General features: G+C 38.4%; 9 protein-coding genes, 2 long non-coding RNA genes and 1 other non-coding gene across 32 annotated transcripts in view; 7 read left to right on the top strand and 5 right to left on the bottom strand.

Moving 5' to 3' along the window:
* Positions 1-58: 58 nt before the first annotated feature.
* On the top strand, positions 59-2,130 carry LOC139187695 (putative pentatricopeptide repeat-containing protein At1g12700, mitochondrial). 2 transcript variants are annotated; one of them, XM_070818280.1, is made up of 2 exons: positions 59-308; positions 434-2,130. In XM_070818280.1, the coding sequence occupies exon 2, from the start codon at positions 470-472 to the stop codon at positions 2,063-2,065; it is 1,596 nt and encodes a 531-aa protein (XP_070674381.1). In that variant the 5' UTR covers positions 59-308; positions 434-469; the 3' UTR covers positions 2,066-2,130. The 2 variants fall into 2 exon arrangements, with proteins under 2 accessions (XP_070674381.1, XP_070674382.1); XM_070818281.1 differs by having other exon boundaries at positions 60-308; positions 761-2,130.
* A 5,946-nt stretch (positions 2,131-8,076) lies between these two features.
* Positions 8,077-11,349, top strand: LOC108170187 (putative pentatricopeptide repeat-containing protein At1g12700, mitochondrial). Of its 2 annotated transcripts, XR_003772003.2 has the most exons (3): positions 8,077-8,414; positions 10,661-10,724; positions 10,862-11,349. XR_003772003.2 is itself a non-coding variant. In XM_029099747.2 (2 exons), exon 2 carries the CDS (start codon positions 8,588-8,590, stop codon positions 10,169-10,171), a length of 1,584 nt encoding a protein of 527 aa, XP_028955580.2. In that variant the 5' UTR covers positions 8,157-8,414; positions 8,540-8,587; the 3' UTR covers positions 10,172-10,299. The 2 variants fall into 2 exon arrangements, 1 of the variants encoding a protein (XP_028955580.2); XM_029099747.2 differs by lacking the exons at positions 10,661-10,724; positions 10,862-11,349 and adding an exon at positions 8,540-10,299 and having other exon boundaries at positions 8,157-8,414.
* A 4,239-nt stretch (positions 11,350-15,588) lies between these two features.
* Positions 15,589-16,302, top strand: LOC139194638 (uncharacterized). The gene has a single exon (XM_070819527.1). It carries the CDS (start codon positions 15,589-15,591, stop codon positions 16,300-16,302), a length of 714 nt encoding a protein of 237 aa, XP_070675628.1.
* Positions 16,303-24,999: 8,697 nt separating this feature from the next.
* Positions 25,000-27,210, top strand: LOC103421673 (putative pentatricopeptide repeat-containing protein At1g12700, mitochondrial). Its single transcript, XM_017327864.3, has one exon. The coding sequence runs from the start codon at positions 25,322-25,324 to the stop codon at positions 27,143-27,145; it is 1,824 nt and encodes a 607-aa protein (XP_017183353.3). The 5' UTR covers positions 25,000-25,321; the 3' UTR covers positions 27,146-27,210.
* A 1,282-nt stretch (positions 27,211-28,492) lies between these two features.
* LOC103421664 (receptor-like protein kinase HERK 1) lies at positions 28,493-31,826 on the bottom strand. Its single transcript, XM_008359711.4, has one exon. The coding sequence runs from the start codon at positions 31,395-31,397 to the stop codon at positions 28,899-28,901; it is 2,499 nt and encodes an 832-aa protein (XP_008357933.3). The 5' UTR covers positions 31,398-31,826; the 3' UTR covers positions 28,493-28,898.
* Positions 31,827-39,433: 7,607 nt separating this feature from the next.
* On the top strand, positions 39,434-47,564 carry LOC103422507 (putative pentatricopeptide repeat-containing protein At1g12700, mitochondrial). The gene is made up of 4 exons (XM_070818279.1): positions 39,434-41,476; positions 42,275-42,294; positions 43,684-43,761; positions 46,935-47,564. The coding sequence occupies exon 1, from the start codon at positions 39,541-39,543 to the stop codon at positions 41,398-41,400; it is 1,860 nt and encodes a 619-aa protein (XP_070674380.1). The 5' UTR covers positions 39,434-39,540; the 3' UTR covers positions 41,401-41,476; positions 42,275-42,294; positions 43,684-43,761; positions 46,935-47,564.
* On the bottom strand, positions 42,631-43,416 carry LOC139194058 (uncharacterized). Its single transcript, XR_011578773.1, has 2 exons — positions 43,195-43,416; positions 42,631-43,142 (listed from the first exon to the last, which is right to left on the bottom strand). It is a non-coding gene; the product is annotated as an uncharacterized lncRNA (long non-coding RNA).
* Positions 47,565-47,566: 2 nt separating the features above from the next.
* On the top strand, positions 47,567-48,912 carry LOC139194059 (uncharacterized). The gene is made up of 2 exons (XR_011578774.1): positions 47,567-48,239; positions 48,334-48,912. It is a non-coding gene; the product is annotated as an uncharacterized lncRNA (long non-coding RNA).
* Positions 48,913-49,215: 303 nt separating this feature from the next.
* On the top strand, positions 49,216-57,185 carry LOC103421615 (probable NOT transcription complex subunit VIP2). 18 transcript variants are annotated; one of them, XM_070818272.1, is made up of 15 exons: positions 49,217-49,357; positions 50,861-50,993; positions 51,598-51,703; positions 51,774-51,952; positions 52,115-52,163; positions 52,278-52,496; positions 53,184-53,390; positions 53,486-53,569; positions 55,022-55,110; positions 55,216-55,401; positions 55,797-56,222; positions 56,316-56,368; positions 56,451-56,492; positions 56,750-56,894; positions 56,985-57,185. In XM_070818272.1, the coding sequence occupies exons 2-15, from the start codon at positions 50,976-50,978 to the stop codon at positions 57,042-57,044; spliced, it is 1,863 nt and encodes a 620-aa protein (XP_070674373.1). In that variant the 5' UTR covers positions 49,217-49,357; positions 50,861-50,975; the 3' UTR covers positions 57,045-57,185. The 18 variants fall into 18 exon arrangements, with proteins under 18 accessions (XP_070674364.1, XP_070674373.1, XP_070674372.1 ...); XM_070818271.1 differs by having other exon boundaries at positions 55,019-55,110; XM_070818269.1 differs by having other exon boundaries at positions 53,468-53,569.
* LOC114824285 (small nucleolar RNA snoR35) lies at positions 51,626-51,703 on the bottom strand. Its single transcript, XR_003772427.1, has one exon. It is a non-coding gene; the product is annotated as a small nucleolar RNA snoR35 (small nucleolar RNA).
* Positions 57,186-58,062: 877 nt separating the features above from the next.
* On the bottom strand, positions 58,063-65,363 carry LOC103421654 (E3 UFM1-protein ligase 1 homolog). Its single transcript, XM_029099744.2, has 20 exons — positions 65,116-65,363; positions 64,490-64,801; positions 64,144-64,410; positions 63,954-64,001; positions 63,426-63,491; positions 63,199-63,302; positions 62,676-62,769; positions 62,542-62,598; positions 61,589-62,021; positions 61,329-61,483; positions 61,153-61,218; positions 61,000-61,068; positions 60,772-60,864; positions 60,572-60,637; positions 59,947-59,993; positions 59,787-59,850; positions 59,592-59,669; positions 59,431-59,493; positions 58,551-58,643; positions 58,063-58,455 (listed from the first exon to the last, which is right to left on the bottom strand). The coding sequence occupies exons 1-20, from the start codon at positions 65,287-65,289 to the stop codon at positions 58,354-58,356; spliced, it is 2,451 nt and encodes an 816-aa protein (XP_028955577.2). The 5' UTR covers positions 65,290-65,363; the 3' UTR covers positions 58,063-58,353.
* Positions 65,364-67,366: 2,003 nt separating this feature from the next.
* The window catches only part of LOC103418819 (ankyrin repeat-containing protein At5g02620-like), a 3,563-nt gene continuing 1,367 nt past the window's right edge, over positions 67,367-69,562 (bottom strand). For both annotated transcript variants that reach the window (XM_008356927.4, XM_029099743.2), the window contains exons 2-4: positions 69,372-69,562; positions 68,877-69,286; positions 67,367-68,379 (exon numbers count right to left, since the gene is read on the bottom strand). The exon at positions 69,372-69,562 is cut by the window's right edge. In XM_008356927.4, coding sequence (XP_008355149.3) covers positions 67,501-68,379; positions 68,877-69,286; positions 69,372-69,562 — 1,480 coding nt within the window. In that variant the 3' untranslated portion in view covers positions 67,367-67,500. The remainder of the gene's footprint in view (positions 68,380-68,876; positions 69,287-69,371) is intronic.

Genomic DNA, 69,562 nt, shown 5'->3' with positions numbered 1-69,562 from the left:
CCTGCCAATTCAATCGATTTGTACGGCCAATTTCGGTCAACCTACCAAACGGACCCTAAAGTCTGGTTGTTGATTTGACTAAATTGTCAAAAAGATCCAAAAATTGTTTTCGTTGAAAATGCATACCATCATTTATTTATGAAAATTTGCCCAAACCAACCGCTAACCTCATCGGGAAAAAGGGTCCGATACGCACAACCAACTCGTCATCTTCCTACTGATTAACCGGCAGATGTTGAAGATGATGCGGGCGACGACAATTTCTTCTTCATTGAATGTTGGTTATGGCATCGCCAGCAGACTGAGAGGTATGTCGCCTGTGCCTTGTTTTCTTCATAAATCTTCTCTTTTTCTATTCTTCAACGTTTACTTGGCTCCGTTTCACTCTCGACCTTCTTATCCAACCAAATCTACAAACACCCAATTGCGTCAGCTTATTAAAGTAACTAATCTTGAGGATGCACTCCTTATGCTCGACGAAATGCTTCAAATGCGTCCTCTGCCTTCCGTCGTCCGTTTCACTCAAGTCTTGACTCAAGTCGCCAAGTTGAAACATTATTCGGCAGTCATCTCGCTGAATGACCAAATGGGCCTGTTGGGAATTGGTCCTGATGCTTACACTCTAAACATTATCATTAATTGCTTTTCTCAGTTGAACCAAATGGGGTTTGGTTTGTCTGTCTTGGGAAAATTCTTCAAACTTGGTTTTGAACCGAATGTTGCGACCTTCACCACTCTAATCCACGGATTCCTTCTTCAGAATAGAGAGGCCGATGCTGTTGGGATTCTGAATAAAATGATGGAGAGTGGTACATGTAAGCCCAATGTGGTTACTTTCGGCACACTAATAAAGGGCCTTTGCATGAAAGGTAACAACACTGGATCTATACAATTGCTTAAGAAGATGGAAGAAGCAGGTTGCAAGCCTGACATAGTTGTCTACAACACAATCATCGACAGTCTTTGTAAGGACACTATGCTTGTTGATGCGATGAACCTCTTCTCTGAAATGATGAGTAAAGGTATTGACCCCGATGTCATTACATATACTTCTTTGATTCATGGAGTATGCAAATTATGGGGGTCGAAAGAAGCTATGAGATTGTTTAATGAAATGGTGAGCAAAGGTATATTTCCAACTCTGCACACCTTCAATATCTTGGTAGACACCCGTTGTAAAGAGGGCTTGGTTGGGGAAGCAAAAAGCATTGTCGAATTGATGACTCAAAGAGGTATTGAGCCTGACACAGTTACTTATAATTCGCTCATGGATGGTTATTGCTTGCGAGGGGAAATGGATGAGGCAAAAAAGGTTTTGGAACTAATGCTTAGCAAGGGATCCATTGTTGATGCTTATAGTTACAACATATTGATAAATGGCTATTGTAAGCATAAAAGGATAGATGAGGCGGTGTTACTTTTTGAGGAAATTTCTAGTAGCAGAGTCATTCCAAATGTCGTTATTTACACCACTCTCATGGACGGTTTTTGCAAAGTAGGGAGAACACAAGATGCACAAAAGTTGTTCTCTCAGATGCATGCTTGCGGCCATTTTCCAGATGTTCAAACCTATGCTGTTTTATTGGGTGGCCTGTGTAAAAACCAACAATTTCCTGAGGCAATACAATTGTTAAGAGATATGGAGAGTAAGAAGTTAGAGCCAAATATTGTGATTTACGCTATTCTAATTGGAGGATTGTGCATTGGTGGGAAAGTTGAATCTGCAAGGGATCTCTTTCGCAGTTTATCATCAAGAGGTCTTCAACCTAATACCAGGACATATAACATAATGATTGGTGGATTTTGCAACGGAGGGCTAACAAACGAAGCGATAAAATTACTTAAAGAAATGGAAGAGAAAGGTTGTTATCCAGATGGTTGTACCTATAACATAATCATCCGAGGCCTTTTCAATAACAATGAGCCATCGGAAGCGATAGGACTTATTCAACAAATGGTGGGGAAGGGTTTTTCTGCAGATGCGTCAACTACGGAATTGATAATTGATTTGTTGTCTAAAGATAAAGTAGATCCTGCTTTGTTGCCATTGATAGACAGATCGTAATGAAGTTAATTTCTATCTTGTAAAGTTTAAACAGATCCTTCTAATGATTATTGTTAATTTTGAAAGTGTTGCACCTTTCAATCCCAGAAATGCATTATAATACTATGCATACATTGTAGCTTAAGAAAATTACAGACCCCCTGCTTTTTTTCTTTTTTTTTTTATTACGCTCATGTTAGTGGAGGTGCATATCAAGAATTAAAGGGTGACCTCAAGCTAACAAGGCTCCCTGCTTTGCCCAAGGGTGACAATGTCTATCATACGCAAATTTTTGTTTTGCAAAGAAGCTGTTTACACGACTCAAGCTCGTAACCTTTTCGGTCACAAAAGAGCAACCCTTTCCGTTGCGCCAGGGCTTGCCCTTAGGTGCATGGCGAGAATAAGACTGGTTTTTACATTCAAACATTTTCTGAATAATTAATTTCTCATCTTGATGGAAGACTTTAAGGGTGTTGCTAGTTTTCTCGATACCAACTGTTTTGCAGGGGATGAAATTCAGTAAACAATGTTGCCAGGAGACGATGTCTTGTCTTGGACGCTGATGTGAAGGTACATGTTTTGTGTGAGTTTAATAATATTGTTAAAAAGTATGTTATGATCCCTTTGCACGAAGTGAAACATGAATAGCATTGGGCTCAGGAGACACTTAACATGTGTACCGTTGATGTCAATATGATATTTTGCAGGAGCACCCATTTCTAAGTTCTCGTGGAAATAGGGACTCAGAAAATTATAAAGATTTTAGTGTGATATAGGATGACGACGTCCATGATATGGAAGATCATATCGTTTGCGGATGAAAATGGAGAACTTGCGGATCGATTTGAGTTTTGGTTACTCGCAGCATTCGCCAGCCATGGATTATGATATTCGTCAAAATGGCGAAAACGAGCACTTCCTTCAAGGATAAGTATGTTGCTTATTTTCTCAATAACAAGTTAACAACTGCTTTGCAGGGGATGAAATAAAGCAAGCAATGTCGGCCGAGATGATGTCTGGTCTAGAAAGCTTATATGAATGGATGTTTCTTTCATTATTGCTTCCCAGGAATGGAGTTTTTGTAGTTTTAGTACGTACGACATCCTCCAGATCTACAAACACCCAATTGCATCAGCTTGTGAAAGTCACAAATATTGTGGATGCCTTCAGCGAATTCGACGCAATGCTTCAAAAGCATCAGCTGCCTTCTGTTGTCCTTTTCAATCAAAACATGGGTAAACTGAACAATTGAGTGATAAATTTTGTGGGGTTTTGCTGAATTGCGTATAGAATTTTCACTAATTACCATAGTAGCCTTTGTTTTTCCAGAATTAACTGATGCACGGCCGTATCCGATACTTTGTCGGATATGATACTTGTCAGGTACTCTCGGATACTGGTCGGATACATATCATGGTGAATGGATACGACTTTGACTTGATGGTACACGTATCCCTCATTTGAAATACGCCTATCATGCTTTCGTGTTGTTCCTGCCTACTGAATTGATGTGAATAACCGTGAAACCTCTTTAAATCCTATTCAGTTTGATTAGATATGTGACTGAAACAATCCATTTTGTCTATGTTTTTCTGAGGATAAGCCCGCCGATCTTAACATCATTTATGAGGAGCTGTACGACAAAGACTCTGCCTAGAGGAAGGTTTAGGCTTCCACATCCTTTTTTCTTTTCTTTTCTTCTTTTTCTTTTTCATTTTCTTTTTCACTTTCTTATATCCAAAACTAACTTTTGGGGTGGGATATTGTATCCCTTCTATTGTCCGGAAGACTTGACAACGAGATCAATAATTTGTGGAACCCGCACATGAAGAATCACCTCGTTATCCCGAAAATGCTGCTGGATTTCATCCGACTGATGTTTGTTTAGATGAAAAAATTCGGACGTGGGGTGTTGTTTCTGTTATGTTTTTCTCTTTTCTTGATGGTTGAAATCCAATGCAGAGTTTACATGGTGTAGATAAACCCCTCAAAATCTGAATTTTGTGGCATAAGTGTTGTGGAACATACTTGGGTTAGTATGTTGGTCTAGAATAGAAATAGTCGTACTCAAGTCGGAGTTCAGAGCTACCCTCATATGATTTCCAGATCCCCTTTTGACAATTCTCTTGAATGGCGCAAAGCCTAGGTTTGAATGTTATAAGTTATAATCCATAAGCTTTCTAGTTGTATAATCTTTTTGGAGGTTGGATGGTGTATTGGAGTTTTGAGTCAGGGCGTCGTGTGCCCATAGAATTTTTATCAATAATAACTAAAATTTAACACTTAATTTCATAAATGTCACTTTTTATAACTTTTTTCAAAAATAACAAAAAATCCACTTAAATGTAGACTTAAGGGAAATTTTATTTGAACCCATATAACATCTTTCTACATCTAACTTAAATTTTAAATGTGAAGTGTCTTTTTTATCTTATTGCATAATTATCATAAAGTACAAGATAAAATTAAGGCTTTTTAGCCAAAATGCTCCCTGAGATTTGCATAACACATCACTTTCGTCTCTGAGATTGAAAATCAATAGAAATGGTCCAGGAGATTGTCCACCATCCATTATTTTGGTCATTCCGTTAAGTGTTCAGGAGCTTTTGGCCGAAAGTTTGGACAATTTTCAAAGCTTCGTAACTCAATTGTTTCGTAACCAAATTCGACCATAATATATCAAAATGAAGATAGGAAAGTGTAGAACAAGATTATACCTATTTGGAAGCCCAATTGTTACCGGAGATGGCCAGAAAATAGCTTGAAATGTGACTGGTCCACGGGAAAACTAGAAAACTCGCTGGAAACTAAGTAAATTTAAACGTTCATAACTTCTTCAATACTCAACAAAATTGAGTGATTCAAAAATGAAAATCATACTTATCAATGAGACAAAGAGAATGGTACCTTTCTAAATGCTAAATTGCCTTGGTTTGGCCGGAAAACAGCTTGAAAGTGGCTGTCTTAGTCTCAAGTTAGCCACTTTCGAGCTGTTTTCCAGCCAAACCACAGAAAATTAGCCATCAAGAAAGGTACCATTCTCTTTGTCTCATTGAGAAATACGATTTTCATTTTTGAATCACTCAATTTCGTTGAGTATTGAAGAAGTTATGAACGTTTAAAGTTTACCAAGTTTCCGGTGAGTTTTCCATTTTTCCCCTGGACCAATCATCTTTCAGGTTATTTTCCGGCCATCTCCGGCAACCATTGGGATTCCAAATGGGTATAATCTTATTCTACACTTTCCTATCTTCATTTTGATATATTATGGGCCAAATTTGGTTAATAATCGATTGAGAAACGAAGCTTTGAAATTGCCCACACTTCCAGCTAAGAGCTCCAGGACACTTAATAGAGTTTTTAACAGAATGACCAAAATAATGGATGGTGGACAATCACAAGGACCATTTCTATTGATTTTCAATCTTAAGGACCAAAGTGATGTATTATGCAAATCTCATGAACCATTTTGGCTAAAAAACCTAAAATTAACAATAAAACTAAAATGTATCAATAAACCTACTCCAAATAATCAAACCACTACTATCACACAATCTTTCTCTTGCGTTCTATTCTTGCTAAAATCCTAAGATGCTCTCATAGAGAAAAAATTCTTTTTGACAAATGGATATTGATTTTGAAGTTTTCGATCCTCCAACTAAGATATGAATTGATTTATGAGTTTTTATTTTATCAACTCAAAGAAAAAATTTGATGTGCCATCGTTGGCGCATCTCAGGATATAATTTTCTTATAGCTATGTAAGTCTTAAGCAGATGGACTCCCATTCCTCAAACAATTCTTTCAATCCCTCAAATATGGTTTAGCCTACAAAGGACCTGAAGCATTACAAGATAACATATATTGTTTGTAGCGGGGAAAGATTACTTGAATATTTTCCACACCCTTTGACCTCACCTAGATTAGAAGTGCAGGCATGGATGCTAATAAAAAAATGGTATGACTCGCGTTGCTTTAGGGTTTCATCATTTCTTCCGACTTTTTGAGGGCTTGCTCTGTCTTGTCAAAAAGCTCCACGTTTACATAGATGGCAGCCAGCTTACTATATGTTGACCAACTGCATTTTTCTACGTCTTGTGTTTCCATTTTCTCTAGGACTCTTTTTACTCCTTCAAAATCATTTAAGGCCACGTAGCTCTGCATCCATATATTATAAGGAAAACTAATTAAAATAGATTGAAAACTTTGGGTTTTAATGATAAGAACAAAATAAAGGGTAAAGTGAATGGTACTAGGATTGACTTTTTAGTGTAAAAATGTGGTTTTTCGTTAAAGTGAACAGTACTGGGAGCTTTTCGTTAAAGTTCCCATTATTATAAGTAAACACACCAAATATGAAGGAGAATAAAAAGGTCTTAAACTAATGAGTACACGCCCCCTTCAAATGGTACTGCACTCTTAGTACCTAACAGAGAAGAGATGTTTGGTCTCTTACACAAATTGACGGCACCTAGCATAAATGAACGAGAAGTTTCTCAAATTCTCATATGTTCTTTTGATTTTGATTTATATTTCTATTAAATCATGAAGAATTTGAAAGGAAATACGACAAACTTGATGGAAGGAGAGAACATCAAAGAAGAAAATGTATGCTTTGACTTTGATTTTTATTTTTTGAAAATGGGTGTTGTTTGGGTTAATATTTGAATATTGGGCTGCCAGTGTGAGGAAGCCCAGAGATGCCAATTAAAAGAAGACGTTGTTGGAAATAATAGTTTTGTTACTCATAGATTGAATGGGTTTGCCAGATAACTGAGTTGTGTGGTCATTCTGTCACTCTATTCCTGCAACAAGTCTTTTACTCTCTTTAATTTTAACTTTCTTATATCCAAAACTAACTTTTCAGCGGGATATTGTATCCTCTCTATTGGCCGGAAGACTTTACAACGAGATCAAGAATTTATGGAACCCGCACATGAAGAATCGCCTCGTTATCCCTGAAAATGCTGCTGGATTTCATCCGACTGATGTTTGCTTAGATGAAAAAATTTGGACGTGGTGTGTTGTTTCTGTTATGTTTTTCTTTTTTCTTGATGGTTTAAAATCCAATGCAGAGTTTACAACATGGTGCAGATAAATCACTCCAAATCTGAATTTTGTGGCATAAGTGTAGTATAACATACTCGGGTTAGTATGCTGGTCCGGAATAGAAATAGTCGTACTCAGGTCGGAGTTCAGAGCCATCCTCAGATGATTTCCAGATCGCCCTTTTGACAATTCTCTTGAATGGCGCAAAACCCAAATTTGAATGTTATAACCCACAAGCTTTCTGGTTGTATGATTTTTCCAGAGGCCGGATGATGCATTGGACTTCTAAGTCACAGCGCCATGTGCCCATGCCCGTAGCCCACCAATTGTAACTGCACTTATTACGGCTCGAGCCTCTCAAGTTGTTGACCTTACAATACTGGATGGGCTTAACAGAGACTCCTCTGACTACTTTGAAGTTTTAATCTTGCATTCGTTGATCCTTTAACGACTATATATTAACTGCATATCAAGCGTAGATATTGACTAAGTGGCATGCATCTCAATCACAAATTGAAGCATTACTTTTTGTTAGGAAAATCTTAACGATATATTGATTGGAAAGGGATCCTCTCCGGATCCCTTCCACCATATCATCCTTCATCAATTAAACTGAGCTTTAGAAATTTGATTTAACGGCTAAAAACAAATGCCTACTTTAAAAGTTATAAAAACTTTAGTCGTTGAATCAAATTTCAAGGGTCCAAATTGTTTGATGGGAAAGATTTGGTGAAAAAGATCCGAAGATGATTCTTTCCATATTGATCCTATATTTCCCTAAAAACGTGACTTTTAAGGAAAGTTAAGAAATGGTCACACATTAGCAATAAAACTTGTTTGTTGGATGGTTGGGATATGTTATGACTAATTAAAATGGACTTAAGTCTACTACATGATTTGTTGTGTAAAATTGTAAGATGAACATGACTGGACATTATGGGTTAGAAATCCACAATAAAATGGATTATCTAACATATTCTTATACATGAGTTACAAATTTTATCTTACCAATCTGTGCCAATTCAATCAATTTTTAAGGCCAATTTCAGTCAACCTACCAAACGGACCCTAAAGTCTGGTTGTTGACTTGACTAAATTGTCAAAAAGAACCAAAACTTGTTTTCGTTGAAAATGCATACCATCATTTATATATGAAACTTTGCCCAAACCAACCCCAAACCTCATCGGGAAAAGGGGTCTGATACGCACAACCAATTCGTCATCTTCCTACTGATTAACCGGCAGATGTTGAAGATGATGCGGGCGACGACAATTTCTTCTTCATTGAATGTTGGTTATGGCATCGCCAGCAGACTGAGAGGTATGTCGCCTGTGCCTTGTTTTCTTCATAAATCTTCTCTTTTTCTATTCTTCAACGTTTACTTGGCTCCGTTTCACTGTCGACCTTCTTATCCAACCAAATCTACCAACACCCAATTGCGCCAGCATGTCAAAGTAACTAATCTTGACGATGCACTCCATGTGTTCGACGAAATGCTTCAAATGCGTCCTCTGCCTTCCGTCGGCCGATTCAATCAAGTCTTGACTCAAGTTGCCAAGTTGAAACATTATTCGGCAGTCATCTCGCTGAATGACCAAATGGAGCTGTCGGGAATTCGTCCTGATGTTTATACTCTAAGCATCATCATTAATTGCTTTTCCCATCTCAACCAAATGGAATTTGGTTTATCTGTCTTGGGAAAATTCCTCAAACTTGGTTTTGAACCGAATGTGGCGACCTTCACCACTCTAATCAACGGATACCTTCTTCAGAATAGAGAGGCTGATGCTGTCGGGATTCTGAATAAACTGATGGAGAGTGGTAATTGTAAGCCCAATGTGGTTACTTTTGGCACACTAGTAAAGGGCCTTTGCATGAAAGGTAACAACACTGAAGCTATTCAACTACTTAGGAAAATGGAAGGAGGAGGTTGCAAGCCTAACATTGTCATTTACAGCACGATCATCGACAGTCTTTGTAAGGATACTATGGTGGTTGATGCGATGAACCTTTTCTCTGAAATGATGAGTAAATGTATTGACCCCGACATAATTACCTATAATTCTTTGATTCATGGAGTATGCAAATTAGGGGAGTGGAAAGAAGCTGCGAGATTGTTTAATGAAATGGTGAGCAAAGGTATTTTTCCAAATCTGCGAACCTTCACTGTCTTGGTAGACACCCTTTGTAAGGAGGGCTTGGTCGGGAAAGCAAAAAGCATGGTCGAAATGATGACGCAAAGAGATATTGAGCCTGACGCTGTTACTTATAATTCTCTTATGGATGGTTATTGCTTGCGAGGAGAAATGCGTGAGGCGAAAAAGGTTTTGGAACTAATGCTCAGAAAGGGCTACACAGTTAATGCTTATAGTTACAACATACTGATAAACGGATATTGTAAGCACAGAAGGATAGATGAGGCGGTGTTGCTTTTTGAGGAAATATCTAGTTGCAGAGTCGCTCTGAATGTCATTACTTATACCATTCTCATGGACGGTTTTTGCAAAGTAGGGAGAGTACAACATGCACAAAAGTTGTTCTCTCAGATGCAAGCTAGTGGGCAGCTTCCAAATGTTCAAACCTATGCTGTTTTATTGGATGGCCTGTGTAAAAACAAACAATTTCCCGAGGCAATACAATTGTTAAGAGATATGGAAGGTAAGAAGTTAGAGCCAGATATTGTGATTTACGCTATTCTTATTGAAGGATTGTGCATTGGTGGGAAAGTTGACTCTGCAAGGGATCTCTTTCGAAATTTATCTTCAAGAGGTGTTCAACCTAATACCAGGACGTATAACATAATGATTGGTGGATTGTGCAACGGAGGGCTAACAAACGAAGCGGTAAAATTACTTAACGAAATGAAAGAGAAAGGTTGTTCTCCAAATGGTTGGACCTATAACATAATCATTCGAGGCTTTTTCAATAACAATGAGCCATCAGAAGCGATGGGACTTATTCAACAAATGGTGGGGAAGGGTTTTTCTGCAGATGCGTCAACTACGGAATTGATAATTGATTTGTTGTCTAAAGATAAAGTAGATCCTGCTTTGTTGCCATTGATAGAAAGATCGTAATGAAGTTAATTTCTATCTTGCAAAGTTAAAACGGATCCTTCTAATGATTATTGTTAATTTGAAAGTGTTGCACCTTTCAATCCCATAAATGCATTATAATACTATGCATACATTGTAGCTTAAGAAAATTACAGACCCCTGCTTCTTCTTTTTTTAATTTTATTTTTATTACACTCATGTTAGTGGAGGTGCATATCAAGAATTAAAGGGTGACCTCAAGCTAATAAGGCTCCCTGCTTTGCCCGGGGGTAAAAATGTCTATTGCACGCAGACTTTTGTTTTGCAAATAGGTTGTTTACACGACTCATGCTCGTAACCTTTTCGGTCACAAAAGAGCAACCCTTTCCGTTGTGCCAAGGCTTGCCCTTAGGTGCATAGCGAGAATAAGACTGGTTTTTACATTCAAACATGTTCTGAATAATTAATTTCTCATCTTGATGGAAGAATTTAAGGGTGTTGCTAGTTTTCTCGATACCAACTGTTTTGCAGGGGATGAAATTCAGCAAACAATGTTGCCAGTAGACGATGTATTGTCTTGGACGCTGATGTGAAGGTACATGTTTTGTGTGATTTTAATAATATTGTTAAAAAGTATGTTATGATCCCTTTGCACGAAGTGAAACATGAATAGCATTGGGCTCAGGAGACACTTAACATGTGTACCGTTGATGTCAATATGATATTTTGCAGGAGTACCCATTTCTAAGTTCTCGTGGAAATAGGAACTCAGAAAATTATAAAGATTTTAGTGTGATGTATGATGACGACGTCCATGATATGGAAGATCATATCGTTTGCGGATGAAAATGGAGAACTTGCGGATCGATTTGAGTTTTGGTTACTCGCAGCATTCGCCAGCCATGGATTATGATATTCGTCAAAATGGCGAAAACGAGCATTTCCTTCAAGTATAAGTAGCTTATTTTCTCAATAACAAGTTAACAACTGCTTTGCAGGGGATGAAATAAAGCAAGCAATGTCGGCCGAGATGATGTCTGGTCTAGAAAGCTTATATGAATGGATGTTTCTTTCATTATTGCTTCCCAGCACAATGGAGTTTTTGTATTTTTAGTACATACGACATCCTCCAATTCTACAAACACCCAATTGCATCAGCTTGTGAAAGTCACAAACCTTGTGGATGCCTTCAGCGAATTCGACGAAATGCTTCAAACGCATCAGCTGCCTTCCGTTGTCCTTTTCAATCAAAACATGGGTCAACTGAACAATTGAGTGAACATTGAAATTGGGTTTGCTTGTTTTGGTAGTGCAACTGAACAATTGAGTGATAAATTTTGTGGGGTTTTGCTGAATTGCATATTGAATTTTCGCTAATTACCATAGTAACTGTGGGAAGATAAAATCCGGTTTCGACTCATGGGCCAATCCAAGTCACCCAGGGATGGTGTTATGCAAGGTAAACCGTAAGGAGAGCCCACGAGAAACAGGCAGGCGCACGTGTCCAGGTAACCGCCTCCACTACGGAGGATCACTGAGGAAGTAGGAAAGGAAAATATGACGTGGTGCTTGTTCCTGAAGCATGCAGTCATATTACGGAGGATCATTGAGGAAGTGGGAAAGGAAAATATGAAGTGGTGCTTGTTCCCGAAGCATGCAGTCATATTACGGAGGACCACTAAGGAAGTGGGAAAGGAAGAGAGATCGTGGTACTTGTTCTCCAGGCATGCAATCCTATAAATATGGAGTGGAGCCAAAGAACAAGGTACGTGAAGAGAACCCGAGAGAATCCAAAGAATAGAAACCAATCGATTGACTTGAGCTGCGGAGGAAGATTATTCTGGGACATCTCGAAGAAGGATTCAACGAACGTGAGGATTGCGGTCAACAAATCTGTGGAGGTATTTCTTCTTGTAGGAAATCTTACTCCAACAGTTGGAGCCGTCTGTAGAAATACAAAACAAAATCAAACTACAAACATGACTGGATCCACACAAGAAGTTCCAAATCCTTCTGAAGACGCAGGGACTCGATCGGTACATGCTAGGTCTCAATCCTAAAATAGTGAACCCAGTCTTGCCATAGAACAATTTAGAAGGTTAACGAGGGAATGGCGTGAAACAAAAAAGACAGCAAATGAGCATTGAAGAAGGCTGAAGCGAGAAATGCCGTAGAAGATGTAACAGGCACCAAGAGACAATGTGCAGAAGAGGAAGATAAGGAAGGTAACTCTAGTAGCGCCCCATCCAGTAACCGTGTTGAAGTGATGAAAAATCGGGACGAAGGGAGCTACAAGGGAAAATGATCGAAAAAGGTAAAAGATGTTGATTTGCAAGAACAAATTGAGAAGATTGTGAAGGGATACAAGCCACAAACCCCAGCGGAGCTTGCCTTAGAAGTGACTAGAGGAATTCGCAAATCGCTGTTCATAGAGGACATCCTAAAAGCTAAAAAACCTGACAAGTTCATCCAACCAAAGTTTAGGCTATTTGAAGGCACGAATGATCCTGTCGAACACATTTACCATTTTCAACAGCATATGGCGCTTGAAGAAGACGACGAGGCCCTCCTATGCAAGTTGTTCCTTTCAAGTCTTTCGGGATCATCTTTAACGTGGTTTAGACAACTGAAATTGAGGTTTATCGGAAGTTTCACAGATCTTTGTTAAGCGTTCATATCTCAATATGTCTGTAATCGGAGGCCAAGAAAAGATGTTATGATCTTGTTCAGCACCAAACAAAATGTAGGCGAGAGCCTCAAGAGCTCCATGACTAGGTTCACGGAAGAGATGTCTACCCTAGAAGAATGTTACTCTCACACTGCCACTTTGACATTCCGAGAAGGGGTGTTGCCTAGAACGAAGATGCGTAAGTCGTTAATCAAGACACCACTACTGGATATGAGGGAGGTGATGGCCCGAGCTGATGGAATCATTAGACTAGAGGAAGATGAACTTATCCAATCAAAGCGGGCCATCGCGACTATTGTCGCATCTCCATCGAACACTACCGCGCTTACCTTGAAACCCACGGCTCAACCGAGGCAAGAAAGAAGATTCTCACGTGATTTGAATGATGGGTTTAATGAAAGATATATACTTGATCGCCCAAACACTAAGCTGCCGGTGAGCCTGGGCAAAAAATTTCACGAGAACAAGGGAAAATGAATCTTTTGTGCACTGGCCCCAATTTGAACGCCACTAGAGAAGCGAGATAGGAACAGGATGTGCACTCATCACAACGACTTTGGTCATGCCACTAATGATTGTCGAAGCCTAAGGAACCAAGTGGAAGCTATGCTGAAGAATGAGATGTTGTCATAATACCGCGTAGAATCAAGAGATAAACGCAAGAATGATGAAGGAATTCAAGCAGTAACAGGAAACATTGGAGCATATGAGAAGTTGTTGGATATCAATGTCATACATGGTGGACCCCAACCCCCTGAGGGACGTGAAACACGTTATCAGTCGCAAAGACGGGAGGCCGAGAAGTCCAGACGTGTACATAACATAACATCAGCCCCTGAAGCGTCTAAAGCATCTAAAGCATTAGATAATCTCGGAGTCATCTCATTTAGCCAAAAAGACCTCGAATGAATTCAATTCCTTCACAATGACGCATTAGTTGTGACGCTACGTGTTGCCAATTCAAGAGTGAAAAGGATAATGATATATGGGGGGAAGCAACACAGACGTTCTATTTTGGAGCACATTTAGAAGAATGAAATTAGACGAGAAAGAGATAAGGCCAAATCCAACTCCTCTTTATGTGTTTGAAAGAACTAAGGCCCAGCCCATTAGAGATGTGACCCTTCCTGTCACGGCAGCAGGTAAGACTCTTTTCGTCACTTTTGTCATCATCGATGCACTGAGTGCATATAATGCCATTATGAGAAGGGATTAGATCCATCGAATGGATGGGGAAGCGTCAACCAGATGTCAAGCAATAAGGTGTCTGTCGACGGATGGTCAAACGACCATCGACATCAAAGGGGATTAGCTGGAGGCCAGAAAATGCTACAGTATGGCAACAGACATCAAGACAACCAGGGAAGTGCAACAGAGCACGGACCTTCATGAGAATAAACCATTATAGCAATTAGCGGAGGACCCACCACAACAAGATCAGGAAAACAACGATCAAGAACCCCCAACTATAGAACCACTGAAGGAAAAGGTTTTAGATCCAACTGATCCTGAGAAACGAATATGGGTGGGCTGCCTCCTATCTGATGCGGAAGTCGAAGAGTTGCTGAAATTTCTAAGGAGCAACACTAATGTTTTTGCATGGTCTCATTAGGATATGCCAGGAATTGACCCGGAATTGGTATGCCATCAGTTAAATGGTGATCCAAGTTGTCCTCAACACCGACAAAAGCAGAGGAGATTTGCGCCAGAATGAAATTAGATTATCAGTGCAGAAGTCGATAGGCTCCTCGAAGTTGGATTCATTTGCGATGTCTGGTGCCCAACTTGGGTTTCGAATGTCATGGTGGTAGGCAAGAAAGAAAAAGGAAAATGGCGCGTATGTGTGGATTATACCAACCTGAACAGAGCATGCCGAAAAGATTGTTTTCCAATTCCAAAGATTGACCAAACGGTGGATGCTACGGCTGGGTACGCATTATTGTCTTTCTTAGATGCTTATTATGGTTATAACCAAATTCTTATGGCTGTTGAAGATCAAGAGAAAAGTGCTTTTATCATTGAGCGTGGATTGTATTGTTACACCATTATGCCTTTCGGACTCAAGAATGCCGGCTCGACTTATCAAAGGTTAGTGAACAAGATGTTTAAAAATCAAATCGGAAATACAATGGAAGTTTACATTAACGATATGGTCGTCAAAAGTCGAGAAAGGTGCCAACACATTGATCATCTACGTAACACTTTTGACGTATTGAGAAGATATCACATGCGGCTAAACCCGGTAAAATGCGCATTCGGTGTATCATCTGGGCAGTTCTTAGGGCACATAGTGAACAAACAAGGTATCGAACCGAACCCAGCAAAAATTGAAGCCTTGTGTAAGATGCCAGATCCGGTAACACCCAGAGATATTCAAGTGTTAACTGGGCGAATCGTTGCCCTTAGTCGTTTCATCTCACGATCATCCGATCGATGCAAACCTTTTTTTCAAGCCATACGAAACCAGAAAAGAGATGTGTGGGGGCAGGAGCAAAATGAAGCTTGCGAACAACTGAAGAAATATCTCATAAGCCTATTGTTGTTAACCATTCCCAAGCAAGAGGAGTTGTTATACATGTACCTAGCCGTAAGCGAAGGGGCAGTAAGCGCTACGTTATTCAGAGAAGAAGGCTTGGTCCAACAACCCATATTTTACGTGAGCAAAAGTTTAATCGATGCAGAGAAGAGGTATTCGCCCACTGAAACCGCAAAGAAGAAGCTCCGTTAGTACTTCGAGGCACACGTCATTATGGTGTTAATTAATCAACCAATGAGGGCTATCTTATCTAAACCGGACTTATCAGGAAGAATTACGAAGTGGGCCATCGAACTTAGTTCCTTTGACATAAAGTATCGGCCTCGAAGCGCAGCCAAAGGACAGGTAATTGCTGACTTTCTTGTAGAGTGTTATCCTCGTGAAAGTTTGCAGAGTGAATGTGAAGAAATTGCAAAAGTCGACCCTAGTGAGATTAAATGGGAGCTTTATGTGGATGGGTCATCCAATCAAGTAGGAGTTGGGGTAGGGATCATTTTAATTTCTCCTGAAGGTATAGACTTAGAATGTTCTGTTCGGTTGGATTTTCCTGCATCAAACAACGTGGTGGAATACGAAGCCCTGGTACTAGGCCTTAAACTTGCAAAACAATTGAAGATAAGCTGTCTTACCGTGCATAGTGATTCACAACTCATCGTCGGCCAAGCAACTGAAGAGTATACGACTAAAAATGCGAGGATGCAGGCATATCAGCAACTGGTTAAAGGGCTAGTGAATGGATTCAAGTATTTCGAGCTGAAGCAAATACCTAGAGAGATGAACGAAAAAGTAGATCAGTTAGCGTACGCGACGTCAGCCGCACAAGAGAACCTGCGGGTGGCCGAAGTAGAATATCTGCACTCCCCGAGTATCGAAGCAGTGCAATCAGACGTGATGCAAATCGACGAGCAAAGGTTGAGATTTGAAAACCCGTTGCCAGAGCAAGCTTAAGCTGAGGATAATGACTGTTGGACGATGCCAATCGTAAACTACTTGACAAAAAGGATCCAGCTGGAAGATCTTGTGGAAGCAAGAAAACTCCAAATGAAATCAGTAAGATATGCGATCCTTAGCGACACGCTCTATAGGAGGTCATTCTCAGGACCTTACCTCAGGTGCTTAAATCCAAGGCAGTCTGAATGGGTTCTGAGAGAATTACATGAAGGAATGTGTGGGAATCACTCAGGAGGAAGAAGCTTAGCGCATCGAGCATTAACTCAAGGTTACTTCTGGCCGTACATGGCCCGAGACGCGGAGCGTATGTAAGAAAGTGCGACAAGTGCCAGAAATATGCCCTGGTTGTTAGACAACCCGTCGAAGAACTCAATCCAATCGTAGGACCCTGGCCATTCGCAAAATGGGGCATGGATATCGTAGGCCTGTTGTCGAGGGCACCCGGAAGTAACAAGTTCGTCCTTCTCGCCACAAACTACTTCACTAAGTGGGTAGAAGCAAAAGCCTATGTTTTTGTCACGCAAGATGACGTTGTAAGATTCATATGGCCAAACATTATATGTCGGTTTGACATACCAAAGGTGATTGTGACAGATAATGGAATGCAGTTCGACAATCGAAGGTTTAGAAGCTATTACACCGAGAAAGGGATCACATTACAATTCTCTTCTAGGAGTTATCCCAGGGCAATGGCCAAGCAGAGAAGACGAATCAAACGATTTTTTATTGTTTAAAGAAAAAGTTGGAACAAAGTAAAGGAAAGTGGCATGAGGAACTCTCTAATGTACTATGGGCTTATCGCACCACAAAACGGAAGCCAACGGGTGAAAGCCCATTTTCTATCGCTTATGGTACTGAAGCGATTATCCCTACAGAGGTCGGTCTACCTACGGTCAGAACATTAATTGTGGAAAATAACGAGAACGATCAACAGCTAGCCCATAACCTCGACTTAGTCGAGGAACAAAGAGAGATCACCGCACTACGACTTGTGAACTACCAGAACCAAGTTGCTGTTTACTTCAACAAACGGGTTAAGTCGAAAAGATTCAGGGTAGGAAAGTGGGTATTGAGAAAGGTCATGGAAAACACAAAAGATTTGAATACAGAAAAGCTTGGACGCATATGGGAATGACCATATGAGGTGACTGAAGCCTTCGAAAAAAGAGCTTATAAACTTAGGCACGTTGAAACAGGTCAGTATGTGCCGCGCCCGTGGAACGCAATTCATTTGAGAAAGTACCACGTTTAACTTTCCGTCTTTATGTTTTCCATATTTAAATTTATGTTTCCAGTAATGTTGAAGGGTAAATCCCTTTCTGTTTTCCTTGCATATTGAAGGGTGTATCCCTAGATGTCTGTTGACATCTCCCTATTGTTTGATAAATAAAGTTGCATTTCATTCGAATCTTAAAATAAAGTCTAAAGCTGAAAAATATAAACTAAGGGATGAGGATCCAATCAAGATCGAAAACATAAGATCAAGTGGGAAAATAAAACCCAAGATCGAATGGGCAGAGACCCAACCAAGATCAGAAATCAAAGATCGAATGGGAAAAGAAAACCCAAGATTGGATGGGCAGAGACCCAATCAAGATCGGAAATCAAAGATCGAGTAGGAAAAGAAAAACCAAGATCGGATGGGCAGAAACCCAATCAAGATCGAGAATCTAAGATCAAGTGGGAAAAGAAACCTAAGATCGAATGGGCAAAGACCCAATCAAGATCGAAAATCTAAGATCGAGCAGGAAAGGAAAGCCAATAGGCAAAGACCCATCCAAGATTGAATAGGTAAAAATTGATTCAAGGTTGAATGGTTTCTGAGATCGATAATGAAAGGGTGAATTTAATCTGATTTGCCTCATCTAACACGTCGCGTGTTTGCAGAGGAAAATGAGGCATGACATGTACGAAGGTAAAAAATTTAGGCAATGGGACGTTGTTTTCCTGCCGTAAAAGAGAATATGTTTTATTTAAAAGAGGAAAACCTCTTGGATGTTAGACACATAGTATGATAAAAGACAAGAATGAGAAGTAAATCTACTAGCAAAAAGGGAAAAACAAGGACAACATCACTACTAGATATCCCAGTAGTGGTTCGACCTAAGGGCCCAACTTATTACAAGCAAAATGACACCTAGTCTAATAGGGTAGAGAGACTATCCCAGTTTACGGAAGGAAAGGTCGTTTTCGCCTTGGAGCGGAAATATTGGACGCCCTGCTTAAAACCAGCATGTATGCCATCTAAGTGAGCAGCAGACAGGGCATGATCGGCAGCCATTAATTCCCCCATGAGACGATCCACGTGGTGTTCAGCGCGTTGTAAATATCCCTTCAGAGTTTCACACTCGTTCAGTAGTAGGGAGTAGTCGAAGCACTTGGGACAGCGTAGGTGGTGACGGAAAGGTGCACGAGAATGACCTGCTTTATCTCCTGCGTAAGGGTCCGGAGAACGAGCAATAGAGTCAGGAGACCAAGTTGCATAACTCCCTCCCGGAGAAACCATTCTGTCAGTAACCGGATTAAGAGCCTGAGTGGTATGATTTAGCCTCAGAGAGATCATTCCGCCGACAATGAAGTCTATAGCTTGTTCTCCACCCGATCTTGTTAGAGACCGGTTCGAGGATTCACGAAAAGTGTTACGGACTTCAGAAGAATAAGAAGCCCTCCTTGGCGAATGAGAATATGAGTTTGAACATAGCTCGATTACATTCCTAGAATCCCTGGAACCCCTTCGGGAGCCTCTTTTTTTGGGAACATCAACGTAGAGCTGGAAGTGGAGCTTCACTTTTCGATTGTTAGCCATGAAGATCCAGGTACTACCTAATGGCTCTCAAACACCCATTTATATAGAGGCAATTCGAATTTGATAGAACGAAAATTCAAAATCTAAGGTGATCGTATCTTATTAAGATAAGTTAATCTCTTTGATTTGAAAACTCAAATTTAAAGATAAAGGATATTGATCACATGTAGTTAAAATTGAAAATCAAAAGGAACGGATAGGAAGAGTTAGGCAGTGGAAGGGTGAAGGCCCAATTTGTGAATGACAATCACGCAAAAATACAACTGAGATAGTAAGTAAAATACAGATGAGGTTTTAGCCCATGAGAACGGATCACCAACACAAATGGAGGTTTAGCCCAAAAGAACAGACCACGCGATTGCGAGAGCTATTGAGCGCTGAAATAAAGGCCGGATTGAAAGCCTCCAAAGCCTAAACTCGAGATGGGTCCGGAAGTAGTAACAAACTAGCTGCCTGGGATAGGATCAGAAAAAGCAGGTTGGTCTGGGGGTCTCTGATCTTTAGGATCCATCCCTTCGTACCACTCATATCCACTCGGTTCAATCCCCATATGGCGATCATACACGTCAGGATCATCTACAAATCGATGTTCCAGACATTGCTGGCTTTGCACCCAACCAAATCTGAAGCTGGAAACCATCTCCTTACATATTTGCTGCATATTCATCTCGCACTCAATAACCATCGCTCGCTTGACCTCGGCCAACTCTTCCTTCGTGTAGCGTGCTTCGGACGTCGCAGCATTCCGAGCTCCTTGCAAACTTGTGATTTCTTCCTCATATCTGTGAAGTTTAGCCCGGTGCTCTCTGACCTGTTGCTGAGTAATACTGAAGGATTCCAACCTAACAGCCAGTCTATCTGATTTTTCCTTTTGAAGAAGAGCCATCTGGAAATAACGTTACAGTTAAAGCTTACAGAAATGATGAAAACATGAGAGAATGAAGGAATACCTTCATAAGGCAATGAGATTCATAAGAGTCGACATCGTCATCGAGCATTGCCTCGAAACGACCGGCGTCACTAGGATGAACCAAGCCCCTCGCCACAGCAGTAGCAGCGCTTGCATTGCCCATAGATCGTCGCCAAGGGTGACGTGACTCCCATCTCTTTTTGTGAACACAGGCCTCCAATCTTAAGATGAATTGCTGAAACCATCGCCACTAGTCGAGCCGAAGGTAAGAGGAGCCGGTTGCCATAACATGGATCTTGGGGTTGTGCCAAAGATAGTCGGCGAACCATGCCTAGGCTTTTTGGGCCTATCTGCCAGATGACGTTTATCTGACCTACCTGCAACTCTGGGCACAGGAAGATCACGTGGAGGTGACGTAGCGCAACAGGACAGTGGAATGTCAGAAGGTGGTGAAGCAATCGCAGGAGAATAATTCGAGTCAGAATCCATGTCCGATTGCCTTGACTCCTCATATTTTCCTCCTTCGTCTTCTTCTTTTGAGCCTTCTGTTCGAGAGTCAGTCACAAGTAAGGAAGACTCTCCGCTGAACTGAAGGTCAAGATCGAGAGCAAAGATAGATTTAAGTAGGGGGTCTAAAGGCAACGACCGATCGACCAAACAGTACGGGAAGTAAATGATGGAGTTGCAGAGATAGGTGATTTGAGTGAGGGTGTCAGCAACTTCTCTAGAGCTCCATATCTTCCTCGTCGCAAACTTCTTTAGCCAGCATTTTTGGTATTTGGAAATGATCTGTTTGGGACCATCCGATAAAGCTACGAAAGAAATTCACGGTAAGTAAAGTCCGCATATTTATGAAAAACAAATAATAAAGGTAAATTTATATACCAGGTTTAGGACCGAAAGCAGAAGGAATAGATAACTATGATAGCTTGGAAGCCTTCCAGTTCCTCAAAATCAGAAGAGGGCGATTCTTCCAATCTCTAGCTCTCGAAGGGCCCAATGACAAGAATTTCTTACGAGATCTAGGTTTAAAATTAAAGAAGCTAGTTTCACCCTTAATAACAGTTAAGTCGAAGAGATAGAGAAAATCCCTAAAACCTAAAGATATACCTAGCTTCAGACCCAATGCCAGAAAAGTCGACATAATCAAGTAAGAGTTTGGGTTCAGTTGCATAGGGTGAGTATTAGTGAAGAATAAGATGAGATGAATCATGGGGTGGAGCAAGTGGGATACCGAGGCCCGAATACATGTCGGCTCCAGCAGGAAGTGGGCTAAGGTGTATGTCATCTGGAACGTGACCTAGGTCATGAGCCTTGACAATTTCGAAGGGTGGTGGAGTACCACCATATTTAGACCAAGGTGCACGTCTCGACATGATAAACGGGTGGGAGATTTATCAGCCAAAATTTGGTTAGATAAGACAGAAGAGGAATTTGTGCTCGTAAATGTAAGTGGAATGTTTGAAATATTCTCGCAAGAGGGGTTTGAAATGAAAATAACCTGTAAACTAAGAGGTCACTCTGAAGCAAGAAATCACAGGCTTGGAGAAGACTAAGCAAAGGAAATGAAGAAAAGCAGAGATGGAGAAACACAAGGTAATGACACACACACACACACACACACACACACACACACACACACACACACACACACACACATATATATATATATATATATACATGCGTGCATAGAGAAGTACACAAATATATGAACAGCACGTACAGAGATCCGCATGTCAATATGCAGAGATATGCACACGTATGTTACACGTAGGTCTGCCTATATATGCCTATGAATCCAAACATATATATGTATATATATAAAGGCAAATGTCGGAATTGGTGTGTATACATATAGAAAAGCATGCAAAAGTCTGGCCAGGACGTGATGTCCACATATACATATAGAAAAGCATGCAAAAGTCTGGCCAGGACGTGATGTCCACAAAAGTACACTTACATATATATATATATGGGTGTATATACATATAGAAAAGCATGCAAAAGCCTGACAAGGACGTGATGTCCACAAAAGTACACTTATATATATATATATATATATATGGGGGGGTGTATACATATAGGAAAGCATGCAAAAGTCTGGCAAGGACATGATGTCCTCAAAAGTACGCATATATATGTATGTATGTATGTATAAAGGCAAGTGTCGGTATTGGTGTTTATATATATGCACACGAGTGTGTGAACATGTTTTAGACTTCTGCGTTGCAACTACAGTTGTTGTTTTCATCAGTTCGACAAGACGAGACAGTGAGTTATATAATAGATACGCATATGTGTAACTTGTCAGACAGGCTACACAGTTAAATTTCATCAGTCCTCTTTCGTCATGTCAGTCCACTTTCGTCATGTCAGTCCACTTTCGTCATGTCAGTCCACTTTCGTAATGTCAGTCCTCTTTCGTCACTTTCGTAATGTCAATCCTCTTTCGTCATGTCAGTCCACTTTCATAATGTCAGTCCTCTTTCGTCATGTCCACTTTCGTAATGTCAGCCCACTTTCGTAATGTCAGTCCTCGTTCGTCATGTCAGTCCACCTTCGTAATGTCCTCGTAAATCCTTGTTCATAAATGTTAGTCTGCTTTCGTGGAAAGTGTCAGCCCATATTTTATGTGAAGATGTGAGGTGACTTTCATAAAGTAAGTGAAAGAGCCTGTTTGGTTTTCGCGAGTTAGGCACACGAAACAATGACTTTGGTAAATTTACTGAAGGTAAATTTACCCGTAGAAAAAGCAACTTCCACAAATTTGATCTTAGTAAGAAATGCTAAAAGTTCAGCTAGGTTCAAAAAGCATAGTTTCAGGGCCACATGTGATCGAAAAACTTAGTTTTCCCATATTTTATATACGTAAAAAATGGGAAAATGGGCATTATGGGAGGATAAAGTCCGATTTCGACTCATGGGCCAATCCAAGTCACCCAAGGATGGTGTTATGCAAGGTAAACCGTAAGGATAGCCTACGAGGAACAGGCAGGCGCACGTGTCCAGGCAACCGCCTCCACTACGGAGGATCACTGAGGAAGTGGAAAAGGAATATATGACGTGGTGCTTGTTCCCAAAGCATGCAGTCATATTACGGAAGATCATTGAGGAAGTGGGGAAGGAAAATATGACGTGGTGCTTGTTCCCGAAGCATGCAGTCATATTATGGAAGACCACTAAGGAAGTAGGAAAGGAAGAGATATCGTGGTACTTGTTCTCCAGGCATGCAATCCTATAAATATGGAGTGGAGCCAAAGAACAAGGTACGTGAAGAGAACTCGAGAGAATCCAGAGAATAGAAACCAATCGACTGACTTGAGCATCAGAGTATCTTTTGCAAGTACCCGCCCAGGCAAGCTGCGGAGGAAGATTATTTTGGGACATCTCGAAGAAGGATTCGGCGAACGTGAGAATTGCGGTCAACAAATCTGTGGAGGTATTTCTTCTTGTAGGAAATCTCACTCCAACAGTAACCTTTGTTTTTCCAGAATTAACTGATGCACGGATAGTTCACTTTGGTTGCTTATGCCGTATCCAATATTTTGTTGGATATGATACTTGTCAGATACTCTCGGATACTGGTCGAATACATATCATGGTGAACGGGTACGACTTTGACTTGATTGGTAGATGTATCCCTCATTTGAAATACACATATCATGCTTTCGTGCCATTCCTGCTTGCTGAAACTGATGTGAATGACCGTGAAAGCTCTTTAAATCCTATTCAGTCTGATTAGATATGTCACTGAAACAATCCATTTTGTCTCTGTTTTTCTGAGGAAGGTTTATGAGGAGCTGTACGACAAAGGCTCAGCCTAGAGAAAGGTTTAGGCTTCCACATCCCTTTTTCTTTTCTTTTCTTCTTTTTCTTTTTCATTTTCTTTGTTGTTAGAGTTCTGGAACCCGCACATGAAGAATCACCTCGTTATCCCGAAAATGCTACTGGATTTCATGCGAATGATGTTTGTTTAGATGAAAAAATTTGGACGTGGTGTGTTGTTTCTGTTATGTTTTTCTTTTTCTTGATGGTTTGAAATCCAATGCAGAGTTTACAACATGGTGTAGATAAACGACTCCAAATCTGAATTTTGTGGTATAAGTGTAGTAGAACATACTTGAGTTAGTATGCTGGTCCGGAATAGAAATAATTGTATTTAGGTTGGAGTTCAGAACCACCGTCAAATGATTTCCAAATCGCCCTTTTGACAATTCTGTTGAATGACATAAAGCCCATGTTTGAATGTCATAAGTTATAATCCACAAGCTTTTTGGTTGTATATATTTTCGAAGGCCGGATGGTGCTTTGGACTTCTGAATCAGAGCGACATGTGCCCGTGCCCGTAGCCGTGCTTATTATGGCTCGAGCCTCTCAAGTTGCTGACCTACAATACTGGATGGGTTTAACAAACTCTTCTGACTACTTTGAAGTTTTAGACTTGCATTCGTTGATCCTTTGATATATTAACGAATGATGATCCTCTCTGGATCCTCTTTGTGAGGATCCTGGAGATCTTCAAATCGTGTCCGTTCATCGTACATCATGAGGTTAGAAATCATTTTAAATACTTTTATTTTAAATTAAATATGAATAGTACCTGACGAAAATTGATCACACGGAACGGACATGATTTGAGAATTGTGAGGATCATCATAGAAAGGATAATAAAGAGGATTCTCATGATATATTAACTGCATATCGAGCATAGATATTGACTATGTGGCATGAATCTCAATCACAAATTGAAACATTACTTTTGTTAGGAAAATCTTAACGATATATTAATCCTATATTTCCCTTAAAACGTGACTTTTACGAAAAGTTAAGAAAATGTCACACATCATCTTCTTCAAAAAATAAGAAAAAAAATAATAAGAAAAGGTCACATATTAGCAATAAAACTTGTTTATTAGTTGGTTGAGATAGGTTATCATTAATTAAAATATATTTAAGTCTACTACATTGTTTGTTGTGTTAAATTGTGAAATGAACATAACTGAACATAATCAATTAGGATTTCACAATAAAGTTAGTTATCTAATTTATCCTTATACATTTGTTACAGGTTCTCCTTCCCAGTCAATCCAATCGATCTTTCAAGGCCCCATTTCACTCAACTTACCAAACGGACCCTTAATTTTGGTCGTTGATTTTACTAAATTGTCAAAAACAACCAAAAATTGTTTTCGTTGAAGATGTGCATTTATGAAAATTTGCCCAAACCTCATCGGGAAAAAGGGTCCGATACGCACAACCAATGAGTCATCTTCCTACTGATTAACCGGCAGACGTTGAAGATGATGCGGGCGACGACAATTTCTTCTTCATTGAATGTTGGTTATGGCATCGCCAGCAGACTGAGAGGTATGTTGCCTGTGCCTTGTTTTCTTCATAAATCTACTCTTTTTCTGTTCTTCAACGTTTACTTGGCTCCGTTTCACTCTCGACTTTCTTATCCAACCAAATCTAAAAACACCCAATTGCGTCGGCTTGTCAAAGTCACTAATCTTGACGATGCACTCCATCTGTTCGACGAAATGCTTCAAATGCGTCCTCTGCCTTCCGTCGTCCGTTTCACTCAAGTCTTGACTCAAGTCGCCACGTTGAAACATTATTCGGCAGTCATCTCGCTGAATGACCAAATGGAGCTGTCGGGAATTCGTCCTGATGTTTATACTCTAAACATCGTCATTAATTGCTTTTCCCATCTCAACCAAATGGAATTTGGTTTATCTGTCTTGGGAAAATTCTTCAAACTTGGTTTTGAACCTGATGTCATGACCTTCAACACTCTAATCAACGGATTCCTTCTTCAGAATAGAGAGGCTGATGCCGTCGGGATTCTGAATAAAATGATGGAGAGTGGTAATTGTAAGCCCAATATGGTTACTTTCGGCACACTAGTAAAGGGTCTGTGCATGAAAGGTAACAATATTGCAGCTATTCAACTACTTAGGAAAATGGAAGAGGGAGGTTGCAAGCCTAACATTGTTTCCTATAACACGATCATCGACAGTCTATGCAAGGATACTATGGTTGTTGATGCTTTGAACCTTTTCTCTGAAATGATGAGTAAATGTATTGACCCCGACATCATTACCTATACTTCTTTGATTCATGGAGTATGCAAATTAGGGGAGTGGAAAGAAGCTGCGAGACTGTTGAATGAAATGGTGAGCAAAGGTATTTTTCCAAATCTGCAAACCTTCAATGTATTGGTAGACACCCTTTGTAAGGAGGGCTTGGTCGGGAAAGCAAAAAGCATTGTCAAATTGATGACTCAAAGAGGTATTGAGCCTGACACAGTTACTTATAATTCTCTTATGGATGGTTATTGCTTGCGAGGAGAAATGCGTGAGGCGAAAAAGGTTTTGAAACTAATGCTCAGCAAGGGCTACACAGTTAATGCTTATAGTTACAGCATATTGATAAATGGCTATTGTAAGCATAGAAGGATCGATGAGGCACTGATGCTTTTTGAGGAAATGTCTAGTAGCAGAGTCATTCCAAATGTCGTTACTTACACCACTCTCATGGACGGTTTTTGCAATGTAGGGAGAACACAAGATGCACAAAAGTTGTTCTCTCAGATGCAAGCTTGCGGCCATTTTCCAGATGTTCAAACCTATGCTGTTTTATTGGGTGGCCTGTGTAAAAACCAACAATTTCCCGAGGCAATACAATTGTTAAGAGATATGGAAGGTAAGAATTTAGAGCCAGATATTGTGATTTACGCTATTCTTATTGAAGAATTGTGCATTGGTGGGAAAGTTGACTCTGCGAGGGATCTCTTTCGAAATTTATCTTCAAGAGGTGTTCAACCTAATACCAGGACGTATAACATAATGATTGGTGGATTGTGCAACGGAGGGCTAACAAACGAAGCGGTAAAATTACTTAAAGAAATGGAAGAGAAAGGTTGTTCTCCAAATGGTTGGACCTATAACATAATCATTCGAGGCTTTTTCAATAACAATGAGCCATCAGAAGCGATGGGACTTATTCAACAAATGGTGGGGAAGGGTTTTTCTGCAGATGCGTCAACTACGGAATTGATAATTGATTTGTTGTCTACTGATAAAGTAGATCCTGCTTTGTTGCCATTGATAGACAGATCGTAATGAAGTTAATTTCTATCTTGTAAAGTTGAAACAGATCCTTCTAATGATTATTGTTAATTTTGAAAGTGTTGCACCTTTCAATCCCATAAATGCATTTTAATACTATGCATACATTGCAGCTTAAGAAAATTACACGCCCCCTGTTTTTTTTTTTTTTTTTTTTTTTTTTTGTTTACGCTCATGTTAGTGAAGGTGCATAGAAAGAATAAAAGGGCGACTCAAGCCAACAACGCTCCCGCTTTGCGAGGTTCACGGGGGGTAAGTACGTCTATCTTATGCAGCCTTACATTTGAGTTGCAAAGAGACTCTTTCCTCGACTTGAACCCGTGACATTTCGAAGGATTGAGTGTAGAAGTGAATGGTCTTAATCATTTAAGCTACAAGACTTGCCTTACTAACAAGAAAAATGATAAAAGCACACCATTTTTCTCATCTTGCACACCCTTGTTTAATCTTGTTCATTATTTCCTATTAACAATGTTATTTTTATCCAACCGATACGATATTCACTTTAGATATGGAAAAATAAAAGAGAAAATAGAAAGTCTATTATTTTCTTAATGTTTGGATGTATATAGAAAAAATAAGAAACTAAAGGGAAGAAATTATAGTTTTGATTATTTTTGTTTCTATGTCAAACTCTATAAACCACATCCAATTAGTAGGGAGTTTGAGAGAATGTTAGGATCACTTGATATCATGGGCTTCTCTTGGGCCCAATTACGGCTTCCATGGGCTGTTGGGCCTCTAAAAGCATCCAAGATAGTCTAATCTATATAAATTTTTGGGCCGAAATAGTTCATGAGTTTCATATAACTCCTCACTTTAATTCTTAAAATTTAAAATCAATAAAATTAGTTTTTAAGTTTGTCCACTACATTTTGGTCATTCCGTAAAAAATCATTGTTACATAAGAACAAAATAACAAAAATACCCTAAATTTTTGTCAAATGATTAACCCATGATTTATTACAGTGAGGCTATTTTTGTCATTTTGATTCCTATTTAACAGAGATTTTCACATGAGAACTAAAATGATTGACGGTGAACAAATTCAAAAACTATTTCTAATGATTTCACTTCTCAGAGACTAAAGTGCGAAATTATGTCAATCTCAAAGACAATTTTAGCTAAAATGCCTTCCATACAAGTGTTGTACGCATTGTTGCAAGGTTATGAATGAAATGATGAATCTGCTTTAATTTTTTCTAATTTCCTGCATTTTCCCTTTCCCGTAATTTCCCTTTCCGTTATGTTGATTCTCTTATCCCATCAGAGAACCATCTGAAACTGTTGCTCTTGCACTATTTTCTTCTGTTTAAGAACCAAACAAGGGCAAACAATCCATCATGCACAAATTCACTAAACAAAAAACTAAAACACCCGCAGAAGGAAGAGTAGGAAAATGAAAACTTTACCGGCATACATATGGTAAAAGTCTGAAGCGGGATACGCATAAGCCTTCCTCTCACAATCACCGATCATATGAACCACGCGCGATGGATGGCTGTGCGGAGGAAGGTCTACAGAGCCATCTCCCACCAGAACTTTTGCTTCATACGGTGTGCAATATGAATAAGAAATAAACAAGTTACATAAAACCCTTATGAATCTTAAACACACTCAAACCGCGGACCCTTTCTGTACAAAAGGAGAACTCAGAATGCTTCATCAAGTTTAATCAGCAAACCACCACAAAAGAAGTGCTATCAAAGGAGATGCTAAACTCATAGCATATACTATCTCGGAACAGTTACCTACCCTCGGACTTCACCAGCTGTGAGAACACTTTACTCATAGAAACACCTGAAAGATCATCCACACTCGAGACTTCAAATTGCACAGCAGAGTCATTTGTATCGACGTTACTGTAATTGTTGATTTGTGGGGATAGCTCCCCAATCATATTGGTACTATTTTCTTCAGCGTCACCTGGAATTTCTGTCTCTTGGAGTTGAAGGGCATACTCTAGATTCCACAACACATCTCCCATGGAGGGCCTGTCAACACCATAGTCAGCCAAGCATTTCTCGGCGGTTTCTCCAAATTTCCTCAGAGAATCTGGTCTGATTTTGCCTGCAAGAGTTGAATCTATGATTTGCTCCAACTGCCCCTTCTTCTGCCATTTCATTGCCCATTCAGCCAAGTTCACCATTTCCCTCGGAAGAGACGGATCTATAACAGGTCTTGCACAAAGAACCTCAAACAAAACCACCCCAAATGAATACACATCTGATTTCTCTGTCAGTTGTTGCCTTCTAAAATATTCAGGATCAAGGTATCCAAAACTCCCTTTAACTGCTGTACTGACATGGGTTTGATCGATTTCAGGCCCCGTCTTAGAAAGCCCAAAATCAGCAACCTTGGCCATGAGGTTCTCATCAAGCAAGATGTTTGCGGATTTCACATCACGATGGATAACTGCTTTTGCATAACCAGTGTGAAGGTAGTGAAGTCCTCTAGCAGATCCAATGCATATTTCAAGCCTTTGTTTCCAACTTAAGCTGGGGTGACCTGAGCCATAGAGATGACCCTTCAGGGTTCCGTTCTCCATATATTCATATATCAGAATCATCTCATTCTTGTCATCACAATACCCAATCAATGAGACAAGATGGCGGTGACGGAACTGAGATAGCATCTCAATTTCAGTCCTGAACTCTGCAAGTCCCTGTTGAGACCGTGGATTTCCCCTCTTGACAGCCACTTTAGTTCCATCGTTCAAGGTTCCTTTGTATACCTTCCCAAAACCACCGATTCCAATAACCCAGCTCTCATCAAAGTTATTCGTAGCCTCCTGTACTACCCCAAAAGGAAAACGATAACTATAGTTAGAAGCAGCACTAGCAGTTGTCCCATATGAGTATTTACTTCCCATGGTGTGAGAATTGGTTCCATTCATGGAAAAGGGACTCCAAGTCTTTGAATGGCCTTGGTCTGCCAGTCTCTTCCTTCTTCTGCACAGAACAAAGAGAACCCCAGCCAACGCCACTGCAATAAATGACCCAACGCTGGCACCCACAATTACTCCAACGTTACTTTTCGAACTTGAATTCGAAGGAGAAACTGAGTTTGTTCCACTGAGGCTGCCTGCTGAGTTGTTCATTTTCATAATCTCGAGCCCATTTAGAATGGCATTGGGATAAGCATTGTTTACAGCAGAAGGGCCAATACTAATACGCAGCTTATTTCTGACAATGGACGCTGTAACAATGTCCAGATAATATGGCACAGCCAACTTATTGATTGTCAAAGTACTCAGATCAAGATCTGGAGCAACATTGGAAGAGTCAACATAAACATTGAAGTACAGCTGATTGAGAGATTTACTTACTACATCGCAAAAGTGAAATCGAACAAGGTATTGGAATCCTGGATCCACCGTGAACTCCCAGGTAACATTGAAATTGCTGTTTGGATTATCTGCCGAGTTCATCTCAGTAAGGGTTCCATAGACAGTTTGTGGAGCAATGTCCTCAGTTGCCAAACCAACATCATACTTAACAGCAGCAATGTTCGAAAAATCTTTTGCAAGGTTCTCATTTACTAGAAAACTTTGGTCAGGAACCCAAGTTCGCCACAGGGTATCATTCTCAAAAGACACTATTGGTCCACCCATATTCACCCTCCAAGCTGTCTCCAGAGCCTGATTCATCAAACCCTGGAATTTCTCTGACCCAGAGCTGACATCATCAGTGATGAGTTGGTCGGGGACTGAAACAACTTCTATAGCATTTAGGAATGCAAACGAGTTGCTGGAAGGGGTGAAGGTGATAACAAGGCTATCTGAAGTCACGTTCACCGAAAATTCTTTAAGAGTAGTGTTTTGAACACTGAAATCAGTAAGGAGGGCAAAGTTTTGGGCGGAAATGGAGAACTTCGCCTTGCTCAGATCATAACTACCGAAAACAAACGGATAGAAGTAAAGGCGGATCCAATGCCTACCGCTATGGCTTATGGAAAAGGTGTACTTAGAGGATTCGGGGAAGATTCGCGCTGTCTGATACAGCGGCGAATCATCAAAGGAAGTGATTGATTTCAAAGAAACATTGGCAACAACGTCTTTTGGGGATGAAAGATATTTGGAAGCCAAGTTATCAGCTAGAAAAACACGGTTACCCACTGTAGTATTGGCAAGTGATCCACAGTCTATAAGGTAATTGTCAGCAGGAACAAATCCACTACACAACAATCCCAAACACAATAGGGATAAAACCCAAATGAACAGATCAAATTTAAAACAACCCATCATCCAAAAGTTGGGAAATTTATTGAGGAACCCAAGAAATTAGGGTTTCTTGAGCTCAATTGGGACCAAAAAAATAATCTGGGTTTTACACAGGAACTCTATTGATCAATCAGAAACAGAAATTTAATGAAAACCCAGAAACAGAATTGATTGGAGAAGTGAAAAGATGTCACCTTTGAGATCAACGGAGCTCCAAAACAAATCTGATGCACTCTTTGTGGTTTCAGTAGCAGTTTTTTTCTCACTTTCTCTCTCTAAAGTTATGGAAAATTGCAAATAAGAGGAAGAGCAGTTAAGATTGTATGCAAATCTGGCAAAACACAAGCTGGTTTGAAGTAGATGACAAACTAGATGGATACCGACAGGTTCAAAGATTCTTTTAGGCATTAAACTATCCACGAAACTGCACCAAACAAAATGGGAAACGGAGTCGGATGTGCAAAGAGATGAGTTTAAAACTAATAAATAAAGGGGTGTGCTATCATCTATTCACCCTATTTTACTTCTCACATACCTTTAATAATTTTTATCTATTGATCTTCTTCAATTCATCCGATTCGACGGTCAAAAATTAAAAAGATATGTGAGAAATAAAATGCGGTGTGTGAATATCACACCCCTAAATAAATAAGTAATTAATTAATTAATTAAAAACCGGCCAATTTCAAAAGGACTAAGGTCATCACCAACCGAACGAGGGACAGATGACTTGTTTTAACCATCTGGCCCTCCAAGATATTAATATTATAATGAACAGTACAAGACCATATTTGCCTCTATTTCAAACCGAGGGCCAAAGGATCATAGGGCTCGTTTTAGCCCGGTCACAAAAAATGGTCTCCAACCGAGAGCCAAAGGACTATAGTATGAAATGTGAAGATTTGAAATAAAATAAAGTAAGATACTATGGAATAATGAAAAATATGTAAGAAATAGTGTCAGAAAAAATTAGAAATTAAAATAAAAATAAAGGTTGCTAGGCATAAAAACAAAAAGTAGGCTGGGACCATAAAAAAAAAACTAAGCCCTAAACCCTAAAGTGGGTTGGGCAATGAAAAAGAACGAAAAAAAAGGGTTGGGCTAATGGAAAAGAAAAAAAAAATTGAAATTGGGCTAGCTAGCGGGCTGGTCCTTTGGCCCTTTCAAATTCCGTAGGACCCACCAGCCATCTGGCCTAGCCCTCAGTTGGAGACGATTTTCGAACTATTTTCGACCGTCTAAACCCTTTGGTTGGAGATGGTCTAACCTTGGTTTGGTAGAAACTAAAGTGAAGAATGAGAATCTATCTGCTTGGTGTAGAAGGTAAATTACAAACAAAAGGGTTTGGTGCAGATGTAATTCTACAGAAAAATATCTGGCCGAAATGAAAATAAATAATGAAGGCTTTTTTTTATATTATTTTTTTGTTACATTGTTTTTTTTCTATTAATTTATAGGAAGTTTTGAAAATAAATAATGAAGAGGGTTTATTCATGGCAAGAGGTTTTTGCCCATTGTCTTTTTACTCAATTAATCATATCAATTTTCAAAATTATTAATTTATTTTTTAAAGAGAAAATGCTAGCTTTATTGATGAAGAAGACCTCAACTAGAGTACCAATCTTGGTAGAATACATCCCATATAACATTCGAGGTTCCTCAAACTAACCTATAAAATCACCGTTATATAATTTTGACTTAGCGAGGTTATTAGTCACTCCATTACATTTGCACGAAATATACAAAATACTACATTCTTGTAACTCAGAAACCAGCTCCTTAATAATGTAGGTAGCCACAGCCTCCGAAGAGTCGGATTCCACTTGTAACATATTTGCATGCAGCCCTTGTTGCCAGTTGCAACCCTATTCGAATTGCAAGTAGCTCCACATGTGCTAAGAAGAAAAATCTTAACATAATTTGGTAAATAATAAAATTATTAATCTGATATTTTACTAATTTTGTTATTTTTTCCATCCAAAATCTTTTAACTCAATAAATCTGTAAGCAATTGTCAATTTTTCCTATGAGTTTTTATTTTTACCAATTATCAAGGGGACACAAATAAAAGATATTTATGGGTCACCAAATATGGTGTACAAGTGTTGAACCTTTTGTAAAATATTCATACCACCAAAGAAGAGAAAATGGAAACTGGTCACCTATTTTGTAATAAGTAGAAAATTATAGAAAATTATGATAATTGTCACTTAACTTTAACCGAATTGGACTAATAGTCTCTCAACTAAAATTTCATGATCATTGATTTCTTAACTCATCAAAATGTGCAGCTATGGTTATTTTCGTCAGCTTCATCATAATTTCATCAAAATGAGTCATGTTGGAAAGACCATTGATATAATTGGATTAAAGTTGATGGACAATTTCTCCAATTGGGTTAAGGTTACCTTTGCTACAATTTTTCTCGTTTGGTTTTCCATTGACAATACATTTGATCACTCTAGCATTTTGCAACTAAAAGGTCATGGCAGTTGATATCTAAGATTTTTTTATTTTGTTATTTTTACTTTAATGTTATATACCTAGCATCCTTGATTGACGGCAACCAAAATTTTAAGAACAAGCTCAAAGTCAATGGTACGTTTCTAAAGCATCCATTGTCCCCGTATCCAAGCAAAACCTTGTTTTCACTTTCCCCGCCTCCATTTTTGGTTTTGAAGTCATATCTTACTTTGTCGGCGTTGGAACTGTATTCCTGCTGGTCTGTGGATATTACTGTGAGGTTTGACCTTTCGGTTGGTATGTTAATTGGTGATAAATTACAGTTTTGCTTTGGTATTTTGATGTTGTATGTTTGTGGTTTAACTTTGTTTCTTATTTGAGGCTTTTGAAGGTCTGTATATATTACGATTTAACGTGAACAATGGTTGCATTGTGGTGCAAAATTGGTTTCCTGGGAACCACGACAGGTCATCCTTCACCTAGACTTCTAGGGTTTTCTTTACTAGCCACTTTTGATTGGTATGTTAATTGGTGATAAATTACAGTTTTGCTTTGGTATTTTGATGTTGTATGTTTGTGGTTTAACTTTGTTTCTTATTTGGGGCTTTTGAAGGTCTTTATATGTTACGATTTAAGGCGAACAATGGTTGCATTGTGGTGCAAAATTGGTTTCCTGGGAACCGCGACAGGTCATCATTCACCTAAACTTCTAGGGTTTTCTTTACTAGCCACTTTTGGTTGGGCCTCCATGGAAGATTTTTCATTTTGAGTTGAAACCCTTTTATGTTTTTCTTTTATGTACTATTTCGTAAATGATGCAGTGAGGAACCGTTACTCATGTTTTGTTGGCATAAGTGGCGTTTCTTTCTATACATATTGTGGAACCATAATTTTTTGAGCCCATAACACGTGACGCCTCGGGTGACAAAATTCAATAAGTAAAATTTAAAGTTTGTAATGCTTTATGTATATTTTGTAGTACTATTTTACATTGGGTTTGATCCCATCATGCAAATTTTGACTCCGTCACTGGCTATAGTTTTATATTTCCTTTCAATTCATCAATATTATTTGTCAGTTCTTAAAATTAACTAGTTATTAATTTAGCAGCACTTATTTTTCAATATACCGAAAGAAGTTGAAGCTGAATATGCAGATAATCTAAATAAATGGAGATTATTACAAGAAAGAAGTGGAAGAAAGTCCTTGTTGGGCAATTGGCAAGTAGGCCTATAATTTGAATGTTAATAGTAATTGTAAGATGATGGGTGCCACTGCCAAGGTTAGGTAGCAAGCTACAGCAGTGGACTGTGCTGTGGAGGTGCTTCTTTTGGTTGGCAAATGGAAAACCCCACACATAGAACAAAACAAAACTCGAAAGCTACATCACTAACGTGGTGGGGGAGTCTCAATTAGTCAAGGGACGCGGCAATGCACCATAGGACGACACAAATTAAAACCAATTAAAAGGATATTGAATAAGACATGAGAATCTACATCTATGTATGTGCCAATGGCCAGCAGATGATGTGAGTTCAAAGTTTCTTTCCCGGAACTTGTATGGTGGTTATTTAACCTATTTGTCGTCAAGATAAATGCTAAGCAGATTCTTTGAAGTGTGACTTTTATATTTTCTATCATCTCATATTTTTTCCACAATATTTTATAATGTTAGCAGAGAATAATGTTAAGGAGACTATTTCAAAGTGGGACTCTTTATACTCTTTGTCACCTCATATTTTGTGTATAATGTTTTATAATGTTAGTAGAGAATTATGCCAAAAATAGAGATAACGGGGAGTCCATAAAAAGTCTTAACTCCTTAGCATTTCCCTGGACCTTTGTGATCAATGGCTTTGTTCTTGAGCATAGAGAGGCCGAGGCAGCAATACTTTTCAACAAAACGATGGAGAGTGGCACTAGCAGCCATAATTGGTTATTAAAGGGCCCTTGCATGAAAGGTAAAAACATTGTAGCTATTTAACTACTTTGGAAAATGGAAGAAGCAACTTGCAAGCCTAATCTAGTCATTCACAGCGCGAATATCAACAGTCTTCTAAAAAAAAGTAGGATTCTCTTTCCTTTTAATCTCTCTCCTTTTATCTTTTTCTATTTAAACGGTTACGATTACGTAACGTTTACATCTTGTTTTGAAATTTTTATATAGAGAATAGTACAAAAAAAAAGAGTGTGAGAGGATGAGATGGTAATAGGAGGGAAGAGAATCCTACACCCTTATAAAGATGCTCTAGTTGTGGATGCATTAATGAACATTTTCCCTGAAATGGCGCGTAAACGTATTGACCCAAACGTCATTACCAATACTTTTTTGATTGATGGAGCATGCAAATTAGGGGAGTGGAAAGAAGCTAAGAGATTGTTTAATGAAATGGTGAGCAAATGTATCTTCCAAATCTGCACACCTTTAGATCATCTTCAACCCTGACCTATAACCTATCTTTCCCCTTCTATTCCCCCCCCCCCTCCCCTAAAAAAATCCAACCCAACCCAAGTTTAAAATTAGACCTAAAACCTAAAACAAAGTCAAAAATAGCCCAAGAAATGGTGTGGGCACCACTAGCAGGACCCCACCCACGTGATGTCCCCCAGAATTTATTGAATCTAACAACTAAGATCAAATATAATTAAATCTAACGGTAACAAAAAATATCTAACGACCCAAATTTAAATTCAACGGCTAAAATAATTAAAAAATTATTGAACTCAAAATTCACCCAAATTTAGTGATTTTTCAATATTTATTGGAATCTAAATATTTTTAGGTTAAAATGTTCATAAAATTAAATAAGAATAGTGTACATAATTTAAAAAAAATAGCCTAAATTTATTCTTTAATAATCTCGGGCTAAAAAAGTTAGGTCATAAGGGTTGGAGTAAAAAAGTTGTTTCTGGATTAGAGGAGTGACGAAAAAGGTAAAACAAAAAAAGGAGAGAGAAGAAAAAATAGAGATTTAGAATGAGAGGGGAGGATGGGGAAAAAAGAAATGAGAGAGTTTAAGTTTAAAAACTCTAAAAACTCACTTTTTATGTTTTTAGAGAATAGACTATATTTTTAAGTTAGTCTTGAGTTCAGTTTTTGAAAATAATCCTACCAAACAAGTTTTTAAGGCCTAAAACTTGAAAATTGTTTTTGAGTTTAAAAAGTTGGATTTAAGTAGAGTACCAAACATGCCTTAAATTTTATGGGCTAAAAATTTTAGGTTTTAGGCCAAGGGTTGGAGATGGTCTTAATGTCTTGATAGACACTCGTTTTAAGGAGCGCTTGGCCGGGAAGCAAAAAGCATGGTCAACATGATGACTCAAAGAGATATTCAGCTTAAGACGGTTATGTACAGTTCAGTTATGGATGGTTATTGTTTGCAAGGAGAAATGGGTGAGGCGAAAAAGGTTTTGGAACTAATGCTCAGCTAAGGGCTATGCAGTTGATGCTCATTGTTACAACACATTCATAAATTGCCGTTGTAAGCATAGAAGGAAAGATGAGGCCGAGATGCTTTTCTTGGAAATGTCTAGGAAATGACTGGTTCAGATAGTGTTCCTTATCACTCTCATTGACGGTTTATGCAAGATGGGGAGACTACAAGATACGAAGAACTTGTTCTCCCATATTTAAGCTTGTGGCCAACTTCCGATTGTTGAAACTTACAATGTTTTACTGGATGGCCCTTGTAAAAACTAAGAACTATGACGTTATTTGGAACGTTTAATTAAGGATTAATTAGATTGTTTTAAACTTACATATTATTTCAAACAGTTGTGTCTGTTTGAATTTAAATCAGACTACCTATTTATTTCTAACGTGCATATGCATTTTAATACGTCAATTTTGCAATATTAATCCGTACATACTTCCTGAGAAAGAAAAACACAATAGTTTGCCATAATCAGAGTTTCGGTGCTGAAACTTTGATTATAGATAGTTGAATTCGGGTGGAGTTGACGCCTTAAAACTACAAACACTGAGTATTGGCAAAATTCTGTTTTAAGAACATTGAAAATCTACAAGCCTCTATTGCAAACTCCGTTAGTTCATTGCGTTTCATAATTTTATTTTTTGTGATTATATACGTATTTATTTCGTAGTATATAATTTTGTTGCATTAGATTTTATTTTCATTAAATTACTTGATACTGATTCCGCCAACAGAAATGAGTGATGAGCTGCTCTTCTTTCAAGCTTCCCAAACTTCTCAAATTGTAAAGGATGAGAGGACAACCAGGATGTTTGTGGCAAAATATGTCATTTCCTTTTCGTTGACATATTAGTAGTTTTGACCTAAATGCCGGTGGCAAACGATTAAATAATAGGTAGACCACATTTTATCACTTCTAATATACAAATAGGTTCGACTAGTAAAAAGTCTTGCCTCTATACAAAGTGTAGTACTATGCAATCTTCTTAACATTTTGCATAGAGGTGAGATAATAAATTAATGATTTTTACTAATCGATCCTAAATATAAGTTACGTGCCTTGCACATCTTATCACATTTACCTCCCCACTTTCAATATAAGTCATGTGCTTTGCACATTCTACCACATTTTATTTAGTATGAAGGGGAAGCATACGACATTAAGACCCACTTTTTTGGTGATGCATAGACAAAGCCACGTTGGCAATACATTGAAATAATAAGTTTTGAAAAAAAGGTTTAAGATAAAAATTGATTCTAAAAACTTCCCTCAAAAAGTCAAAATAGCTTGGAAAGACGTCATGTTCATGTTCATGGTGCTAGAAATATCAAATTTGTAAATTAAATGATGTGTCATTATAAAAAATAAACGCATTAAATCAACATTTAATTAATAATTTAATCATCAAACTTCGCATCATTAGTTTATAAAATTGTTTATTAACACCCCACATCTAGAATGTGCCTCTAAAATTTTAGCTTTGTCCTCCATTTTTTTGAAACCGCCCATCCCCATAAAAAAATGACGGCAAAAAGCTAGCTTGACATCCATGGACCATCCATATAAAAGGTATCCGTCATCGATATCAACACAACTAAAAATCCCACACGTCGCGAAAGTTGACAGCCAAAACCGACTCTCTAACAGACCGAAAATTGCCCAACACTCTTGATTCACACACCCCATCTCCCAATTCCCTATTACCTACCAGCAAGTGGCTAGTGATTGGATGCACACACACACACACGCATACATACACACGCGCGCGCGCGCGCACACACATATATATATGGAGAGAGAGCATGGCGAGTGGCTGAGATTTTTTGCCCAGACACTGTGGTGGTTGGCAGCCGGCAGAAGGGGGTGGATATGGTTTATTTTGAACTTCAGAACTTAATTCATCAAGGTAAAAACGGAAACTTAACTAAAAAAAAAGGGGTGTGCTATCCACACACCCCAAATTACTTCTCACACACCTTTATTAATTTATATCCGTTGATCTTCTTCAATTCATTTGATCCGACTGCCGAAAATTAGAAGGGTGTGTGGATATCACACCCCAAAAAAATAAAATTATGGGGTGTATTTTAATAAGATTGTAGGTGTTAATATAATTACCCTTAACCCTTAGAAATTTGATATTCATAACATTACCAGTTAAAAAAGGGCTGGTGACATTAAATTACTAAATTGTCAAAAAGAAAAAAAAAATTGTTTGCGTTGAAAAATGCATAAACCCTAACCATCATCTTTTTACTTGTTAACCCAGATGCTGAAGATGATGCGGACGATGACAATGGCTGCTTCTTCTTCTTCGAAGGTTGGTTATGGCATCGGCAGTAGAGTGAGAGGTATGGCCCTTGTGCCTCGTCTTCTTCATAAATATACTCCTTTTCTATTCTTCAACAATTACTGGGCTCCATTTCACTCTCGACCTTGTTACCCAACCAAATCTAAAAACACCCAATTGCATCGGCTTGTAAAAGTCAATAATCTTGAGGATGCACTCCATGTGTTCGATGAAATGCTTCAAATGCGTCCATTGCCTTCCGTTGTCTATTTCACTCAAGTCTTGACTCAAGTCGCCAAGTTGAAACATTATCCGGCAGTCGTGTCGCTAAATGACCAAATGGAGCTGTCGGGAATTCGTCCTGGTGTTTATACTCTAAACATCATCATTAATTGCTTTTCCCATCTCAACCAAATGGAGTTTGGTTTATCTGTCTTGGGAAAATTCTTCAAACTTGGTTTTGAACCGAATGTTGCAACCTTCACCACTCTAATCCACGGATTCCTTCTTCGGAATAGAGAGGCTGATGCTGTCGGAATTTTGAATAAAATGATGGAGAGTGGTAATTGTAAGCCCAATGTGGTTACTTTCGGCACACTAGTAAAGGGCCTTTGCATGAAAGGTAACAACATTGAAGCTATCAAACCACTTAGGAAAATGGAAGAAGGAGGTTGCAAGCCTGACATTGTCATTTACAGCACGATCATCGACAGTCTATGTAAAGATACTCTTGTTGTGGATTCATTGAACCTCTTCTCTGAAATGACGAGTAAGGGTATTGCCCCCAATGTCATTACCTATACCTCTTTGATTCATGGAGTGTGCAAATTAGGAGAGTGGAAAGAAGCTACGAGATTGTTCAATGAAATGGTGAGCAAAGGTATCTTTCCAAATGTGCACACCTTCAGTGTCTTAGTAGACACCCTTTGTAAGGAGGGCTTGGTCGGGGAAGCAAAAAACATGATTGAAATGATGACTCAAAGAGATATTGAGCCTGACATGGTTACGTACAATTCACTTATGGATGGTTATTGTTTGCGAGGAGAAATGGGTAAGGCGAAAGAAGTCTTTGATCTAATGCTTAGCAAGGGGTTCGTGGCTCATACTCATAGTTACAACATACTGATAAACGGCTATTGTAAGCACAAAATGATAGATGAGGCAGTGGTGCTTTTTCTGGAAATGTCTGGTGAAAGATTGGTTCCGGATAAAGTTACTTACAGCACACTAATAGATAGTTTTTGCAAGCAGGGCAGAATACACGATGCACAAAAGCTGTTTTCCGAGATGCAAGCTTGTGGCCAACTTCCAAATGTTCAAACTTTTGCTATATTACTAGATGGTCTGTGTAAAAACCAACAACTATCTAAGGCAATTGAATTGTTTGGAGAGATGAAAGGCAAGAAATTGGATACAAATATTGTGGTTTACAATATTCTTATTGAAGGTTTGTGCATAGGTGGAAAAGTTGAATGCGCAAAGGATCTCTTTAATGGTTTGTCATCAAAAGGACTTCAGCTTAATGTCAGGACATTTACCATAATGATTAGTGGACTTTGTAATGCCGGCCTAATAAATGAAGCGGAGAATTTACTTACAGAAATGAAAGAAGAAGGCTGTTCACCAAATGGTTGCACCTATAACACAATTATCCGGGGTTTTTTCAATAAGAACAAGACATCAAGGGCGATGAGACTTATCCATGAAATGGTGGAGAGGGGTTTTTCTGCAGATGCGTCAACTGCGGAATTGATAGTTAATTTGTTGTCTAAAGATGATGTAGATCATGCTTTGTTGCCATTGTTAGAAGATCATAATGAAGTTAATTTGCATCTTTGAAAGTTGAAGGAGATGCTTCTGACTGTCACAGAGAACTCTGGAATTGTTGCACCATTTAACAACCATGGTGTCCAAGGTAAAACACACTTATCAGTTTTGTGTTGTTTGGGACAAGTTTTTGCATTTTATTTTTGACATTTTCTTAGCTAGAGAACTTGGTAGATACGTTAGTATAAATTTTGATAACGTTGAAACAATTGCATGATGATTTTATTAATAGCCTGATAACATAATATGATTTACTTATTTAAATATCACTATATGATCATCAATGGAAGAGGCAGGCTTCGAATGTTCCAACATTACCAAAGTAAAAAACTATCGCTGAACCAAGAGTTAAAAGGTCGTACCCAGTGCACAAGGCTCCCGCTTTACGCAGGGTCTGGGAGAGGTGAATGTCGGCTAGCCTTACCCCCATTTATGAAGAGGCTGCTCCCAAGTCTCGAACCCGAGACCTACCGCTCATGGGCGAAGACACTATTTAAATAGTTTTCAAATCCTATCCATGTCACCAGTAAATTGTGTTTTGAATTGGAGAGACATGCACAACAACAGCTTGGGTGGAGCCGTTCCTAATTTTCTTGGCACCTTACCTAAACACTCAATTGTAGGATTTTCCCAGAAAATGTCTCCTAGCTTATTACACTTTGGATATTTAGCCACAGTTTTTGTCCTCTACTAAGTATTTAGTGGACAATAAACCGTATATGAACTATGATTTAGTGTCATATTATTGTCTGTTTAGTGTTCCTCAAATCTTAATTTTTTGATTAAAAAAAGTGTTTAAACCGATTATGTTTTTCGCATATTTCTCGTTTTTCTTTACTTTTTTTGGTTGTTGACAATTTTAGCTTCTATTTTTTTTGGGATGAAGGTCGTCGGGTCGTGGTGACACACCCCGTCCCGAAGGAGGGCATGCTGGCCGTCACGTGAGAGTGACGTAACCATTTGCACAGTACGGAAGCTTTAAGATACAATTTAAATTGATACACCCGAAGGTGAGTCCTAATTTTGTCCAATCTGTCAGAACACCGTCGAATTCCTCGTAGTCACCACACCTTTGTGATTCCTGAACCTGGAGGGGCGCAAAACCAAAATTGAGTGGGTCAGTAAAACAATTCTTTTCCAAATCCAAACATTTCTCAAAACGTTGTAACCCCTCTCCGTAAAACCTGTATACTTTCCCAGAAATGTAAAATATAAATATACATATATATTCTCAAAACTTCATTTTTACTATCTCAACATTATCTCGTTATCAATCATGCCATGCCATGTCATCTCAACATTTCTCATATTAATTATGCCATGCCACATCATCTCAACAGTAATAAGGTATGAATGCATCAACATAATCATATCAGGTGCAAGAAAGTAATCAACCGTAAGCCCTCTAATAGCCCTGTACGGTTGAACCTAGAGCTCAAAATCTATCATTATCACTCTACCGGAGTCACCTCTGTGACCCGTCCGGCCTTCTGCACACAAGTTACGCTCTAGTGCTTCTCATAAATCATCTGTGCACATAATCTAAGGTCACCCACCAGTCGGAATCTCACTAACACTCTCGCGACTGGTCTGTCGTACCCACTCCGCGTGGACTGTACGACTAGCATCTACTTGGATCCAAGGCGAGCGTGCGATGCGGTGAATACTATAAGCACTAAACCATGGTGCAGGATTTGAGCTCAATATATATCAACATCATCATAACAGTATTTAAATAATCACCTGATACTCACCTGTGCGTCCACCGCACCATTTCATACATATGCATCATAAATCAATTCTTACATGTGCGTCCACCGCACCAATTCATACATATGCATCATATATTAATTCATGCATGGCATTTCAACTCACATTTCTATATACTTTTCATATCAATTCTATGCATGGTATTTCACTTCCCGTTTTTCCACATAACTCATATGCATTTCATTTTAAACATATTTTCATTTCAATTCAATTTCTGGGAAACGTCAAGTATATATATATATACGGAAAACAAAACTGCCCACTCACCTAGAGTTCGTCCAACAACTCCCTAGCACCACACATCAAGGCGTCACGACGATCGCCGCCTAGAATAGTAATCAAATCCAACCTCAGAATTCATATCGATAGAATATTTAACTTATATAAAATACGTCACAACGTAGTTCGATCCGGAAGATCTGCCAAATTGTATCTTAAAGCTTCCGTACTGTGCAAATGGTTACGTCACTCTCACGTGACGGCCAGCATGCCCTCCTTCGGGACGGGGTGTGTCACGTGGTGACAGCAGCAAGCTACCATTAATTCTTGGAATTACAATTCCAGCTTTCATTGTTTTTGTGGTCATTGCAGCACACCATGCAGGTAATTACGCATACAACCTAATCTCTGTGTATCATCACCGTTAAAAGAGGTAGGTAGGGACCTATCTGTCCAGTTAAAAGTTACATGACTTATCACGTGAAAAACAACGTTACACTTAAGTATTTCTCCTACCTCGAATGACGTATCTAATCTACATTTAATTAGTACGTTGATGGTATTCTAAACTAATAATGCATGATTAGTTTACAACACCGCATTAGTAGCGTATCATATGTAGGTCTCGATTTTTGTTAGTGGGGAAATCTTAGGTTGAAGAGTCTGACCGTGGGTCTTATCTAGACACCTAATAGCAATTCCACCCCTAAAGACTTTGCGCCAGCACCCAGTGCATTTATCCACTCAAGTGAACAGTAATAGGTCAAAGCATATTCACCCTTAAAAAAATATGCTAGCACCCATCCCATTTAAAATATTTTTTTATATTTTTTAAAAGAATAAATAAAAAAATAGTTTTATTTTCGGATAAGACTTTTAACCAATTTCGGATAAAATTTAAAATAAACTACATACTCATCAAATAAACTTAAACAAAACACACTAAAACAAAATTACATAAACTCATCAAATAAACTAAAAAAAAAAACACACACTAAAATGAAATTACATTAAACTCATCAAATACACTTTTTTCAAACCACAAGCTTATTTTAATTATCTTCACCTTCTTGCAATCCCTATTGGTGCTCAATCAAGTCATTCTGGCGGGTTACGTGCCAATATGGCTCTTGCACATCAGTGTACCGCTCAACAATCAATTCATTGTAACGTTCATCCCGTTCCAATGGCTCATGTTGCACGGGATCTTCGATCCGGTCATGAGCACAGTAGATACGTGTTCTTGAGTTGTTCATCGGATCTGGCTCATATTCATCGACGACATCATAATCATACTCATCTTCCACAATCATGTTGTGGAGAATAATACACGTCATGGATCGAAGAGCCTCGACATCAAACATTCTAGCTGCAGCCCTGACAATCGTCCAACGAGCTTACAGGATGCCAAAACAATGTTCCACATCCTTCCTACACCCCTTTTGACATTTTGCGAAGTGTTTTTCTTCTTCAGTTTGTGGATGTGGCACCGTTTTGACAAACGTAGCCCACCTTGGGTAAATACCATCTGCAATGTAGTATGGTCCGTCGTATTTAATGCCATTAACCCAATATGTGCATTTGGGTGATTTTCCTTGCAGCAGATCGTCGAACACTGGAGATTGAGCAAGGATATTTAGGTCATTCTAAGCTCCTGGAACACCAAAAAAAGCATGTCAAATACATGTATCAAATGAAGCCACCGCTTCCAAAATGATACTTTTGGCTCATTTTTTGTCGCCATAAGCTCCTTGCCAGGCACTTGGACAGTTTTTCCAAGTCCAATGCATGCAGTCGATGCTTCCAATCATGCCAGGGAAGCCTCACATCTCACCTTCCTCAGAAGCCTTCACATGTCCCTTGGCGTGGGTGTCCAGAGGTACTCATTGGTGTACATGGCTTCAATTGCAGAGCAAAACCGCATCAGAGACTCCAGAACAGTTCTTTTTCCCATCCTCGCGATCTCATCCACTGATCTGCAGATGCTCCATATGCAAGCATTCGCAAGGCAGCTATAATTTTTTGCTCTAGAAGAAGACCTAGAACACGAAAAACATCATATTTTTGCACAAAATATGGATCATGGTTGCAAATAGCACTAATAATTTTGTTGAACAAACTTTGTTGCATTCTAAAACGACGTCTAAAAACATGATCAGGGAATACGTTGTTGGGAATAAAATAATCTTCCAAGAGATCTTTACCTTGTCTTTCCCTTTTTCTATCGAAGTTTGAGGCACATCTGGGTTTGACTATCTGACCTACAGCTTCCATGACACGGCGGGAATGTGAGGCCATCTGCCTTTTATGGTCATCATCCGAGTCCTCCTCCATTGCGAAAGCCTCATCTTCACCTCCACATTCCTCGAGATTGATCAATTCTTCTTGTTGTGCCAACAATCTTTACTGTTGCTCCACAAATTGTTTATGCACTTTCCTTGAAGAAGACATTGTAAAAAAAAACTCAAGATTTGAAAACGATGAAGATGGATGTAGGGATGTATGGTTTATATGGACAAAAAAAATTAAGGATGAGCTTTTTGGTATTTTTTTTTTCACACAAAAAGTATATGAAAGATTTGGTAGAAAGTGTAGAAAATATTGAAATGTGGTGTTAGGTGGAAGATGAGGGTTAGGTATTTATAGAAAAAAAAATAACTTTTAAAAAAAATTCTATATTTTTAAAAAAAATTTATGTATTTTTTAATAATTTTTCTGTATTTTTTAATAATTTTTATGTATTTTAATGTAGTTAATTAATCTGGACCGTTGAATTTGAAAAATATTCAAATCCAAGAGCCAAGGCGTTGCCACGTGGCTAACGGTCATAATTCTGACCGTTGGGCCTTTTTATTATTTTTATTTATATTTTTTGTGAAAAAAACGTGGACCGTTGATATATGATTGGACGGTCCATTTTAAAAGTCAAATTAAATTTTTTTTTACTGTTGGAAATCCAACGGTCTACAAAAACTAGCCGTTGGAAATCCAATGGCACTGAGGAGGGCCACGTAGCTCTAATCCGGGTGAACACAAGTGGGCTGACAAGCGAGCCCCACCGCCTACACCCTTATCTCCTACTCACGCCCAGTCGCGAGTGTGCTGCACGTGCCAGCCAAATAGGCCAGCCTCTGGGTCTGTCCGAAATGGCATGGTCTATTGCCTGGCTTGGATTGGGTGCCATGCTGCATTGCGGGCTAGAGCAGATTGACAGGGTGCTGGGTTGATTTTTGGACAAGGTGCTAGGCAATTTTGTGTCCAATGGAACTGCTCTAATAAGATGTTGCCCTTTTATCATTTACTTTTCACCTAGATAAACATGTATTCGAAGTATAATAATATGATTGACATGTCAATAGTCAATAACGTGTCGATATACTTACAAATATTAAAAAGGCAGAACAATCACGTAATTCGACGACCTGACTCAAGATTCTCTCATGTTAGTGTTGTGTTACAGAAGGACAATCCATGTGGATTTACTCAATATTTTAGTAACTAGTATATATGCTTGTAATTTTTAACTATTGTGACTCATATTTTTGTGCATTTTATAGGGCAGAATGGTAGAGCCAACATGCCTAATGGCCAAACCACTACATGGAGTGCCACCTACATCGTTGGCTGGCTCCTCGTTGCTGGCCGGTCACCTTTTGTTTATAGTTTTTTTTTTTTTTTGACAAACGATAGATTTTGTTAGATTAGTCACTGACGAGTTTCGAACTCACCTTGTCATATAAGGACTCAACTTCTTTCCACCACTATGTTAAATGATCACTTGGACCTTATGAGTCAAAATTGTACTCATACATAGTTGTGTTTGAAACTTTATTATATTGTTTGCCTTCATCAACAAGAAGTATCAAATAAATTGAATTCTCACAAGCTACATTTTGGAATTTTTGAGCTTGTGCTACAAAGTTATAACATAATTCTAAGCTCTTCCTAAACTAAAACTCTGATCATTGCACGATGACTATTTCAGAATGTCAATAATAGTTATCATAAAAAAGTGTACATAAAGCTTAAATGTTTTAATTTTTCTTTAGTAGTACATACCACTTGGAAAATGAATGCCTGAGATAGAAGTCTGAACGTTGTAGAAATCAAATCTAACGATTAGAGTAAGCCTGACAGTTTTTTGCACGACCTGTTAACTTGACACGAAAATAGCATAAAAACGAAAACGACACTAAGTAACAAATAAAGGGCTAAGCAAAAGGGCTCGTGCACCCCACTAGGCCAAAAAATGGGAAAACAAACCATTCGATTGGTCCAAATGAGCCAGCCATTTAGCCTCGAGCTGGCCCAACTTTTGAATTCAACGGCTACCTGGCATCAACATGACGTCAACTAGCAAAGGTGACCGTTGGATTTGAATTTTTTTTTTTAAATTCTCATTTTTTTCTATAAATGCCTAAAAGTCATTCCTACACCATTTCTCATATAATTTTCACCATTCCATACTATCTTACTTCGTTCTATTTCAATTCTTCACATCCTTTTCTCTTACCTCTTCCAATAATCTTTCCTTCAATTTTTTCAATAATTTTCAAATGGCCACATCTGCAATGAAAGGTAGAGTTTGGACCCGAAAAGAAGATGAAGCTTTTTGCAGGGCTTATAGATAGGTCTCAGAAGATAGTGTGAGGGGGAGTTCTCAAACAAGTGAAGCTGTTTGGACTCGTACGTCTAAAAAATACTATGAGTTCTACGAAGGCACCGCTCCACCGAATACCCGAAACCACGAGAGTTGTTCTTCAAGATTGAAGAAACATCTTCATCCAAGTTTGAATAAATGACATCAAGCAATGTTAAAGGCCAGAAGCAGACATGAAAGCGGAGCCAATTACTACAACGATGTAAGTGTTTTCACAATTTATTTTAAATATTTAATTAAATTACATTTAATTTCATAAATTAGTTTCCTTTAATTTTTGTAATTATATCTTCTAGGTACGCCAAATGGAGGAATTGTATATGGAGGACAACTCGAAACCCTTTAATCATCACGGTTGTTGGAAAATTTGTAAAGGGTGGGTGTTATTTGAAGATCCATCTCAACAAAGAGTTGGTCCTATGCCGGTGTTTGGAAGTGCATCCTAAATTGCAGATGGGGATGAAGATGGATCTCCTACCATTCAAGAAATAAGGGTACAAAATTCGTCTCCGGGTAAAGGTTCCATACCTAGGGCTATGTAATGAAACAAGGCCTAAAAATTGAAGGAAAAGGGCAAGACAAATGATAATTACACCATTCAACTGGAAATGGCGACCTCTTTGCGATTAATGGCGGAGCAAAATGCTATTGCCGCGGAAGAAAGGAACCGTAGGCACGAAGAACGGGCTAAACAAATACAAGAAGAGATGAATGATAGGAATATGCAAATGAATACTTCGGATTACACTCCAATGAGTAAGGCCTATTTTGATAGGAGAAAGAGGGATATTATGGCCTGACATAAGTTGTTTACCTCCGACTATAATTCTACAATGGCAGATGCTGTTGATGATGATTATAGACTTTAAATTTAAGTTGTTGTAATTTTTAAGTTTAAGTTGTTGTAATTTTTAAATTAAAATAATAAATTATGTTTGGCCCCCTCTGTTAGATATGATTTTTTGTCACAGGGCTATGTTTGGCTTATGGCCCTCTAGCCTCTCGGTTGGAGATGATAAGAAAAATGACCTGGCACTATTTATTAAAATATTAATTGTTTGGAGGACTATATGGCTACAGGAGGACTCAAACCTTCATTCGGTTCGAGATGACCTTACTTTCCCTTATTGCCGTCCACCCAGGCCCACCAAAATTACCAGATCCAACAGTTCACCCAATCAGCAGACCACAGAGTGCGGCCCACTCCACCACTCGTACTTGCAGTCGCCTCTGGCGTCCTCCTCTTCTCTCTTTAGGGCAGTCTAACTCGCTGTTTGACTCAGACCCTAAACCCTCGCTATCGCTGATCTGCTCCCTCAGGTACTATTTCTCTCCTCTCTCTCTGCGACTCTCACCTCTCACCGAGTCGGACTGGATCCCGACTCGGTCCGAGTTCGATCTCCAAACGTTTCGAGTTCCTTCTTCTTCTTGCCCCTGTGACTGTGGAAATTAGGTTTTGGTGCCCTAGCAACATCGTTCTCTCTCCTAGGGTTTTTGAGAGTTTTAATTTTAGGATTTTAACATCGAAATGACTGAGCCTAGTTTCCGTTGCGTTACATTTTGTTTGGTTGTCGAGAAAATTTGGGTTAATGAAGAAACCAGAATGTAGTGAAGTTTAAGCTTTAGGTGTTAGTTTTTGTATGATTTATGGCTTGGGATCTTTCCTTTCGTTCTTTTTTTTTCTTTCTCAAAAGTGTCGTTTGTCTCAGAGAAGAAAACTTAACTGCCAACTTACTGGATATGAGTGTTTAGGAAATGGATAGTTTACGGCTCTTGAATTATGAGTTAATCTTTGGTGAAGTATACTAATACGTTCCGGAGTCGTGTTTTGATATTGAATGGTGTTTGATGTATTAGTAATTCTTTTTAGTGAGTTAAAGTGCATTTGAAATTGGGAAGCAGATGGTGAAGTCTGTGGGAATCTGAGAAAGTTCCTGGAGAACTCTGCGATATGCTTCTCGTGATTGCTCACCATTAAAATATCGTATAGTTTACCTTTTCAATTTATGGAACTTGATTCGGTCATTGAAAATGCCATCTGTGTTTTTATACGTATACAACTCTGATTTTTTATGCTGTTATAGTAATTGATAATTTCATTTGCGTATGGGAAGTCAAGAGTTCATAATAATCTGGGCACCTTATGCTGAAGATATATGGCATTAGTAAAATAGTTTTTGCAAAATGAACAAGTAGAAGATTTTGGGTTTCTGTAAATCTGATTATATTTTGTCAATTCCTTGCCTAAGAAAACCTAGTTTGTTGGACTTTTAAGGTAGTTTTTTTTATTGCAATTGTTATACTATGAACGCGGTGTCAGTGGGATTGGCCGAGGCACATGGGTTTGTATCTTGTGGTCTCATGTTCGAAACCCTAAGGTACCTACCTTGCAATTCCCCCACAGATTGTAGGTTGGGCACTGGATCCAGTTTAGAAGCTGTGTCAGCAAAGCTGCATGTGGAGTCCTGAATTATAAAAAAATGAAAAAAAAAATATTTGTACTGTTACTGTAACCTTTCTTATTTGTGTCAGCAAAGCCGCATATGGAGTCCTGAGTTATAAAAAAATGAAAACAAAATTGTACTGTTACCGTAACCTTTCTTATTTTTGTGTGTGTGTTGGTTGTGTATGTGTGACAGATTTATTTGTACTAAAATTGATGCCAGGTTATTGAACTTAAAGAGTGAACAGGTTGTATGGATGCATCTATTGTGCTTGCTTGATAGATTTAACTGTGCGTTTATCTTAGCTGCAGTATTTGGGTTAATTTCATTCTGTAGGCTATTTGTTAACAAAGAAGATATATCAAGTTGTCCTTTTCAGGCTATAGGTTATTTGTTAACAGAGAAGATATATCAAGTTGTTCTTACAAGGAAGGGTTATTTCTCGGCAAGGAGGCAAGGAATGCGTTATAGCATGACCTTTTGATGCCCATGCAATGTCGGGTTTACTTAATGTACAGCCTTTTGTCCACATCACTTCTTTACAGTAAAAAGTTTTTATACAAGATATTAAGATTGTCTTCTTGACTCAAAATGTTATCTTATTCCCAACAAGTCTGTCTAATTATGTAATGTTTTGGATTGTTTAATGATTGAACTCTGGATTTTCTTTTGAGAGAAATGTGTCATTTTTTTGTTCATGTATCTTTCCAAGCAACTATACACAACTTTTTTCCCCTTCAATTTTAGCATTGTTGTGAGGTGCTCTTTAGGATTTGCACTTTATTTGCAAATAATTTAGGGCAAACCATGATTCTATATGCTTTTGTTTCTTTAAATTATTAGCGATTTCATGCATGTCTTTTGTTTAGTGGTGTTATGTTTTGCATGATGACCTATAACTATTTTGCAGTATATGAGAAATGTTACAATGTTGATTAGTTTTCTGGTTTTATGTTTAGACAGATAGTGCCAAATCTTGTAATCCTTACGGTTATTGCTGCAGTTGTGATATATAGGAATTAAGAGGAATTTAATTTCTCTAGTGTTGTTATGTTTGATATGTGTTGAATAGTTTGTTCATTTATCACGTGAAACCTAATTTGCTTTTAATTGCAGTCTTCTCTAAACGGATCAGCCTCAAATATTCCAGACAATAGTGGGCGATTTGCGTCATCTTTCTCTGGTCAATCTGGTGCAGCTTCTCCTGTTTTTCATCACTCAGGTGGGTTACTATTGCTTGAGTTTCTTGTGTGAATGTCAATGTTAGTGAAATTTCAAGTTTCTTTCTGCAGGAAGTATTCAGGGATTGCATAACATTCATGGGAGCTTCAGTGTTCCCAATATGCCAGGTACTTTAACATCAAGAAGTTCAACATTAAATAATGTTCCTTCCGGTGGAGTACAACAACCAACTGGAAGCCTCTCTGGCGGACGATTCACATCAAATAACCTTCCTGTTGCTTTGTCTCAGGTACAGGGGATAAGTATTTAATATGCTAATTGTAGTTTTGAGAGTATTGAAAGAATCGATGAACCTCTCTCTCTGCCTGTCTCTGTCTCTGTCTTGTGTTTTCCTCTTATCCCATGCTCTACCTCATTGCATTTTTCTTTTCCTTAAAAAAAATTTTTGCAGTTATCTCATGGAAGCTCCCATGGACATTCAGGAATCACTAATAGAGGAGGTATAAGTGTAGTAGGAAACCCTGGATTTAGTAGTAGCACAAATGGAATTGGCGGTTCTATTCCTGGGATTCTCCCTACATCTGCTGCAATTGGTAACCGGAATGCTGTTTCAGGGTTGGGCGTGTCCCCAATTTTGGGAAATGCAGGTCCTCGGATTACAAGTTCCATGGGAAACATGGTTGGTGGGGGCAACATTGGGAGGAGTATTAGCTCTGGTGGAGGTTTGTCAGTGCCTGGTCTTGCTTCTCGTCTAAATTTAAGTGCAAATAGTGGATCTGGAAGCTTAACTGTCCAAGGGCAAAATCGCTTGATGAGTGGTGTGCTACCACAAGGTATATTGGCTACCTTATGGAATTAGTTCTTTAAGTGCTTTATAACTATAGTTATGCCTTCTGCAGTGGTTAAGGTGAGGTTGATTCCTATAAAGCAAGTGCTACAATGGTATGAGTTTGATAGAGGTGAATTCTATCTATTAGTTGTGGGATCCATCTTACTCTACTATTAGGTATTCTTTTTTCTCTCAAAAGTTTGTCATTCATTGTATAGGAATCAAACTTATGAGTTCAATATATTGAACTCGAGAATCACTCTCACAGATCTCAAATTTTTTGGTCTATTGTATGAGTTTGATTCCTATGAAATTGGAAACAAGCTGAATTTCCTGCCCTACTGTGGAAAGCCTTATCTATGAAACTGATATGACTGAGTTTCTACTAAGATTTGAAGTTTGAAATGAATTTGACTTTGGTTCATGATTTGATGTTCATTTGCTTATTAATTTGGTAATTAATTTAAATACTATCAAATTTTTTTAATACTTTTGTGGATTCTGTTGAACTATTGGAACACAGTTTGGTATAGTGCCTTCGTTTTTGGGTTTAAATATCATTCCAAGAACTGTCAGACTCAGCTTTATTGGCTGTTATTGCGCATGGATGTCTGGTGCTGAAATGAAATTGTTTTATTTTTAATCGAGGTTTACTTACAAAATCTACCTTTACATAATTTTCTGGTTTCAGGTTCTCCGCAAGTAATTTCGATGCTTGGAAATTCTTATCCTAATCCTGGAGGTCCACTTGCTCAAAGCCATGTCCAAGTGAATAACTTGAGCTCTATGGGAATAATGAATGATTTGAATTCTAATGACAGTTCTCCTTTTGACATCAATGATTTCCCTTCATTAACAAGTCGTCCTAGTTCTGCGGGAGGGCCCCAGGGGCAATTGGGTTAGTAAAGAAATTTGATGCAGTTTTGAATGTATCCTTTTTCAATAATTGGAATATAATATACAGAAAATTTTTAGGTTCACTACGAAAACAAGGCCTTGGCGTTAGTCCTATTGTTCAACAGAACCAAGAGTTCAGCATCCAAAATGAGGACTTTCCAGCTTTACCAGGATTTAAAGGTGCGATTTATTTATTTTATTTGATTAGAATATTCATTTTTGAATTGGGAGCAGCCTCTCCATAAATGGGGGTAAGGCTAGCCGACATTCACCTCTCCCAGACCCTGCATAAAGCGGGAGCCTTGTGCACTGGGTACGACCTTTAGGTCTCATAGAATATTCATTTTTGAAGTTGCATAATTTAAATAGGAAACTAATGAAAAGGACCGAACAAAACTAATTTTTAATAAAAAAAACACATTAAACTTTTTAATAATAATGGAAAAATTCAAAATTTTAATCAGTGCGAGATTAGTCATATAAAAAAAACTGATCCTATTTCATGACAAAAGTGGGAGTGTAAGCCTTGTTGGTTGATGGTAATGTTCCCTTTCCTCTAAGCCTCAAAGATCAGCTTTGAAAGCTGCTTAAGTTCCCCTTTAGTCTTATGTCACAGCTGTGCATGTGGCTCATGAGTGGGTTGCCGCTGGTCTTGGTTTGGTGGTTTGCATGTTTAGGCTTTGTTTTGTTTTGTGGTTCTCTTTTGTTGGTTTTTGTCCTTATGATTAATAAATTTCTTTGAATGCTTTTGGTTAAAGTTTTGTTTAGTGAGGGGATTTTCATTAAATCTCCCTAATTTAAATGTTAATCTAATTAAGACTTTGATCTATTTTAGAGTTTGAAATGTAATGGTTTGAGAAATGTTTTCCGTAAGGTGCTTTTCAGATGTAAATATTATTTGACCCGTCAATTTTTGGTGATATTTGTTCTTCTAGTCAATTGCTCCTACCTCTACTGTATCATGAAACGACTTATTATTATTATTATGGGGGCGAGGGTTCGAAACTATTACAATAATTTAGGGGATGGGGAGGTTCTGAACCCAGGACACACGGATGGAAACCCAACACCCTATCCACTAGGATATTGGACCACATGCTATCTTGAAACAGACTTCCCTCTTCACAATTTAAATTAGTTCTAATCTATTTAAATAGTGGACATAATTCTAAATGACTTGCCATTGTGCTTGTATGCTGGCCTCTTCACAAATAGTGCAGTAGACTTATGCTAGACAGCAACAGGGGTAGACTTATGGTAATGAAAAAAATTGGGTTTGGGGATTTTTTTTCTCTTTGGTAGGTTGGTGTGGTTGACAGAGAGAGAGTTGTGAAAGGATGGATAGAAGGGCAGTCAATGAGCTGAGGAACTAGGCAGTGTCACATAACCATGGGTGTCAATATATCGCTCATCTACCATTTTTTTTTGGGTTACAATTGAAGGGATGTAACCCTTGACCTATCATACTCCTAAACCATTTCATCCTCCCTCACCACTTAGGAAACCGCAAGGACTTAGCATTCTGTCGTTTTCATCACATATACATACTACTTGATAGTTGAACAACATTCCTGTAGGGGAGGCTGCTTGCCCACTTGCGCATTTTTGACCTTATTATTAGATCTTCAGCAGGTGGTAATGCTGAATATGGGATTGATATGCACCAGAAAGAACAACTCCATGACAATGCTGTGTCAATGATGCAATCTCAGCACTTCTCAGTGAGTTCTAAGCTTGACATAAAATGTCTTATTTCTTCCTTTCCCTTTGACTATAACTTCCTGCAAATTGCTATAAGCCCTTATATCTCTGTATATTGTTTGTAGATGGGAAGGTCCTCAGGATTTAACTTGGGGGGTTCTTATTCTTCTCATAGGCCACAACAACAGCAACAACATGCTCCATCAGTCAGCAGTAGTGGTGTCTCGTTTTCACAAGTAAACAATCAGGATTTTCTCCATATGCATGGTTCAGACATATTCCCATCATCACATTCAACATATCATTCACAGGTGTGGTAGTTTGGTTTCACAAATTATTGTTAATGTTATAATGGGATTTCACTATGGGGATTGATTGTATGGTGATTTTATTATGTTGTTATTCAACGTGGATTGGAAAACATATTCTTATGATTGTAGGTATTGTATCTGATAATCATTTATGTTCAAAGGTTTACTTGAAACTGTGTTTTTATTTTTTTTTAATTTTTAATTTAATTGTTTTTGTTGTTTCCAAAATGTAATTTGATTCAAAATGATTTGCTGGTCCAAATAAGTCGATTCTAGTACATCTGGAGAGTTGGATGGGTTTTTATCTTCAGATCGAGAAAAGCTTCAGTTATAGGCATTTTTTATTTATATTCTTGAGTAATTGTGGGATCTAACATCTAAAACATTTGATTCAGACTAGTGGAGGACCTCCTGGCATTGGATTAAGACCTCTGAATTCTGCCAATTCAGTTTCTGGTATGGGTTCATATGACCAGCTTATTCAGCAGTATCAACAACAAAATCAATCCCAGTTTCGCCTGCAACAGATGTCAGCTGGAAATCAATCATTTAGGGATCAGGGAATGAAATCAATGCAGTCAGCGCAATCCGCTCCAGACCTATTTGGTTTGCTTGGATTGTTAAGTGTCATAAGGATGAGCGATCCTGATCTTACATCGCTTGCACTTGGAATTGATTTGACAACACTGGGATTAAACTTGAATTCAACAGAAAATCTTCACAAGACTTTTGGTTCCCCGTGGTCTGACGAGCCAGCTAAGGGTGATCCAGAGTTTGGTGTTCCTCAATGTTACTATACTAAACAACCGCCTGTACTACATGTGAGCTGTTCTTTTTATTAAATCTGTTTACAAACTCAATCTTCTTCCTGTATATTGTCTCTCTGTGATCTAATCTCATTTTGGTGGCTGCAGCAAGGGTATTTTTCAAAGTTTTCTGTGGAAACGTTGTTCTATATCTTTTACAGGTGCTTCTTGTTGGACCTCTTTCAAGTTATTACCATGTCTTTGAAGTATTGAACTCACGGAGTCATTATTTTGTGTCTGCAGCATGCCCAAAGACGAAGCCCAATTATATGCTGCCTATGAACTGTAAGCGTTAGTTTCTTTTATTATTTCCCTTGTATAAAAATTTCTAAAATCCCCATAATATCCATAGGTTTGTCTACATAAAGAGCTTGTAGTGATGGAATTACTTTTGACCTTCAACAATTTTTTTTAGATTATGTTAAATCCTATGTGCCTTTTTTTTCTTTTGAAGGCGTAGGTTATCTTATGTTCTGATATATATATATAAACAAGTCTTGCATGGTGCGTACTAAACGCTTTATGACATTTGTTGTTGGCAGTAATAATAGAGGCTGGTTTTATCACAAGGAGCACCGTCTATGGTTCATAAGGGTACCGAACATGGAGCCACTTGTGAAGACCAACGCGTACGAGAAAGGATCTTATCACTGCTTTGATCCCAATACATTTGAAACAATCCGAAAGGTGAACCGATTGAAATATATTTCGTGCATGGTATCCTAATTTGACACATTGTAGTTCCCTGAGTCGAACCCATGTTTTAATTATGCGCAGGATAATTTTGTGGTGCATTATGAGTTGTTGGAGAAGAGACCGACGTTACCACAGCATTGACAACCTCTTAATATTTTAGAATGTAAAGTTTCAGTTGATGGATTTCATTCATTAGAACGTAAATCAGTTTGCCGTATCAATGTTCTTTCAATTTAGCCATGTAAGCCATTGTTTTATACACCTTATTGCAGTGTTCAGCTATTCAGCTTCTTACCCTTTCCCTTTTTTGTTAACCAAATTATGCGACCGTGGCAACCAATACAACTGCTAGAGCGACGACTGTTGTTGGAAGTTGCTGCCGTCAAGAATTAGGACTCGTTTGGATGTGTTTTTAAAATGTTTGAAAGCGTTTTGGGTTAAATTGATTGAGTTCCAAAAGCACTTTAAGTGAGTTGTGGAAGAAGCATTAGATATGTTCTTGCAGAAAGCACTTAAAGTGTTTTTTTAAGATTCACTTGAATTTTTACTAAAGATTGGTATCAAAAGCATTTTCATCAAAAGCGCTTTCAGTCATTTTAAAAGTGCATCCAAACGAGCTCATAAGCATTGGAGGTTAAGTAATTGTTTGAAAAGTTTGATATCAAAGTGCTTGTATGGCCCAAAGTGTTGTGAACTTGCGACCCGTTCTGTAAAATTCGTTGTATGGATTGTGAGAAATTTTCTTACCTTCTCCTTGGTGTTTTGTACAGGGTAACGAGTTCCGCACACCTTTATCATCTGAAGCGCCCCATGTTCATTTTTGATTTTTGAATTGAATAAATCAAAGGAGAATCATATTGTCCAAAAGGCTCGCAAACCATTGATGGTTTGAAATACTTCCTCGCCGCTCGTTTGGTTGCTTTTCTTCATATTCCTCAATCCCCTTCCTGAGTGTGCCAACCAAGCTCTCGAGTACTACTTCGCTTTCGGCAGTCGTCAATGCTGCAGCGTACCAAATGAAATTCCCCGGTATGTTTTCTGTCGCGGCCTGCCCCCATCTCTTGCCAACGTTCAACATTGCACACCACGCGGATGGCTTCGTAAAACCGAACTTCGATCTCGCTGCTTGTATTAGGATTTTCCAAATGACTGCCGATACTACTTCAACACGCCCCACAAGGGATCTAAATTCTATGCCTTAGTATACTTTTTTTACAAGATATAGAGGTACTGATGATATTTAAGGATTAAACTATGAACGCTAATCTCTAATTTGACCAAACTGAACTAAGAACATTTCTAGTTTCTTGAATGTCTATTCCTATCAGTTGGGAGATATGACCCCTCCGCAAACACCGTAAATGAAACGAAGCACTCCACCGTGTCCCGAATCTCTTAACTCAGGCTTCTTCATTCGTTTCACATTCGGAAACTTGATTTCACGTTAGAGTCAAGATTGTGAGTTGCGGAAGACCAGGCCTTTGAGTGCGGGCATTTGGGTCTCCAAAAGCTCCCTTTTGCTCAAAATGCTATCCGATGAACAGTCTTCTTCCTGATGCAAATAGAGATTGCTTGCATTAGATGATGAGTCCAATGACTAACACAAGAATCAAGACTTCAAAGGAAAACCGCAAAATAGCTACTCACGTCTCCACTTGCAGCAGATATTAACGTTAACAGGGTCACTGTTGCAGTTTGATAATCTGTCAGGATCTTGAAGGCTGATTCATCTAGTTTATCCTGAAAAAATCGTGGTGTTATTAGGGACATAATACTAGAAACAATATGCACACAGATACAGGGAGTACCGTTTGAGCTAAGTAATAGCAAAGTACCAATAATGTTCACTCTGAGGCATTTAGCAGAGCATATCAGTGTCCTTATACATTGATTGGGCGTTCCAAAACGGATAAGAAATGAGATAATGAGTTCTTTTGAGGAAAACAAGACATAGAATAGGGAGGTGTGCTGTCTTTTGTTTAAGAGAGAAGATAGGAAATTTTCTTTTTATCGGGGACGTACAAGGGGACAAGGCGAGAATTCTGTTTATGTTTACCAGTACCACTGTACCCTTTTATTCAAATGAGAAATCAATCGTAGGAACTCAAGTAAGGGTACAATTCCTTGCGTTAGGTTCCTTAAGTTCACTTTGAAAAGTTTAGTTTCTATGGTGACTTGAATATTGGAACGTACTACTCAATAGATCTTGTGTAGTAACTAGTAAATCACATTCACCAAAATAAATTAAACTCAAAATTAGCCACAATATATTCTCTTTCTTATTCTCCCAGTAGCTAACTGGATCAAATGTTATAATTTAATGAAAAACCGACTTATTTTTGTAAGTCTTGTTCAGTGACATTGTGATACGAAACCTAATGAATCTAACATGAGGAACTTACGTAAGGAAAAGAATGGAGACATATATCTTGTCAAACTATACCACTAGGATAATCATCTAGGCTAAGGCTAAGACATACTGCAAATATGTACAACTTGATGGAGAAGTTGGGGAGAGAAAACGTACCTTCAGTCGTGAAACAGCAACAGCGATGGCCCTTCCAGGTGCTTGAAGAGCTTTATGGTGAACCTACATATGAAAATTCATGTTACTAAACTGGGCAAGAAACAAGAAGCGTGAATGTGTATATATAATACTGATTCTGGTAGCAACAAAAATTAACAAACCTGTACGTAAATCAGGGAAACAACTTTTGGCAAAAGAGGAACTGGATCTGTCTCAGCAGAAACTTGAGACACCAAATCCTGAAAATGATACAGAAAGAAAACCATAAAAAGTAATTTTCATCTCCATACGGGCAAGTTACACACCTAGCTATTTGTGAATAATAGATTTGACAGTTCCTTATACAAGATCAAAACCTTCTGATATGAATGCAGAAGCGTTCTTTCCAATTTCTTGTCAATCTTTCTCAAGAGCAAGCCGCTAGAAAATTTAAACCAAAACGTTTATATTAGCTTCAGAGAAAGTAAGTGCTTCAAGGAATCCATCACAAAGACAAATAAATAAGCATGCAACTACCTCTCTTCTGCAATATCTCTTAGAGCAGTCATGAAAGTTTCCACCCGCTGCCATGTAGAACATTCAACATGTGACGTCATTGTGGTAAGTTGATGGAGTTGAGTAATAGTGTAACACATACAAAGTCCTTTGATTTCATCAAAAGTATATAAGATGTATCGGGCAGATAAGAAAAAAAAAATATAATAATTGCCACTAAACAAAATCTTCAAAAATTAAACATTCCAAGCTAACTGCTTCATTTATTATGGGTAACCTTCAGGGATAAAAATAATCAGCTCTTCCTTGAACATTGCTTACAAAGAACAGGAAACAGTATCAATGTAGAAACTCAACCGGTGTTGAGTGCTTAATTTTGCATACAGAAAAACTAATAAGATAAATGCAAACTCTGTAGAACCAGAAGAGTTTGGAGATCAGAAACAAAGTACTGAATCCACTAAGGATGCAACCTAAATTCATAATTAAGAAAAAAGATGATCACTGTATAAAGGATTATCTATCAGAAAAATAGAAATAACTATCCAACATAAAACTGAAAAATCAGTGCAAGACTTGTGACTAACCCATCCAGATAGCTCCCAGAAACAGAAAATCAACGGGTTTCTAACAAATAAGAACTGACCTTTCCTTCCAATGCTTCAACTACAGCAAGAGCCTTGCTTGAAAGCGATCCAGGAAAGTTTTTGGCCTGCAAAAAACCAAAAGACCATAAAGCATTTCTTTTTAACGGATAACGTGCTTGAGAAGTTCCACATTTATGAAAGAAAATGGAGTGCTCTTGGGAAATGTCAAAGTAACATCAGGTAGTAGATTATTTCCTACAATGGAAGTTCTCTCTCCCGTGTTGAGGGTAATAGATTCTGAAATTTGAGGCTCTGCAACTTCAACTCCATTCTTCAGTTTGTTGTGCATGTCCTACATCATACATATCCATCATTGAAAATCCGTGAAACAGCTCAGCTACATGCATAGATGACCAGTTTAATGTGTGTGAATACATGTACATATTGCGACCATGAACATGACAACATCACAATGAAAGAAAGTTACCAAATTTTGAAGAAGCATATCGGCAATGGTAGTAGCTGTTGTTCTTAACAGATGCCGGTGAAAAATGACCTGTCAATCATCGATGAGCCTTCTTTAGTCCATTTTATCACCAACTGAAACCACTTAACACGCATCACTAGAGGGAAAACTTACCGAGGTTGATTGGTCATCTTCAAACAAATCTAAAGCCTTTTCATAAAGCTGCATATTTAAGAAAGACTGCAAGGAATAAAAGGCAGTTTAGCACATCGGAGACTCTAAAAAGGTTCCAAATACCAGTGCAAGAACTAAGGAATTGAACAACAAATATAGTTGCTGGAGTTTATTACCTCGTCAAGTTTCTTTTGCAAGTTATCAAGTAAGTTCCTCATTCTCTCCACATTTTCTGTAAACAATGCCTTTCTTCTCTCCTTCCAGGAGTTGATTAACTTAGGCCTCAAATAGTGTGCCAAAGGTCCAAGAATTGTTTGGGGATCATCAGGACCTATCAAAGTAGTACACTGCTTCTATCAAAACTCAGTTCGAAACTCATGGCATTAAGTCTCAATGATCAAAATGAACAAAGTAGCTGAAGACAGAATCAACAGACCTTGTTCTTCAAAATCAGATACAAGCGCTATAATCTTATTCATTACCCAATCTTCTGAAGGGACATTGAGATTTTCCTCTTTTATTTTTACCAACTTAGCAGCTGCTTTTGACTCTGCGGCCTGTCCGGAAGAGATATTCTTGCCTTTCCTTTGGTTTTTCTTAGATCTTGTAGGAACATTGTCCTGGTTGTCCAGCTCACTCTCAGCTGGCCCTGTTATAATGCTTCCAGCCCCTCTACCTTTTTTCTTTTTTGATCCCTTCTCCGCTGCCTGTTTATTACTGCTGCTGTCACTAACGGTTTCATTGGACTCAGTCGACCTGCTTGTGTCATGACCAACTTTTGTCTCCCGCAAATCATCTGACACCACAGTACTGGAAGGAACTGAAACACTAAAGGTTTCCATTTCTTTCTCCAGGCGATCATACACATCCTGACATGAGATTGTGTACTCAAAGCATCAGAATTCATAAACTAAAAAGAGGTGTAGAATTGCTTAAAGTCACAACGAAGACCTTTAGAAGTCAGAAAGTCCACGAGTCCCACAGCTTTACTTCTACAATAAACTTAAAAACCAGGTTCTTCCTCATTATTTGGCAAAGCATGTTTATATATCTAATGATAATCACTTTCCAGGAAAGAAATTTTAAGTACAGGGTATAAGAGATTTATGGTGGCTGGTTCACAAGTAATTCAGTTCAACGTCGAAGAAAACACCAGGTGGAAATGTGCAAACTTGTGAGTAAAATTGTAGTTATTTAGCCTAAACCCTCAATGGCAAGTTTGTAATTTTTGTTGCTTTTGGGTATGCAATAAATGTCAGTGTTCTACTTTTCAATTTGGAATCAATTTAAGAGTTTTAGTCATTAGACCTTAGATAATAAAAAAAACCTATGAATCAGGAACGTGAATCTTAAATTTAACTAGTTTATAATATACTTCAATGGAAGTACCTTGATAAAGCCACTGCTAAATACATATGACTCCCCGAAGATTATTGCTTTGTCAGACTGCAAAAGATGATGCACATAAGAGTTAACAGATCAAGCGTATGAGTAAAAGAGCAGACTTGATATCAGAAAGCCACCTTGAGACCCTGCTGAATCGAAGGGCAAAGGGACAAAAGTTTAGATGCATCCTGAGACCCAAAGGACATCGGCAGTATAGAAAGAGAATCGATCCTGCATTGCTCCATCCAATCATATCAGGAAATAAAATGTAATGCCTACCTTAACATAACAGTATGATGGAAACACATTTAAGAACATTGTTAAAACAGCTTTCTATATCTATCTAATCCATGAAAAGCATCTTGATGCACTTAAGTACTGTTTCAAGTATAAGAATTTCAGTGAAATGACAGATTAAATGGCCTTCAACTAAAAAATTCCAAACTCGAAACAAAAAAAAAACAGCACAATGATTATAATAGGGGTTTATAATAAGATGGTCACTCTGTTCACCCATGAAAGCAATCTAATTAGAGGCACAAAGAGTAAAACGGAAAAGGTACAGTGTCAAGTGATAAAATTTCATACTTATGTTACAATAAGTGATGAAATTAAATCGTAGAAAAGTAAAGTATTCATAAAAATAGTAGAGAAATTTACCAGCTATCACGTTCGAGAGCATCTTCTGTAGCAGCATCAAGCATCTCAATCATTGAGGGGTGAACAAATGTAGTAACCAAAGGTATGCCTTCTGGATATCTGGACTAAATTCAAGTACATAACCACAAATTTAATTACATATAAAACAAGAGAAACTAAGAAATGACTTCACATATAAATCCTATAAGCTCCAAAATCAGAGCATCAACATGAAAACAATTAGATACCTGCAAGAACTGAATGGGCTGAGGAATTCTAAGTTTGTGCAGAACATCATAGTTAATGAAAGAATTCTGCAGGATATTGAAGAAAAAGTCAGAAGAAGGAATCATCAATATCTAAGAATGTTCTTCCCTATTTCGTACCAAAAAGAAATGCTAGAAACCACTCAAAATGTATTGAACTTCGGTTTCCCATAAATTTATGTAACCACAAAATCACAAATTCTTTAGAAAGGTCCAAGCCTTGGACTGAGAAGCTACTAGTAATCTCGACACTCTACAAGTACAAAAAAATAGTGCTAAATACCACATATAATACACTTGTTGAGTTGCATTACCAATACTGCTCATTGGATAGAGGTCTCAAAAATGAGAAAAGTAAAAGAAAAGTAAAAGGCCAAATCAGAGGTTGAAACCAAAACGTACAACTGAGCATGCAATTAGGAGTAAATGTTAAATTTGAAGTTCAGGAAGCATCTACAGGTTTCTGGACACCACATGTTTAGAAATAGGTGGGAGAAAAGGGTTTCATACCTGTGAAAAGAAAGAATCAATTGATTCCTTTTGAGCAATGGCAAAGACCTGTACGGAAGTTACAAATAATGTACAGGTATAGTCAGCTTTAAGGAAAATATTTTTCTTTGATAGAAAACCATAAAGTCTATGTGAAGAGATTCTGTAATAACAAAGCAAATGAAACGAGATTATGAGTCATGACACATACATTAGGTGTCCAATGAACTCCTGCACGAAGTGATCCAAGAATTTCGCCTTCCTTTATAAGCCCATTAAACAGGGACTGGAAAAATGAACCTTCTACAGCCACTCCACTGGCTCCATCCATTTCTTGCAACAGCTGCTGTAACGAACTCCACAATAATGATAAGTTTGTGGGAACTGCGATACCTCTGGCAGCACCACGAACCATGGCAGTAACCCGTGCAACATATGCAGGAGTATACAACTGCCCACCTTCAAGCCTACCTTTCACCTGAATCAAGAAAACAACCCACATCATAATCTTCCTTTCCTTGATTCCAAAATCAATCAAAACCAGGAAAAGTAGTTACCAAAGTCCCAAGGCGGGGCTCCAACACAGATGCCACCATTTCCGAACTGACATGCAACTGCGCGGCAAGTTCTGCCAGAGCGATTTGGCTACACTCTTGAAGCCTGTCATTGACTTCTTCGGCGACAGAATCCCAATAAGACTGTGATATTATTTCGCCTTGAATCAACATAAGCCCCGGATCATCCAAAACAACATGCTGAGCTTGCTTCTCAACATGATACAAATCCACTCCGGTAGTGTCCGCAAGGTCAATCAACGAAACACGCCCTAGTTTACCGACCTCCGCCGATATTTCGCTCCTCAATTGATCCTATCATTACCACACCACCATCATTCATCAAATTCACACCATTCCAGCCAAAAATCACACTCACACTCACTACTCAAATTACAAACGCAATTATCATATTAAATAAATAGCAATAAATAAAACGAAAAACTAATTACAAAACACATTATTAATTCGAATTACGATGAAATTAAAACGAAATGCCGTGTTTGATGACCGAATTTGAAAATAAAAGGGAGTTTCTTTAAATAATTTCTCATCTATTTTCTCGAGAAACAAACACACACACACATATATATATATATATACAGAGAGCGAGAGAGAGAGAGGTTTACGGGAGTAATGTATTCTTTGCCGGTGACGGTGTGGAGGAGCTCGAAGTCGATGATGTGGAGCTCCTGAAGCTTCTGGACCAATTCGACGACGTTTCGATCGGATAATCTGATGCTCGATTTCGCTTGCTGCGCGAACTCGAATTGCCTCTGCAATTCCAGCAATTCGTCGTCCATTTTCGTCACTTTCGGAGTCTCCGAGTCTTAGAGAGAGGTTTTGTTTGTGCTTTTGCTCTCGTTGGACCTTTCGACCCGAATGCTCTCGTATATCCGTTTCTCGCAAAAACGGGTTTCTATTGGGCTTCTCGGAAAATATCCGTTTAACAAGGACAACGGACTCTATTGTGCGTCTTTGTGAGTTGGGCTTGAAGCCCATTAAAAGGCCCATATTGTCTAATAATTCGTGTTTTATGGGTATCCAGAAATAGAAAATAAAATAAAAAGGAATTTAGGGGACCATCCTGCAACTGAATATCCCAGCCTGGGGAGAACGACAGTTCCGCAGCCCCTCGACATTGACCATTTGCATTTATCACACGTGGTTCCTAATAATTCTCAATTCTCATTGAGTGTCTGCACTTGTGTCTCTTGTTGACCGTCAACTAATGAAATTTTTCGACACGATCAATATTTCTATAAAAATATTAAAAACATAAAAAAAAAATGTGAAGTCTGAACTTCACTCTATACATAAAATGTTCTAAAATTTCGATTAAAATCAAAGGATTTTGTTGAATATTTTCGATAAAATGCCATATAATATTCTTTTAAGTTTTATGTTAAATTTTCACGTTTTAAAGCAAATTTTCATTATTTCCATAGAAAACAACTGATATCGGTATGGATATCGATATATCCATATATTTTTATAAATTTGTATATTGATATTGCCACATGTAACGATATTTTAAGGACATCAACTACAAAATTTTATTTACTGATCGTATTTTTATAAGAAAAATGAGGTGCACCTCTCATGTTAATTTCAGTGCTATAAAACGATATAAATATAACTAGTTTGGTTTAATGGACTATTTGTGAATCAACGTGTTTTTTAAGACAAGGTTAGACACTTATCGCTTTATATATGCAATCAATGGAAAGAGATCCTCTCATGATCTCTTTCTCGAAAGTCATTAAATTAAGTGATTTAGACTATTGAAATTTGATTCAACGGTAAAAAATTATTATAACTTTTAAATTTTTTACTAATTTCTCTGTTTTAAGTCGCTGGATCAAATTTTAAATATCCGGATCACTTGATTTGGTGACTTTAAAGAAAGAGATCCATAGATGATCTCTTTCCGCAACCAATCGACATGTTACTAATAATATCATATCATAAAAGTGACAGTAACCTTTATAGTTAAGACTTAACATGAATAAAATCTTTTACATAAAAATGTATTCAATAATATAATTAGCAACGCAAGGTCCGAGCATTTGAGTACATAGATTGCTGAAACATCGACATATTTTCAATAATTATCGAATCCCCTTAGCATCGCATCTCTAAATAGTAAGGAGGCAAATTCTCTACCCTCCTACTTTCCGTGCCCTCCTGTTTGTGTGATCACGGTTAAGTCACGTCAACATTTTATATTACTATTCATTTTTATCTTATTATCTCTATAAAAAAAAAATATAAAATGTTGACGTGTAACCACACAAAACAAGAGGGCATGAAAAATGAGACGGCAGAGAATTTGCCTCCAAATAGTAAATTCAACATGATAAAATATGTAAGGGATACATTAAATGTATCGACTCACTATGATTGTCCTCTTGTCCTCTCATGGTTGCCAATATTCTCTCAATCTGTCCTCAAAGTCAATGATGGTCTTTAGTTGGACATATTGTTGGGATATAGTTTCGCAAAACCCAAAAAAAAAAACCTAAAGTAGAAAAAAAGGATTTTTTTAGTCAAAATAATTTATGAGATTAATATAACTTTTCATTATTATGATCCCTCGTATTTAAAACAAGTAGAACTGTTATTGAGTTTGTCCATTATCAATTATTTTAGTTATTCCGTAAAAAATCTCTGTTAAATTAAGTAAAACGTAAATACTCTCAATTTTTGTCAATTCATTTAGATCCATTGTTAATTAAATTGAGAATATTTTGACCTTATTTAACATACATTTTTCACATAATGATCAAAATGATTAAAAGTGGACAAAATCAAAGACCAGTTGTATCGATTTTAAATCTCAGAAATTAACGTGATGAGTTATGTCGATCTCACGATACGTTTTGGCTAAAAACTATGATCAACTCCTTGTAGACAATATACATTTTTGAAGTTGATTTTATAATAATTATGGACACCTTTTAGGCCCAATGGCGGCAAAACAAAATATGATGCAGGCGTGTGTGGAAGCAGTTTCAAATTGCATACATCTTCTTATAGTCATTGTTGAGCAGCTCAGATTCAGACATCACTGCAGACAAGGACCACGAGCGCGATCTGCTGTCCAACGATGATCTCCGAATGCTCCTCATGTTCTTCGCCTCAATCCGATGCCTAACTACCCAGAAACACATGGTTCCCAGAGTTGCAGCCATAATTACAGTTCCTATGATTGTTACTCCAATTGCTAGCCATGTCTGACGACCCACCACAACAAAAGAGAGCGCCAGAAATGCCACGGACACAAGCACACAAGCCAACCACATTAGCTTGTTGATGATTGCCATCATCTGCTTCTTCGCCTTGCTCTCGATCACCACAACTGAAGTTTGCACCACCACGACAGCCAGAGAAATGAAGAGCGCAATGGAGTCGAAGATGAAGAAGATTATGAAGGCGAGTTTGGGAGCAATGTTTGCCTCGCCAAGTGACTGCCCCGCAGGAATGTCTTCGGGGTCATCAACGTACTGGCCAGGGATTTGGAAAATAGCTGCAAAGGTGACCGTGGCTATGAGGACAGCAACCACAGTGTTGGAGTTTATGGCATTGTTGAGGCCTTCCGTGTGCATTTTGTGAAGGCGTTTGGCAATGCCTTGGACTCGTCTTCTGGTTTGGCGAGTGTGTTCTAGCTGGTGGTGGACTTCGTGTTTTATGTCACTCACTGTTTGTTTCAGCTCTCGAGCTGGGTTTGTAGCTTGTGGTTTGATTTCTTTAGCACTCTGGACACCGCGCTCTTGGAGAAAAGCTTTAATGTCCGGGTTCCCAGTTTTCTCGGCAGTGTCAAGGGCAGTTTCTGCAGACTTGTTTACTGCTTTTGTGTTGGTTTCACTGTGTTCGAGTAGCATCTTAACAATCTGCACACGTAAAACCGACATTATGCTCGTCAGATTGAAACATACAATTTCTTTCTGTAATTTGGTACAAGGGATCTAATAAATTCATCCGATTAACCAATAAAAGTTAAAAGAAGCATCTTAAGTACCTATAAAACTCAACAAGGGTAGAATTTGTAACATTGTGGGGAGACAACCCGGAAATGCACCAAAATTGTCGAACAAAAGCAACTAAGATGCCCAAATTACAAAACTTATTGAAGGTAAGCTTATACAAGACTACTGCTTTTTCTCAAAAGATTGAGATTTAGCGATCCATCGCGCTATGGCATTGCATAAAATCCGGAAGATGAGAGAATCTAGCCTGCCTAAATAACCGAACGTAATGTGCACTATAGCCTATAGGCATAAGAATGTGAAGGAGTTTTGTTGAATTATTAGTATGAGTTCTTATGATGCATTCAACTCAATTAAGAAAACATGAAAAGTTAGTAAGCTCAGGGAACAGGTTAGTTTACCTCAGCTCTACCCTTCCGGGTAGCTATATGCAACGCCGTGTTGTCTTTACCGTCCACCATGTTTATCAAAGAAGGATCTGCCTTGATCAACTGCTCCACCACCTCAAGATTCTGCCCCTTAGCCGCCATGTGCAGCGCCGTCTGCCCCTTCTTATCCACCCGCGTTGCAATACCAGGCTCCTTGTCCAGAAGCGCCTTCACAACCTCCAAATGACCATTTCTCGCTGCAGAATGCAGCGCTGTTTTTCCATTACTTCTAGCAATGGTTGCCAGGCTGCTTCCTGCCTCCAACAGAAAGTTCACCACCTCGATATGCCCTTGCGTCGCAGCTGTGTGCAAAGCCGTGGTGTTTGATAGATCCACCGTCATAGTCAGTTCCGCATGAGCATCCATAAGCGCATTCAACACATCTGCAAAAGGCACAAAGCGAAAACATTAATCTGCCACCGCAAACAACATAACACGAAAAATGAAAAAAACCGAACGGATACATACCCATATCCCCTTGTTTGGCAGCAATGTGGAACGCATCAAACCCGTTTCTCGCTTTGATTCCGGCATCGGTGAGATCATAGTACTTGATCATCTCCCTGACCAAATCAACATAACCATATTCTGCAGCAACATATAGTGCTGTTTCATCAGATGAGTTTTGCTTTGCCAATAACTCCTTCAACTCACCCTCT

This window comes from Malus domestica, chromosome 03 (assembly GCF_042453785.1).
Source record: "Malus domestica chromosome 03, GDT2T_hap1".
Taxonomy (NCBI): domain Eukaryota; kingdom Viridiplantae; phylum Streptophyta; class Magnoliopsida; order Rosales; family Rosaceae; genus Malus; species Malus domestica.
Note: the sequence above shows the minus strand (reverse complement) of the source record. Positions and strands in the feature narration are given on the sequence as shown.

What these genes read in the sequence shown, in the direction of transcription:
- LOC139187695 (XM_070818280.1), top strand. Translation starts at nt 470, where the DNA reads ATGCTCGACGAAATGCTTCAAATGCGTCCTCTGCCTTCCGTCGTCCGT.
- LOC108170187 (XM_029099747.2), top strand. Translation starts at nt 8,588, where the DNA reads ATGCTTCAAATGCGTCCTCTGCCTTCCGTCGGCCGATTCAATCAAGTC.
- LOC139194638 (XM_070819527.1), top strand. Translation starts at nt 15,589, where the DNA reads ATGAGGGCTATCTTATCTAAACCGGACTTATCAGGAAGAATTACGAAG.
- LOC103421673 (XM_017327864.3), top strand. Translation starts at nt 25,322, where the DNA reads ATGATGCGGGCGACGACAATTTCTTCTTCATTGAATGTTGGTTATGGC.
- LOC103421664 (XM_008359711.4), bottom strand. Translation starts at nt 31,397, where the DNA reads ATGATGGGTTGTTTTAAATTTGATCTGTTCATTTGGGTTTTATCCCTA.
- LOC103422507 (XM_070818279.1), top strand. Translation starts at nt 39,541, where the DNA reads ATGCTGAAGATGATGCGGACGATGACAATGGCTGCTTCTTCTTCTTCG.
- LOC103421615 (XM_070818261.1), top strand. An exon ending in ATTCAACATATCATTCACAG is followed by an intron (nt 55,402 to 55,796) that starts GTGTGGTAGTTT and finishes CATTTGATTCAG; the next exon opens with ACTAGTGGAGGACCTCCTGG. An exon ending in TTGTTCTATATCTTTTACAG is followed by an intron (nt 56,369 to 56,450) that starts GTGCTTCTTGTT and finishes TTGTGTCTGCAG; the next exon opens with CATGCCCAAAGACGAAGCCC.
- LOC103421654 (XM_029099744.2), bottom strand. Translation starts at nt 65,289, where the DNA reads ATGGACGACGAATTGCTGGAATTGCAGAGGCAATTCGAGTTCGCGCAG. An exon ending in TTCTGCATTCATATCAGAAG is followed by an intron (nt 59,670 to 59,786) that starts GTTTTGATCTTG and finishes TATCATTTTCAG; the next exon opens with GATTTGGTGTCTCAAGTTTC. An exon ending in TTGCTGTTTCACGACTGAAG is followed by an intron (nt 58,644 to 59,430) that starts GTACGTTTTCTC and finishes CGATTTTTTCAG; the next exon opens with GATAAACTAGATGAATCAGC.